The following is a 53973-nucleotide window of genomic DNA, read 5'->3' on the forward strand; positions in this document are numbered from 1 at the left end:
GTGCGATGGGTTCACACAGTGCACACTTTGTCTTTCAGGCGCTTGTGTACACAAATAGTTGTAGCAACAGGTGTACGAGGCATTGGAGGCAGGGACAACATTACATGGTTTTGCACACAATTCCTGCGTCATGCGTACTAAGTGAGCACTTCATCCAAACTTCACACTATGTGTGACGGAGCCCTATAGGATACCATCCTACATAACACTTGTAAATATGAAAGAAATTTGATAATTTTGACAGTTATGAATTTTTGAAATGCTTGCTCAACCGCCTGAGGACTTCTTGTTTCACCAGAGCTTAGTTAGCTGTCTTGTGTTCGGGGTTCCTGTCGGGCTTTCATGGTTACCGTAGCGGCCACGGGGCACACAAGGTCCCCACAATATTCACCCCAATAGGCAATCCCCTACTTGAGGGGAGGTGATGGTCTAGTGTAGGGGTATTCAACTCATAACAGAAAGGGCCGAGAGGGTGCAGGTTTCCTTTGGAACCACCCACTCCACCAGGTGATTTCACTGATTAACATCACTTTGAGCAGATAGAATCAGTTAATCAGCCTGACCGGAAAATCACAAAAGGCCCTTGGGCAAGGTCCTTAATCTCCAGTTGGTCCTGGCATCGGTGTGTGAATGGCTGAATGTGAGGCATAATTGTAAAGTGCTTTGAGCTTCTGATTCAGATGGAAACGCATTATATAAATGCAGTCTATTTATTCAATGTTAAAGATAGGGATTTTTCCATGATTTTTTTTTACTTTGCTCTTTGACCTATGACCTTGAAAATTGAATCAGTTCTTGTCTATCAGGATATGAATCTTCAGTTAAAAAAAAGGAAAAAAATTCAAAACGATATATGAAAAATTGTGAGCTCCATGCTGTTCACAAACAGACAAACAAACAGGGACAAAAACATAACCAACTTCATTGGCAGAGGTAACAACAACATTTCCAGGTACCACTGAATGCTGCTAAGGCCAGGCGTGTATGTGACATCATGCATAGATCTTATAAAATGTTAATATGCACAACAGCAACATCAAGGTGAATGAGTCACTGGAAGCGGAGACAAAGATTTGGTTGGTGTGTTGGCGTGAATTGCAACATATCAGTTTTAACTGCAACTGTGAATGTTTATCACAGACATTGTCCTGCAGAACAATGTCCATGTCAAAATGTTGAACATTTGTACTGGTCAAAGTTCACCTTCTGCAATAAACAGTGCTTTCAGATGAGATACACACCCTGAAAAGTAATATTTCAAACTCTGACTAAAGCTTTGGTAGTTAAATGTAGCCTGTGCATGAGTGGGGTTGCAGTCTGCAAAAATTCATGAGATGGAAAAGTTTTGACAAAATGTCTCAAGGCTTGACAGAGGTTCAGAATGAGTGGAAATGTCTGGAAGAAGACTATCAAAAGACTCAGGTAAGAAAGATACGCAAGGACATGCAATATTACAACATTTGTGCAGTTTATTCTGGTGTAAGATGTAATTTCAAATTCATTATTTGCAATCTAAGTTTTGATTAATTATGTTCGGTCAACCAGGGGGCGCACAAAACGTACTTACAAAAACTGGATGAAATTTCCAAACTACAAAATGAGTGCTCTTCCTCCATTTCTCTTCAGCGCAAAAGACTAAAAGAGATGTCTCACTTACTCAACACGTACGTGCCTGAATCTGACACAGGTTTTTAGTCACAAACCTAAACTTTCATGCACACAGCTGACACACACTAAGGTCAACTCTTTTCAGCTCCAGTAAACACAAAGTATATCATGAACACTGGTGTTGACTTATGTGCTCTTCTGTCATCTACCAGATCAAATCAGGGATTATCAGAGCAAGATGCTAAGACCCTGGAGAAGATAAAAGAAGAAATCAAGATAAGAACCAACATTTTTGCTGAAATGGAAGCTTTTCTTCCCAAGAACAATGGGTGATGACTTTGTTTTTCAAATAGCAATACGTTAGCAATTTGATGAATTACATATATTACTATATAGTTGGAAAAAAAATTGAAAATTAACATAATTTCATTTTGCAGCCTCTATCTCAGTCTTGTCCTTGGAAATGTAAATGTCACTCTTCTCAGCAAGCAGTCAAAGTAAGAACTGAAAGTCAAAGTGAGTAAACAAGATGAAAATCAGTGGTTGGCACAGCTAGCCTAAAACGTATTCATGGCTCACGGCTAATGCTAATGGCTACTGGTGGTGATGGGACGAACAGCGCCACCGTTGTCTCCCCATAGGATTAACATCACACACCCACACACACTTTGGGAATACATGATCTAGACCGTTCAGAGGATGGATGGACATCTATATTTTGAAATGCCTTTTTTTTATTCGAGCCGAAGCTGACTCAAGCCAGTTTTTTTTTTTTCTGAATATGAACAGCGCAAATCAGTTTGCGAGGGACACTGTTTTCTATCCGGCTCAACCTACCTCTTGGACATTCGCCCTATTGACGTATCCCATAATCCCTTCCGTGCCAGAGTCAGAGTTTTTATGCTTTTCATCACGTTAATGAGAGACTGCTGCATGATACCCTGAAAACTTGCTAAAACAATTATAACAAATAATCCGTGTCTGTTACGTTTAATCTGCGTGGAATTTAATAAACGCGAACCGAATTTCAGACATATTATATATATTAGTCTGGAACAAAGAGGACAAACAGTGTTGTAAAGAACAATAATCAAGACATTAAAGAGCAAACTTCACTTTCCCCCAGAACGACATGATCAGGAAGCGAATGTAGCTCACAGCAGCTCCCATTGAAAATAACGGAGAGACAGACTGTGATTCTCCCATGTTTACATAAAACATACGCAATAACAATGTCTAAAAACCCAGAGAAAATATTCGTGAGAGTTTTAGGCACAATATAAAAATAGTTTTATGTTGCAATGTTAATGGTGTTGTCTGTGTGCAGCCCAATCAGAGCGTCTCAATGCAGTTCTCAATGTTACTGAGATCTCACAGCGCAGCGACCTCTCCCAGATTTTGCGGGATTTGAAACATCAATAGGGTGAATGGGTTGAGCCAGATCTGAGTGCAAATGTGTTCACCATCTGGCTACCTTGGGGATCATGACATCAAACTTCCTCACTACGTCCCTGCGCCCGTGAGGAAAGCAAACACACACATCCAGATCACATACACTTTTATGTCCAGATCCAAACATACACAGACTCGTATTCTCACTTCCAGACATATCTCTTTTGGGTTGAGCCGGATTGAGTTTGGACACGTGTAGGATGAGCTGGATTTGAAGAACAGGTCTGAATACGATCGGGCTACCAAGCAAAGGAATCCAGCCAGATTGCCAACCCCAGTGTGAATGGGGCCTAATTGGACTAAGCGTGTTTAGAGAATGAATAAATAATTGGTCCTTGAATGGTTTACTGTGTTAGCCGAATAGCTGATCCAATAATGAAAACTTTAGCTTCGCTAATTAGCTGTTTGCTGATTAGCTGATCTGTGCCAGCTGCTAAAAATCATCACCATGCAGTTAAGCATGATTCCATATTTACAATTTTTCTTTTTTTTTCTTTTTTTTTAAAGCTATATAAATATATTCATAAGCCCTTATTTCTGTGAGTCAGGGTAGCAAAGACCAAATCTCAGAAAAGCACCTAACTTTTGGTACATTATGGCATCCTTGACAGATTTAGCTACAAAGATGACTATGAGGAGTTCAAGCTGTGCCTCGCAATGATACTGCTGCTGTTGTCCTTCATGTGCTATTTCTTTGTGAGCTATAGGTGAGTGTCTGATGATTACTATTGCTGTTGTCAATGTCACCATCTGGATGTGCATGATGCACTGTGCATCTAAATGCAACATGTATGTTCCTGGATGTAGATTTCTTGATGCCATCCTCAATTTCTTGCTGGTCTGGTACTATTGCACATTAACTATCAGAGAAAGTATCCTTATCGCCAACGGCTCCAGGTTAGTGCAACCAGTGTTCTTGTCAAAAATCATAACTAAAGCTTGTATATATATATATGGGTGATTCTTTAACTACGGGCACTATTGGCCTTGTAAATGTAATTTCCACCACACCATTGCCTTACAATATAAGCGCCTTGGGGCAACTGTTTGTTGTGATTTGGCGCTATATACATGTCCTCTGATGTCACTGTTTATCTCCATAGAAACTACCCAAACAATCTTTCATACAAACTGCTTAGAGACATTACAGTGTTGTGGTGGAAATTACGGCAATAGTGTGGGACAACTACAACAGTTGTATGACATTGAATACCCCAATTATGTTTTGATTATTTTACTGATATTTTATTCTGAGATATTTTAAAACATTAGAAAAAAACGTTTCTTTACCATTCATTTTTATCATTGAAAATCAAAAGTCTGGGTGTGGGACAAGCACAAAATGGTAATATTTGCATATAATGATGCTGAAAAAAGGTGAAAAAGTCATCATAGACTACTAGAGCAAATTTCTTAACACACTTTCATTGTAAAGATAACTATAAAAGTGTGAAATGTCCCCTTTTTTCTGTTTTTCATACAATATGATCAAAGGACATAAGTGCCCGTAGTCTAAGAATCACCCATATATATATATATATATATATATATATATATACGAGGTCTATTAGAAAAGTATCCGACCTTATTATTTTTTTCAAAAACCATATGGATTTGAATCACATGTGATTACATCAGACATGCTTGAACCCTCGTGGGCATGCAAGAGTTTTTCACGCCTGTCGGTTACGTCATTCGCCTGTGGGCAGTCTTTGAGTGAGGAGTCGTCCACCCGCTCGTCGATTTTTTTCATTGTTTAGGAATGGCTCAGAGACTGTTGCTTTGTTTGATAAAAAATTTTTCAAAGCTGTAAGGCACAACTGAGTGGACACCATTCAATAAATTCAGCTGGTTTTCGGTAAAAATTTTAACGGCTGATGAGAGATTTTGGTCTGGTAGTGTCGCTTTAAGGACGGTCCACGGCGCCTGACGGCGATCTGCGCTTCGAGGCGGCAGCGTCTTGCCGTTTCAAGTTGAAAACTTCCACATTTCAGGCTCTGTTGACGCAGTAAGTCGTCAGAGAACAGAGAACTTTCAGAAGAAGTCGGAATGAGGAGTTTATTCGGACATTCCATTGTTAACGGTCATTTTGTAATGAAAGAACATGCGGGCAGAGTCGCATGTCGGGCTGGACCCGACCGCGGGGGGTCGCGGCAGGAAAAACACCTCCGTTGGAAATCTTAACGGGCAAGTTGGAACATGCCCAAGCTGTTAAACAATTTCTCAGTTACTCACTTGTTGAAAGCCATTAAAAGCCGCCTGAATTCTACAAATGGTTTTCAACACGGAGGTGTTTTTCCTGTCGCGGCGCACACAGATTTGTCGAGTCGTCACGGAACGACTCAGCGAATTTGCGCGTACGTCTTTCATTAAAAAAATGTCCTTAAACAGTGGAATGTCCGCATAAATTCCTCATGCCGGCCTCTTCTGAATCTTCTCTGTTCTCTCACGATGTCCTGGGTGAATTAAGCCTTAAATTAGGATGTTTTCAGCTCGAAACAGGCCGACGACAGCGCCTGGAAGTGCTGCAGGACGTCCCGCTCCGTGGGAAGTCCTTACACCGACAGAAACACCCCATAATCTCTCATCAGCCGTTAAACTTTTCACAGAAAACCAGCTTAATTTCTCGAATAGTGTCCACTCGGATATTCCTCACAGGTCCAGAAAAAATTTTGATAAAGCAACGCGCGCCGTCTCGAGCAGCGTGTGAAACAAAGGAATTCAGCCGAGAGGGCGGGACCACATCTCACTCAAGGCCTGCCCACAGGGAAATGACGTCACCGACACGCGTGAAAAAACTCACGCATGCGCACGAGGGTTCAAGCATGATTGGTGTAATCGCATGTCATTCAAATCCATATAGTTAAAAAAAATAATAAAAGGGTCAGTTTATTATCTAAGAGACCTCGTATATATAGATAGATAGATAGATAGATAGATAGATAGATAGATAGATAGATAGATAGATAGATAGATAGATAGATAGATAGATAGATAGATAGATAGATAGATAGATAGATAGATAGATAGATAGATAGATAGATAGATAGATAGATAGATAGATAGATAGATAGATATAGCAACAAACTGTTTGCAACAAATCTAATTTATTTGCCTTGCCACAGCCCACTTTGGGAACAACTGATCAAGACAGTTAAGAGGATAAATGTATATTGATATTTTAATGTGTCTTTTTCATTCTCTTACAGTTGTATGCAAAAGTTTGGGCACCCCTCATGATGTCCATGATTTTCCTTTATAAATCACTGGTTGTTTGGATCAGCAATTTCAGTTAAATATATCATATAGAAGACAAACACTGTGATATTTGACAAGTGAAATGAAGCTTATAGGATTTACAGAAAGTGTGCAATAATTAAACAAAGTTAGACAGGTGCATAAAATTGGGCACCCCAGCAGAAAAAATACATCAATATTTAGTAGATCCTCCTTTTGCAGAAATAACAGCCTCTAAACACTTCCTATAGCTTCCAATGAGAGTCTGGATTCTGGTTGAAGGTATTTTGGGCCATTTTTCTGTACAAAACATCTCCAGTTCAGTCAGGTTTGTTGGTTTCTGAGCATGGACAGCCCGCTTAAAATCACACCACAGATTTTCAATAATATTCAGGTCTGGGGACTGAGATGGCCATTCCAGAACATTGTACTTGTTCCTCTCCATGAATGCCTTAGTAGATTTTGAGCAGTGGCTTAGGGTCACTGTCATGTTGAAAGATCCAGCCCCGGTGCAACGTCTGCTTTGTCACTGATTCTTGAACATTGTTCTCAAGAATCTGCTGATATTGACTGCAATCCATGTGACCTTCAACTTTAACAAGATTCCAGTACCTGCACTGGCCACACAGCCACACAACATGATGGAACCAATAATTAGTGCTAAATGTATTCAAATCAATAAAATGACAAGGGTGTCCAAATTAATGCACCTGCCCAATTTTGTTTAAATAATTGTCTCACACTTTCTACAAATACTAGAAACTTCATTTCACTTCTCAAATATCAGTGTGTTTGTCTGCTATATGATATATTTAACTGAAATTTCTGATACAGACAACCAGTGATTTATAAAGGAAAATCATGAAAATTATCAGGGGTGCCCAAACCTTTGCATACAACTATGTGTCCTGAGTGATCAAATTTGGCCTCATTAATTGTTTGCAATACAACTATCTAAGATAAAGAACAGTCAAAATCCACATGTATTTGCTCAGATGTGCATTATATTGACATTGCATGTGAAATGTGTGTAGAAGCAAATGCAATAATAAATGATTAAGTCCAAGTAATCCATGCATGTCGCAGGCAAGGGTGGTGCCCAAGAGGTTAAGTGCACATGTTTCCAGTGCGGAAAGTTCCCAGTTCAAACCCTCCTTGCTCATTCTCCAACATCGAGTTGTGTTAGGAAGGGCATTCAACGTAAAATGTGCCAAATCAGCATACAGATCTGCTGTGGTGACCCCAAGTGAAATCGATAAGATAAAGGGATTCACTAATCCATGCATGTCGTCTCCTTTGACAAACAATTTGAGGATTAATTAATTGCCAGGAATCCGCACACAATGTTTCTTGGCCCAGTAGATGAAAGGGAAGTTATTAATGTAGTTAGTACATGTAAAAGTAAAAAGTCAATGGATCATAATGAGGTACATTTGTCCTTAGTAAAGCAAATAATTACTGAAATCGCAAACCATTATCATATATTTTTAATAAATCATTTCAAACTGGAATTGTTCCTAACGGTATGAAAGTGGCAAAAGTGATACATTTATTTAAATCTGGGAGCAAGCATCTTTTTACTAACTACAGCCCTGTGTCTCTAATGTCACAATTTTCTAAGATACTGGAAAAACTTTAGACCCAGACTTAGTCAAGCCAGGACCAATTTCCATTTACAGCTGTGTGGATTGAGACAATGCACATTATGTGTCTTCTTGTCCAATTATACAGACATGTACCATGGGATTGGAACCCAGGTTAACATATTTGTAGACCAGCTCCTAATGCACTACAATACCTGCTAAATTAAATCTAATCTAGTAATATTTTGATCCACAAATTAGAAAGTGAAATGTACTGGGATGAGTTCTGGGATAAAGGGACACTTTAGTCTCTTTCTATTCTGAAAAAACGACCCTAGGCTATAGGTTTTGAGCCTGATTTTGCATCTTATTACTTGTGATGCTACGGTCACATTAGCTACAAATGACATGTTTTTGTCACTTGATGGGCTTTCCCAAGGCGTTCACACTACATCTTCATAAGACGTCTGTTGGGAAGGTGTCGTAACACGGACCCACAACAGGGGGCGCAAATGAACGGACAATGGATAAGACAAAGAGTAACAATTTAATGTTGTGAAACGCACAACTGGATACAGACAAAGATACAATGCCAATTAAACACAAGGTGACGTGCGGGCAGGCTCGAAGATAGGAGACCTCTGGCGATCAAAGAGCCGGGACCCACACAGCTTCCACCACCAACGGCCTGAAGAACACCGGAGCCGCCAAGTCCTTAGTCCCCAGGTGGTCACCGTCTTCTGTTGCAGACCCTGGTACTGCTGGCAGAAGATGAAAAACAGTCAATGGTGAGTGTGTATCCACACACCCAGTACTCCTTCACCTACAGATCTTCAAGGAGGGAAAACCTCCACCTCCAGAAACAATTTCACCCGTGCAGCTCCTGTTAGTCTCGTCCCTGGATGGAGTAAGAGGCGAAGAACGTCGCCCTCCCACTATCCGCCAATCCAGCTTCTGACAGAACCCGCGGGAACACGGCTGCACACAGAACAATGTTAGATACAACGATAATTCAGCAGAGAAGGTTACCTTAGACCAGGGGTGGGCAATCATGTGCCATAAAGGGCCGAGACACTGCAGGTTTTCTGTGCAACCAGTCACCTCAGCAGGTGATTTCATTAATGATCAGGTGTCTCAGCAGGTGATTTCATTGACAACCAGGTGTTTATGTTCAGAGGAGAAGCTCATCAGCAACCCACCTGCTGAGGTGAATGGTTGCATGGAAAGCTGCAGTGTCTCGGCCCTCGATGCCCACCCCTGCCTTAGACGGTAGCTGATTTCTCGGCGAGGAGGTGGAGTAATAATCCGGCTTTTGTAGGGACGCTGGTGATTGGTGACAGCTGGTGTAAATGAGTGACAGCTGTCACTCTCTGTCTCGGCGCCCTCTCATGCTTGAAGCCTGCACTCCAAGCAGGGCGCCGACTGGTGGTGGTGGGCCAGCAGTACCTCCTCTTCAGCAGCCCACACAACAGGACCCCCCCCCTCAACGGGCGCCTCCTGGCGCCCGACCAGGCTTGTCCGGGTGTCGGCGGTAGAAATCGGCCAGAAGGGCCGGGTCCAGGATGAAGCTCCTCTTCACCCAGGAGCGTTCTTCGGGTCCGTACCCCTCCCAGTCCACCAGATATTGAAAACCCCGGCCCTTCCGACAGACGTCCAGGAGCCGACGAACAGTCCATGTCGGCTCCTCGTTGATGATACGGGCAGGAGGTGGTACGGGTCCAGGAGTGCAGAGTGGTGAGGCGTGGTATGGTTTTAATCTGGAGACATGAAACACTGGGTGAATCCGCAGTGAAGCTGGGAGTTTCAGCTTCACTGCGGCCGGGCTGAGGATCTTGATTATAGGAAAAGGTCCGATGAACCGGTCTTTGAGTTTCTGTGATTCAACCTGCAGTGGGATGTCCTTAGTTGACAAGCACACCTCCTGCCCAGGCTGGTATGTAGGGGCCGGGGAACGCCGGCGATCTGCATGGGCCTTAGCCCTCGTCCGGGCCTGCAACAGGGCAGAACGAGCGGTCCGCCACACCCGGCAGCACCTCCGCAGGTGGGCCTGGACCGAGGGGACCCCGACCTCTCCCTCCACAAGTGGGAACAATGGGGGCTGATACCCCAAACACGCCTCAAAAGGGGAGAGGCCGGTAGCAGATGAGACTTGGCTATTGTGGGCGTACTCGATCCAGGCCAGATGGTCACTCCAAGCCGCCGGATGCGTGGAGGTTACGCAGCGGAGGGCCTGTTCCAACTCCTGGTTCGCCCGCTCTGCCTGGCCGTTCGTCTGTGGGTGATACCCGGACGAGAGACTCACGGTGGCCCCCAGTTCCTTACAAAAACTCCTCCAGACCTGCGAGGAGAACTGGGGACCACGATCCAAAACGATGTCCGATGGTATCCCATGCAGACGCACGACGTGGTGGACCAGGAGGTCTGCTGTCTCCTGGGCCGTCGGGAGCTTCGGGAGGGCCACGAAGTGGGCCGCCTTGGAGAACCGGTCCACTATCGTGAGGATGACGGTGTTGCCCTGGGACGGCGGGAGGCCTGTGACTAAGTCCAGGCCGATGTGAGACCAGGGGCGATGAGGCACAGGCAGGGGCTGGAGGAGGCCCCTGATCTTATGATGATCCGCCTTGCCCCTAGCACAGGTGGTACAGGCCTGGACATAGTCCCGGACGTCGGCTTCCAGTGACGCCCACCAGAAGCGCTGCTGGACCACTGCCATGGTCCTACGCACTCCGGGGCAGAAGTCCAAGACAGCAGCCCTGGCTTCTGGTGGGACGTAGAGTCTGTTCTTAGGACCGTTCCCCGGGTCCGGGTTCCTTGCCAGGGCCTCCCGGACGGTCTTCTCCACGTCCCATGTGAGGGTGGCCACGACAGTGGACTCGGGAACGATGGTCTCGATGGGGTCTGACAACTCGGCCTTGGCTTCCTCTTCGTGCACCTGGGACAGTGTGTCAGATCGTTGGTTCCTAGTCCCGGATGGTAGGTGATCCGGAAGTCAAAGCGTCCGAAGAACAGGGACCAGTGGGCTTGCCTGGGGTTCAGCCGCTTGGCGGTCCGGATGTACTCCAGGTTCCGATGGTCCGTGAAAACCGTGAAAGGCACCGTAGCTCCCTCCAACAGGTGTCTCCACTCTTCAAGAGCCTCCTTCACCGCGAGGAGTTCCCGATTGCCCATGTCATAGTTACGTTCAGCGGGGGTCAACCTGCGGGAAAAGTAGGCACATGGATGGAGAACCTTGTTGGACTCCCTGCTCTGGGACAGAACGGCTCCTATCCCTGAGTCAGAGGCGTCCACCTCCACTATGAACTGGCGAGTAGGATCAGGCTGCACCAGAACTGGTGCAGACGAAAACCGGCGTTTCAACTCCCTAAACGTGGCTTCGCACCGATCCGACCAGGTGAAGGGGACTTTAGTGGAGGTCAGGGCAGTCAGGGGGCTAACAACCTGACTGTAACCTTAATTAACCTCCGGCAGAAATTTGCAAAGCCGAGGAACTGTTGCAGCTTCCTACGGCTTGTTGGTTGGGGCCAATCTCTCACCGCCACAACCTTGGCCGGATCCGGGGCGACGGAGTTGGAGGAGATGATGAACCCCAGGAAGGGCAAAGAAGTGCGGTGGAACTCACACTTCTCGCCCTTCACAAACAACCGGTTTTCTAGTAACCGCTGCAGGACCTGACGTACATGCTGGACATGAGTCTCAGGGTCCGGAGAAAAGATGAGTATATCATCCAGATATACGAAGACAAACCGGTGCAGGAAGTCCCGCAAGACGTCATTAACCAATGCTTGGAACGTCGCGGGGGCATTAGTGAGGCCGAACAGCATGACCAGGTACTCAAAATGACCTAACGGGGTGTTAAATGCCGTCTTCCATTCGTCTCCCTTCCGGATCCGAACCAGGTGGTACGCATTCCTAAGATCTAGTTTGGTGAACATTTTGGCTCCATGCAGGGGCGTGAACACCGAATCCAACAGGGGCAATGGGTATCGATTGCGAACCGTAATCTCGTTCAGCCCTCTGCAGTCAATGCATGGACAGAGTCCGCCGTCTTTTTTACCCACAAAAAAGAAACCCGCACCCATCGGGGAGGTGGAGTTCCGAATCAAGCCGGCGGCTAAGGAGTCCCGGATGTAGGTCTCCATCGATTCGCGTTCCGGACGTGAGAGGTTGTACAATCTACTGGACGGGTACTCAGCGCCCGGGATCAAATCGATGGCACAATCGTACGGTCGGTGCGGGGGAAGAGCGAGTGCCAGATCTTTGCTGAAGACGTCAGCAAGATCGTGGTACACCTCGGGCACCGCCGTCAGATTGGGGGGAACTTTGACCTCCTCTTTAGCTGTGATTCCGGGTGGAACCGAGGATCCAAGACACTCCCGGTGGCAGGTTTCGCTCCACTGCGTCACCACCCCAGATGGCCAATCAATCCGGGGATTGTGCTTCACCATCCATGGAAATCCCAGAATCATTCGGGAGGTAGAAGGTGTCACAAAAAACACGATCTCCTCCCTGTGATTCCCAGACACAACCAAGGTCACGGGCTGTGTCTGATGTGTAATTAACGGGAGTAGAGTGCCATCTAGTGCTCGCACCTTCAATGGTGAAGGCAGAGCCACCAGAGGAAGCCCTACTTCCCTGGCCCATCTGCTATCCAGCAGATTCCCTTCTGACCCCGTGTCTACCAGTGCTGGGGCGTGAAGGGTTAAATCCCCACTCGGGATTGTTACTGGGATTCGTGCTGATTTATGGGTTTTCCCCGTGTACATATTATGGCCCACCCTTAACCCAGTTCCTAAGGATGGGCGTTGGAGTTTGATCGTTTGGGGCAGTCTTTTAACCTGTGCTCACAAGAGCCACAGAAAAAACACTCCCCACGGGCCAGTCTCCTTTGTCTGATATTTGATTTTAATTTGGCCCTGCTCGTGTCCATAGCTTCGTCAGCAGGGGGAGCTGTTGCCACACGGAGCCCTCTGGCAGTGGAACGTGGGGACGACGACACCCTTTCGGACCCGGAGGAAAGAGGGACGGCTTCAGCCCGACCACGCCCCCCGGCCTGCTCCCGACGGTGTTCATTCAACCGGTTGTCTAAGCGTATAACCAAATTGATAAGCCCGTCGAAATCTTGCGGTTCCTCCTTAGCCAGCAGATGCTCCTTCAGGACCGGAGACAGTCCGTTTATGAAGGCGGTGCGGAGCGCAACATTATTCCAGCCGGACCTCGCAGCCGCGATGTGGAAGTCGACTGCATAATCAGCTGCGCTCCGGCGTCCCTGTCTCATTGACAGCAGCACGCTCGAGGCGGTCTCGCCTCTGTTGGGATGATCAAACACCTGTTTGAATTCCCGTACAAACCCAGCGTATGACGTCAGGAGCCATGAATTCTGTTCCCAAAGCGCCGTAGCCCAGGCGCGTGCCTCACCTCGAAGCAAATTAATCACATAAGCCACCCGGCTGGCATCTGATGCGTACATAACTGGACGCTGTGCAAAAATGAGCGAACACTGCATTAAGAAGTCTGCGCACGTTTCGACACAGCCTCCGTACGGTTCTGGAGGGCTTATGTAAGCTTCAGGGGATGGTGGGGGGGTTTGTTGAACGGCCAGTGGAACGTCTGTCTGTGGCCCAGAGCCAGCAGGAGGAGTCACTGCAGCAGCGCTTGAGTCGCGCGCTTCCACTCTGGCGGTGAGAGCCTCCACCCTCCGATTGAGGACTGCATTCTGCTCAGCTACCAGATTTAACTGAGCGGTGAAAGCGGTAAGGATTTGCTGCAGATCACTTACCACGCCTCCTGCTGACGCCTGCGCTCCTTGTTCTCCCATTGGCTGTTCAAGCTGTGGTTGAGGCCCCTCGGGATCCATGACGAATGGCCGAGAAATCCTGTTGGGAAGGTGTCGTAACACGGACCCACAACAGGGGGCGCAAATGAACGGACAATGGATAAGACAAAGAGTAACAATTTAATGTTGTGAAACGCACAACTGGATACAGACAAAGATACAATGCCAATTAAACACAAGGTGACGTGCGGGCAGGCTCGAAGATAGGAGACCTCTGGCGATCAAAGAGCCGGGATCCACACAGCTTCCACCACCAACGGCCTGAAGAACACCGGAGCCGCCAAGTCCTGAGTCCCCAGGTGGTCACCGTCTTCTGTTGCAGACCCTGGTACTGCTGGCAGAAGATGAAAAACAGTCAATGGTGAGTGTGTATCCACACACCCAGTACTCCTTCACCTACAGATCTTCAAGGAGGGAAAACCTCCACCTCCAGAAACAATTTCACCCGTGCAGCTCCTGTTAGTCTCGTCCCTGGATGGAGTGAGAGGCGAAGAACGTCGCCCTCCCACTATCCGCCAATCCACTTCTGACAGAACCCGCAGGAACACGGCTGCACACAGAACAATGTTAGATACAACGATAATTCAGCAGAGAAGGTTACCTTAGACGGTAGCTGATTTCTCGGCGAGGAGGTGGAGTAATAATCCGGCTTTTGTAGGGACACTGGTGATTTGTGACAGCTGGTGTAAATGAGTGACAGCTGTCACTCTCTGTCTCGGCGCCCTCTCATGCTTGAAGCCCGCACTCCAAGCAGGGCGCCGACTTGTGGTGGTGGGCCAGCAGTACCTCTTCTTCAGCGGCCCACACAACAACGTCTTGCAAATCACTTCAGAGGTGTTACAGTAATGTTTTTAGATTAGAAATGTTTATTTCTCACTATCTGTTACAAAATATATGAGAAACAGATTAGATTTATACAGAAACACAGCTGTTTTCGAGAGTTTTCTGCCATCTTGGATACACTTTTAGGAAGCGAACAACCAGCTGATGTAACACTGCCTGTTCCCTCGGATTGGTAGTTGCCATGTCGCGTCGCACAGTATTTGCTTAAGACTTCTGTTCTCTTTTGGCTCCACCTAGCTGGCGGCAGTGCAACCATTGTCCTCTTGCTGTTGCAAACACCCACTCTTATTGAAAATGAATGGCAAGTTGCTGCTTTGCCTCTGACACTTGCTGTTGCTTGGAGCTAACGTGACCGTATCTTAAAGGTTGTGATTTGAAAATAGTTTTTTTTATTGTTTTCTTGTGCTGATGTGAAGTGATTTGTGGTGGTTTCTTGAAAAGCTCTACCACAAACGTGTTTCCTGTCACACTGACCCTTTTACAATGTTTTAAAACCAATGAGAAAGAAGTCATTTTATCACCTATCCAGCTAAACTAATCTAATATCCCTTTAAATCTATTTTTCATTACAGAATCAAAGGCTGGTGGGTTTTCCATCACTACATCGCAGCTTTTTTGTCTGGCGTAATGCTGACATGGTGAGTACAGACACGGCTAAACTTCAACTGGACTGAAAGCAAATCACAGTGGTTGTGATCAAGAGATTTGAAATTGGTGCTATTTCTTAATCTGCTCATCTACAGTTATGATCTGAAATTTACATACATACGCGGGAATTCATGGGACTACTGAGGTTTCAGTGATTTCTTTGAACAGTTCTTTACCTGTGGATAAAGCCTATCTCAGGAGTGACAGGGAATGAGGCAGGACGCCAGTCTATCACAGAATTATAAGGCAGACATCAACAATTTATGGGTTTAAAAAATCAACACAAATGCAAAATTCTACACTGTAAAAATGATACAATCAATGCCATAGCAGCGTGTTTCTTTAATTTACTTAATTACTTAATTAACTTAAATTTCTTTAATTTTCCACTTAACATAATGAATTCTGAAATCTCAACAAAATTTCATGAGTTATCATCAAGCAAACTCAGATTTGTGAATTGGTTCAGTGAAATGAAAACGTCGATGTGTTCGTTTAACTCTCAACTGACCGAGTGGAGTCATTCATGACCCCGAGCACATATTTTTGCGCACCATTTTTCTAATTTTAATTGGAAAAAAGTTTTCTACAATGAATTTGTCAGTCTATTTGTCCTGCATGTGTTCATAGAATTTTGCAAGGATCGGCCGATCCCTGTGGCAAGTATATCCAAACTTCTGCAGGGTCACTTATGACCCCTGGAAGAGCTATGAGATTTTCTGACATTATAGCTTCAGATGGTATTGTAATTTGCCAACTCTAATCATTATAATTTGACATTATATATTTACTTTTTGATTCAAATTTTAGGTTTTGGGTGTGAATTTAGGGTCACTGTTTTAATGCAGTATGTCAGAATGAAAGAAAAACTGTAAAGTCACACAGGTGAGGTTGTGCTGGAAAACAATTACACCAAACAAGGCCAGATAAACAGTTTTTTTAAGGTAAATTATGAAGGTAACACCAAAAGTAGTCAAAAACGCCCAAGAATAGCAAGACTCCAGAGTTTTTAAGATAAGAGATAAGAGAGACTATATTGTCATTGTAATAACAGCGAAACTTCGTTGGTGACAAGTAACAGCAAATTATTAATATAAAAATAGAATAAATAAAGATAAAATATAAGAGCAATAAGGTGGCATAAGACAACAATGAACATATTATTTGCAGTGTAAACTGAGATGTAGAAAATGCACCTGCCCATGGCTGTTTAAAACCCAGAAGGAACAACAGTCTGTGGCTCAGTCTGTAGCTGAAGCTGTGGAGTATGAGCAAGGTTGGGTAAGATTACTTGAAAGAAACATGTGGATTACATGGATGTACGAGTATGTACATACATTTAGATTACTTGTAATGTGATTACTTTTGGATTACATTTCAAAGTAATCCTACCCAACCCTGAGTATGAGAGTGATGTGTGTGTGTGTGTGTGGGGGGGGGGGGGGGGGGGGGGGTGATGGAGGTTACAGCTCTGGGGAAAAAGCTGTTTCTCAGTCTGCTTGTCCGGGTTTTTATGTTGCGGAATCGTTTCCCTGAGGGGAGCGGGGCAAACAGAAGCTGGAGCTTTGTAGGCTCCAGAGATGTTGGTGTAGACTTGATCCAATAGGTTGTTTTCTCTGACTGGAATTTAATGTTCTTGTAAAATTTGGGCAATACTGTCCTCAGGGCTTTGTTGTTAAAGTCTCCTGCTACTATCACTGCAGCCTCAGGGTGAGCATTCATCTGGGTGTTGATGGCGCTGTGCAGCTCCTCCAGGGCTATGCTAGCATTAGCATGTGGTGGTATGTAAACAACAGTGATGAGAATAGCAGAAAACTCACATGGCGTGTAGAACGGCCTGCATTTTACAGCTAAGTACTCCAATCTGGAGAGCCGCCCACCCAAGAATTTCTGTAGCCCTGCACCAGTTATTGTGAATGTAAACACCCCCCCACCCACCCCCTTTTGTGTTACCGGACGCGGGCGTTCAATCCGCTCGATAAATGGAGTGCTTCGCTAGCTATATAGCCATATCTGGGACAGTGCCGTCCAGCCAGGTCTCTGTGATCATTGTCACACAGCTGTTGTTCTTTGGGATGTAATCCTGAGCCTCAGTTCATTCAACTTGTTGATGAGAGACCGGGAGTTGGCGAGGAAGAGACTCGGTACGGCTGGTCTGTGTGGGTTATGCTTTAGCCTAACTTTCAGGCCACCATGTTTCCCCCACTTTTGTTTGCAGTCTCTACGCCCCCTCCAGTGTCTTAGCAGGGGAATAGTGACCATGCCGTCGCGGTCTCACTGATGTTGAATCTCCAGAGGAATAAAATCCTCATTTTTATGGAGGAGAGTACTGGTGCTGAGCTCTGATTTCAAGTAGTTTGGTTCGTCCATACTTTAATTGAGCACAGAGTGTGCAAAAACGTAAACAAAAACACACAAAAACAAAAGAAAACTGCTGCTAAACTGAGAGCACCGAGCCACTGCAACTACGTGCGCCGCCATCTTTCAGTCTTTAAGGACCTTGCCCAAGGGCCCTTAGTGATTTTCCAGTCAGGCTGGGATTTGAACCGAGGATCCTTCGGTCTCAAGCCCAACACTTCTCCAGTAGACCATCACCTCCCATGATGGACAAATATATTAGAGAGTGAAATAAATATGAAGAACCCTAAAACAATCATTAATATAGAAGTACTAGCTGAGTTACCCGTTCTATGCACGGGTAATAGAGAAGAATTTTAGCCACGTCCTTGTATATTTCATGTCACTCTAGTTAAGGTGTAGTAAGTTGCATTGCATTGTGTGTATGCTGTCATCATTCATTTTCATAGAGCAATTTGTGACATTCATGAGACTTAAGTGAATGATGATAAAAGGTGACAGCATGTCATATCACTGCAATGCTCTGGCATGCTGTACACAGCAGGTACATTTTAACTGAAAAGCTGTGCCTTAAATCGTATGTGGCGCAAGCTGGCCTGTTTGGATTGTAATTAAAGTGCACCCTAGTTAGCTGATACTACGTAGTATGTAAAGTGCAATGCTTGCTACCTGACCTGAGTACCATGTGAACTGTGAAAATAAGGGCACCAATGAGCGGGTTTGTGATCTAATATATAAGGCTGACAGTGTGTTTGTGTGTTCGTGCACATACGCTTTCAACTTAAGGGCCCCAGTGACCTCCCTTTTGATTGCTTCATTACTGTGGGTGTGCATAGTGAACACACACACACACATGCACGCGTGCGCGGTCAGCCTTATATATTAGATTCCAATATAAAGTCGATGGGGTCATAAATAACCTCACTCGGTCATTTTAGTCGCGAATGCTCCATTTACACCGGTGTCAGCCGACCGAACGGTCACCCTAAAAATTGGCCCACCCCTGCCTTCATTACACATGTGTCCTTTCAGAGCGTCAGCAGCATCATTTCGAATATCACCTTGTTTCTGCTTAGAACTGCACTCCAGTCATCATCTATCTCAGCAACAGATATCTGAGCTTTTGTACATCAATCATTTCCGCATAAATTCAGCATTATTTCATAATAAAGATGGAGGAGCGGTCAGAGCGCCACAGCAGCACATCTGAGTCTGACGTGCTGCTGCTGCGCCTACTGAATTGTGCGAGTGAAAAATATGTTAATATCCGCAATCATTGCTACAACCCCATGCAGAGTCAGTTGAGAGTCCATTGCGACGCATGGGATCAAGTTGAGGGTGAGTTGAGACTATGAGGATATGAAGACTGATTATGGGACCCATGTATCTGTTAACTGGTCACAAAACTTGTGCAAATGTTTTAAACAGTTCAATACTTCACACGCCTGTTGGAGATTGATGGGGACTGATCAATCAATCAATCAACATTTATTTATAGAGTGCTTTACAGCACTGACTGGTATCCAAAGCGCTTCACATTAAAAACACAAATCACAAAATAAAACACATATACAATACAAATTTTAAAACAGCATGTAAAAACAAAACATGTCACCTCCCCACTAAGTGTTAAAGCCAGTTTAAATAAATAAGTCTTTAACTTTGATTTAACAAAGTGCTAGGGTCAGGAAGAGTATGTTAAGAGGGTAGCTTGTTCCACAGTCTGGGGCCAGCTACCACAAAAGCATGATCATCCCAGCATTTGTATCTTGACCTTGGAACATCTAAATAAAGCTGGCCAGATCCTACTGTAAGTGTGCAAAGTTAAATTTCAGATAAGTAGGGCGGTTCAAGGCCATAAATAGCTTTAAAAACAAAACATTAAAATCTTAAAATCAATTCTAAAATGAACTGATGGAGAGTGATGGCGACCAGGCAGGATCTTTTTTCTGACCATGGAGACTCATTGTGACCACTCTGCAATCCCCAGCAAGCAGAGGCCATTTTTTGTTGACAATTTGGTCATGGACTCTGTGTAAATGGGGTGTACAATAGCTTGGTCACTTGAGTTGTTCACCTGCATCCCCACTGCTGAGGCCGTCTCAGCTGTGAGGCAGAGACTGCTGGAGGATGCGTCTCTACTTGAAAGGACCAAACTCACACCAGACCACATCTGCTAACTCTTGGAGATCTGTCTTAACACCACATATTTCCTGTTTAGAGGGAATTACTACAGGCAGATCCATGGTTGTGCGATGGGGTCTCCAGTATCCCCCATTGTGGCCAATCTGTACATGGAGCTAGTGGAGAAGAGAGCCTTGACGTCGTTCACGGGTATCTGTCCCAGTCAGTGGTTCAGAGTTGTTGTGGAAAGCTCCCAATACAGAGAGTATCATTATTTGCTGCAGGAGCTGCGTCTGGATGACGGTCGCTTTCAGTGGTCCTTCCACCTCTGCAGGACCCAGTCTGAGGACCAACTGTCCCGTTCACGCGCGCACATGTAAACAATTAAAAAAAAAAAAAAAGAAACTCCGCTGCTTGCTGCAGCTCGCTCTTCCACCAAAAAACTATGTCATAATTGTGAAATAAAGGACAAAAGAGACATAAGTCCTGCTCACAGGCTGCTACCAGAGACAGGACATGTCACATCTTCAGTCAAATCCAGACATCTCCACGTCACTACATATTCAGTCCCTGATTGATCATCACGGCGCGAGACATACGGAGTGGGTTGGGAGGGGACTGATTTTGAGTGGGAGGGGATGGGATTGGGAGTCATCTTTACAGGAGTGGGGCGGGATGGGATTTTTTTTTTACTCCAGTCCAGGATTGGGACAGGATGGGATTTTTTTCTGGGAGCGGGATGGGACGGGAGTGAAAATCCACTCCCATGTCATGCTCTAGTCTGCATGCGCGACATACCATTTGCGACCGTGATGTGGCCGTGCTGGGCACGCGTCATATCTGTTTTGCACGCTGTCCCGGTCCGCCGCCAAGCTGCGCCAACCCGTCGGTTGCGGATATCAGCGGATGACAGGGGATATGCGGCGCGTTGGTTGTGTATGTCCTGCGTATGTCTTCAGTATGTGTTCAGGCAGTGATGCGGTTCTCATCCGCAGCAGGATTTTTGAGCCGCTCAAGAATCCTGCTGCAGACATGCGTGCCTCTGCGAACAATCACGTACGTGTTCGGATGGCGGCCGACTCATACAGGAATGTTACACGGTTATTGCGGTTGTTTGGCGGATGTGGGCCACTTTTGTGCGCATTCCATCCGCAAATCCTCCTAAACGCCAGTGGGACAGGGCCCTTACTCTGTTTTTTAAGGCAGCAGTTGGGGTTATGTTTTCAAGTAGAACCATCGTGATAATTTCTACACTGTAAATACAGTGTCAAAAATATGCATACTGTACACAGATGATTGGCTTGAATGACCCTTAGCAAGTTTCACATTGATCAAACACTTGTGAGAGCATCACCAAGCTTCAGAATTGAATAGATGCAAGATAAAGGTTTGTAGAGGTTTTACCGGCCTCTGTCTTCAAATTCTATGTTGCATTGTGTTAGATATATTTCTGTGTTCAATTGCAGTTTTCTTTATTGTTTTTTGTACTTGTTTTGGTATTAAGGTAGTTATTTCATTTAGGGTTATACTTTTAGTTTCATTCTTATTCTCATTTTCCTTTGTTCTCTCTTGGTATGTGCATGTAGAACTGGATTTAACTAGTTTGTACCACTTAGGATAAAGAGGGTTAGATTACAATTATAAATCATATGTCTCCTGTTATTGGGCGAGGCTGGAGCAGGGGATGGACCTCCCTTGAATGCCCACGGGGGCCAATAAGAGAAGGAATTTGCGAAATAAGGTACGCCTCTGTCTGTAATCCTGTATAAAACCTGCTTGTATTCATTGTTCTGGGTTCTGTAAGAGCGGATCTTGTCTGTAAGAGAAGTTCTTGCAAGGCCCAGGCCTGATTATTTTTGCTGTGACTTTGATTAAATTTAAAAGTGCAGAATAGTTCGAGTTTGTACTTTGTAAGGGGCAGTATTACAGAAAGAACTGGGGTAAGAATTACCAATTGTCTAAAATGCGTGATGCAGTCACATTTCAGTTATTGACACTTCAGCTGAGTTACACTATTATCTTGCTGTCTTGCACATTTCTGAGCACTAACGTAACACTGGGCTGGATTCCTGCCACTGCTTCTTATTTAAATTATTAAGGCAGCCCAGAGCATATGGTCAAACGAACAGGATACTTAATATCAGAGGACAGGATCAGATCAGGATTTTCTACTGCGTAAGTTCAGCCAGACAGCACCTGAATGCTGGCCCTATGGGTGCTGTGGCAGAATTGGGTTGGATCAAACACTGGAATGGTGACCTGCAACTAATTCTAAATGAATAAAGATATCCAACAGAATACAAAATGGTCCCTGCAGACGAAGGCTTGCCAAACAAACACCTTTCATCTGATCTAATAATGTGAATTCCAGCGCTTGCTGCAAGCTAAATGCCACATGTCAGATTGTAGAAACAGATGTGACAATTAACTTCTGATGTTAGAGGTGTGGGTATATGTCACTTGGACTTCAATACCAAGTAAACCATTTGTACCTGCAGGTTATGTTAGCAGGTCATTTCTTATCAGCATCCACTGATACTGTGAGTACAGAAAGATTTACACCTACCCAGCCCTCTTTAAGTATGCAGGTGAACAAGGATTGTAAACAAACCAAGCAATCTGTGGTCAAATGTGATCAGTGACGGTTCTACACTGAATTACTCCCTGGGCAAGACCCCCTCCGAGTGCCCCCTCCACACACACACACAAAATTTTGCACAAACAGCCATTTTTTAAAAATTATTATTTTATTATTAATATTTTAGAAGTGCCCCTGAAATTGCATTTAAAATTGACATCAAAAGACTGCAGGCTACAATATAGCTCTTATACAAAACATCCATGAGTTGCAAATTTGAATAAATACGCCCTTACATGTTAAATGTCAATCTGGTTGAAATCACATTTGTTATTACTTTACAGAAAATGAAGAAAAAATAATATTAGGTTGTTAAAAAAATAGCAATGTCTGCATTTTTCTTTCTGTGACCCTTATGCCCTTAGATGTGGCTCTTATTTAAGGATGAAGGCAGGAAATCTTATACATGCTGGTTGTGGTGCATTTTGCTCTGAAAATTTAAGTAAAATGGGTCGTTTCAGACATTGCTCAGAAGAACAGTGTACTTTGATTTAAAAAATTGATTGGAGAGCAGAAAACATATAAAGAAGTGCAGAAAATGATAGACTGCTCAGCTAAAATTTTTAACACAACTGTATTTCAGTTAGAGCCCATGTGCAGTTTGTTCCAGTTCCACCCAAAAATGTTTCAACTTGCAAGCATACTGTGACGATAACGATGAAGATGATGATGCTGCAAGCTCTGGCAAACTCTGAGGTAGTGTGAAATGAACATCGCTTACTTGTTAAACCTAGTATTGTTTTGTGTTCCAAAATCACAGGAGGAACCCCCCCATATGTAAAGTGACTGAGAACATAAAACATTTAAGAAAATAGTTTGTTATGCAGCAAAGAGTTATGCTCAGTACATTCATAAAGTGACATTTTTTCAAAGTTAATAGATTGCACTGTTTAATTATACAGTTTTTCTCAATCCCTTTGCTGCATTTCTCACAGCACTATTAAACCTTGCACAACAGTTAGTGCAACCTCCACAACATTTAGTCGTTTGAGCACAACCTAGTGGCAGTTTCATGTTCATTTCGTCAAAGTGCATATGCTTTTGGACATGTAGCAATTGAGTATATACAACTCTCTGCAGTTTGATCACTTGTAATTTGCTTTTGTCATGTGTGTCAAAAAAAAAAAAAATATATATATATATATATATATATATATATATATATATATATATATATATATATATATATATATATATATATATAGAAAGAGAGAGAGAGAGAAAATTGCAACCATAGACTGAGTCCTCAGAAGGAATGTTTTATTTATTTATTTATTTCTTTTGCACATGCTGTGAACACATTACAGTAAAATCAAAGGGCACATACTGTAAAGTAAAATGTGGAAAAATGCATATTCAGTGTTTGTATAATTTTACTTTAGTTTTCAAAATACCATAAATGTATATAATGCAGCCTTGAGCATTTTCAGTAAAAATACCAAAATGTAACTTTTTATTTCGCATTAGGAAATATCCAGAGTGAACTGTCACAGTGAAAACATGTTTAAGCCATTTGACTTGATTGTTCAAAGATGCTGGTTGTCAGGACTTAACATTTTTGACATCACTGACCCTTTCATTGAAATAAATACTTGCTTTTGCAGAATGAACTACCCATTTTGAGCAAGTGACTTGTTTTTGAGGGATGGACAACCTATTTTGATCAAGTGACTCACTTTTGCAGGTTATCTACTATGTTTTGCAGCTTGCACTAATTGTTTTGAGAAACGCCTTAGCAGTGATGCAAATATAAATTGTGTGGTGAGAAATGCACCAAGCGACTGAGAAAACTGTATAATATGGGACTGAATTAAAGTTAAAATACATATGTACAAACTGTACATACAGATACATGACTAAAGTTCCCGGAGGTACTATAGAGCAAAAAAAATTATTTGACCTTTGATCCCATTCAAGGGGTTATCCAGGGTCAAACTAATGAAAACATCCCCCCTCATCACTCACCCCACAGACATCTCCTGAGGTGCAGATGGGTCCAAATGAAGATTTATCTTAAGTAAAGCAATGATCTGATTAATGCTTGAGCACTGGTCAAGTGACCTTTCAAGATTTACCTGCTGTAATGCAACAGGTCTTACCCCTCGCTCACACTGCCTCCGGTATTACCGTTGCGGGGTACGGATGCGGGACCCGCAGAGAATCCAAGTCATTAAAAAGATACAAACCTCTCTCAGTGGCCACGGAGCTCTGCAGCTGCGGTTACCGAGACCCTGCAGCACTGCAGATTTTTACACAAGAAGTCTATCCTTGTGGGCTGCTGGAGCGCTCCACATCAAAACAGTGAGCGTAGTCTCTGGGACCTGTTGCCTGAGTTGGCTGCAGCTCCGCACAGCAGACAGGGGGTGGTGTGAGTGGCCCGCTGCAGTGTTTACCGAGCCTGCAGACTCAGTAAGTGCATCAGAGGCAGTGAGATCAAGGCCTTATACAGCAACAAACCAAACTCCAGTAAGTCCTATTGGTGAGGTCGGCTACACTTCTGGCGAAGTGGCGAATCCGAAGGTATGAATTCATACTTTGGTGACTAGCCGCTCAGCGAAAACATGCTTGGGCTGTAGGTTGTTCTGTTGAAATCAACTGGTTTGGTATTGTCTCTAGCTTGCTTCTATCAGCCAGCTGATAGCTATCATTGCCTGGAACAATGAAATTTATACATCAAGCTGACCTGAAAGGAACCATTGACTTTACTGACGGGTCTGACCTCTTTGAAAAGAATAGAATAGAATAGAATAGAATAGAAATAATGAATGTTTATGAGTTCAATAGCATGAAATATTTCATGAAGTGAAAGCTGGAATATACCATTCAACAGGCAAATTAAATATTCATTCCAATGAAAGAATGTAAAAACATTTATTTGTTTTATATAACGGCTAAAATAGATCCTTGTCATTTGATATTTTATTAATTTCTAAGCAACAGAAAAGGGACTTACATTTTGGTGTTCCACAGCTGCTAAAGTGCAACACGAATTTTAAATAGGAGTCCAAATTGTGACGTGTAGTCCGGTGATGCTGTGCACTGACTTCATAGTTAAAAAAATGACTTTGTGTAGTTCCTCAGTCCATCGAAAAAATCACGTCAGCTTTTCAGCTTTTCATCGGAACAGTTCTTCATGCCTCCAGAGGGCTTACAGCGGAGTGAATTTTTTTTTGTGTGTGTGTGTGTGTGTGTTAGAATAACTAGCACCGTCAGTTAGCGCTATCAAATCGTCTTCCATCAGAAATTCAAACCCTGCCATGTTTGTTTTAAATCTAAGTGTAGTGCGCGCGCGTGCTCACACAAACGAGACGGTGCTTGTGTGCACACGTGCACTTCCAAAAAAAAAAAAAGACTGTGTACTTCCTCAGTGCAGTGAAAAAAATTGCGTCGGAAATTAGTCCAGCTTTTCATTCTAACTTCCTCCTAACAGCTCTTCATGCCTCCAGACAGCTTACAGCGCAGTAGAATTGTTCTGTGTGTGTGCGCATTGTGTATGTGTGTGTGTGTGTGCGTGTGTGCATGTGTGTGTGCCTGTTTTGTGTGTGTGTGCACCAGTGGTGGCCACAGTTCCAATAATCCAATAATTAACGAAGATAATGTTTTCATTATCGGATTATCTTTTTAGATAACTTTAAAAACCATTATCGGACTAATTATCTTGCAATAATTTTTAGACCGATAACGTCGTAAATAAAGCTGAACAGCTACAAATATTTATAATACTTAAAATCAGTTGAGCACCTACCTGTTAAATGTTTCGTAGCTGATGTGTAGTTCTACCCTCTGCAAAACAGAGAAGAGCTGCTTTAAGAAGAAACCGCTCTATCCTCTGCAGGCAAAGGAGAACTGGTCCCCCCCCCCCGCCAAAAAAACCTCTTTTCTTTTAACCCTATACTGATACGCGGGCAATATCACCCAAGTCATCCAGAGGCATACATTTTTAACTTATGGTTCAATTTTTAACCAAACTAATGTCAGACAAGTTATTTAAATTAATGTCATGTCTGAAGTTTTATAAAGTGGAAATATCAGATATATGTGTTGTGTGGGCCGCTGAAGAGGAGGTACTGCTGGCCCACCACCACCAGAGGGCGCCCTGCCTGGAGTGCGGGCTCCAGGCACCAGAGGGCGCTGCTGCCTCACAGGAGCAGCCACGGTGACAGCTGTCACCCATCACCTGAGACAGCTGACAGCAATCATCAGAGGGGTATATCAGCAGGACGGCATCTCCACCTCATTGCCGAGATATCGTTTCTACCGAGGAGGTAACGTATCCAGCCGCTATATCAACCTTGAATACTTTTGCCTTTATACAGAGAGAGAGAAGAGCAGCAGGAGACAGTGTTGGATAAGTACTCACACTCCTGCACTTCAGTGTTTACTTGACGAGAGGGGGAGGTGGTGTTACCACCGTCCATGTTGCTGGGTGCAGCGCACCCACCTCTGACTGTTTTTGTTCCTCGCCAGCTAGTACCAGATCCGACAAGCGGAGGCAGTGGTCCCTGGGAGTTCGGGACTTGGCGGCTCCAGTATTCCCGGGGTTCGGTGGCGGTGGAAATCGAGTGGTTCCGTTTCGACTTGGACAGACGTCTCCTACCTTCGAGCCTGCCCACACGACACATTGGAATTCGGCGTGTTCCCGAAATTGTTATCTGTTGTGTTTGTGTGCGAGTTTCACAACAGTAAAGCTTTGTTATTTGACTTACTCCATTGTCCGTTCATTTGCGCCCCCTGTTGTGGGTCCGTGTTCCTACACTTTCACAACAGGATATCTCGGCCAGCGTCATGGATCCCGAGGGGGCATCAACCGGGCTGTTGAACGGCCAATGGAAGAACAGGGCAGCCAGGCGTCCGCAGGAGGGGTGATCGGTGAGTTGCAGCGGATCCTCACCGCTTTCACGACTCGGTTTGGATTTGATGACCGAGCAGAACGTCCTCCTGACCGCAGGGTGGAGGCTCTCGCCGCGCAGGTGGAAGCGCGCCTCTGGGCGCCGCTGCGGCTCTCCCTCCCGTCGACCCTGTTCGTAACAGTGACGTTCCCACTGGTCGTTCAACACCCCTCCCACCTTCCCCTGAAGCATACATAAGCCCCCCAGAGCCGTACGGAGGCTGTGTGGAGACGTGCGTGGATTTCCTTATGCAACTGTTCGCTCGTCTTCGCACAGCGTCCCGTCATGTACGCGACCGACGCTAGCAAAGTAGCTTATGTGATAAATTCTGCTTCGTGGTGAGGCACCGGCTTTGGGCTACAGCGCTCTGGGAGCAAAATTCACGGCTCCACTTCAGACATATGATGGTTTGTGAGGGACTTCAGAACAGTGTTCGACACTCCCTAATAGACGAGAGACCGCTTCAGCCGTGCTGCTGTCAATGAGACAGGGCGCCGGAGCGCAGCTGCCTATGCAGTCGACTTCCGCATCGCGGCTGCGAGGTCCGGCTAGGAATAGCACTGCCCTCCGCGCCGCCTTTGTAAACGGACTGTCGTTAGTCCTCAAGGAGCACCTGGTGGCTAAGGACGAACCGCGGGATTTAGATGGGCTCATCGATCTTGTCATACGATCAGACAATCGGTAGAAGAGCGCCGTCGGGAGCGAGACGAAGGGCGTGGCCGGGCACGCGTCGTCCCTCTTCTTCCGGTTCCGACCGCGTTTCCGCCCTCCCACGCTCCACGGCCCCTGCGCTCCGTGCGGTTACAGCCCCCCCTGCTGACGAAGCTATGGACACGAGTAGGGCAACATTTAGGGCACCGGTTACACAAGGAGGCTGGCCCACGGGGCGTGTTTTGTTTGTGGCTCGATTGAGCATCAATTAAGAGACTGCCCCGAGCGGTTAAACACCAACGCCCGCCCCTAGAAACTGGGCTAGGGGTGGGCCGAGACATTCACGTGGGACACACCCACATCGCCACACGACTCCCAGTTACCATCCTGTATGAGGATTTAACCCTGAAGGCCCCACCACTGGGTGACACGGGCTCAGAAGGGAATTTGCTAGACAGCAAATGGGCCAGGGAGATAGGGTTCCCTCTGGTGGCGCTTACCTCGCCTGTGCAGGTACGGGCGCTAGATGGCTCCCTACTCCCTCCAATCACTCACAAGACACCACCAGTAACTCTGGTGGTGTCGGGGATATCACCGGGAGGAGATCGAGTTTTTTGTGACTCCGGCCACCTCCCGTGTGATTTTAGGGTTCCCTTGGATGTTTGAAACACAATCCCCGGATCGATTCGCCGTCCGGTGGTAGCGGTTCAGTGGAGCGAGACCTGCCATCGGGTATGTTTAGGTTCCTCGGTTCCTCCGGTTCCCAGGCCAGGAGGAGGTCAGAGCCCCGCCAATCTAGGGACGGTTCCGGCAGTACCATGACCTTGCGGAGGTGTTTAGCAAGGATATGGTCTACCCTTGCCCCGCACCGCCCGTATGATTGTGCCATTGATGTGGTTCCAGGTGTTGAGTTCCTTCCAGTAGGCGTCACAACCTCTCACGACCTGAACGCGAATCAATGGAGACCTACATCCGGGACTCTTTGGCTGCCGGGTTGATCTGGAATTCCACCTCCCCGATGGGTGCGGGTTCTTTTTGTGGGAAAAAGGATGGCGGATTACGTCCATGCATCGATACAGGGGGCTGAATGAAATCACGGTTCGTAACCGATACCCCTACCCTTGTTGGATTCGGTGTTCACGCCCTGCATGGAGCTAAAGATATTCACCAAGCTTGATCTTAGGAATGCGTATCACCTGGTTCGGATCCGGAAGGGAGACGAGTGGAAGACGGCATTTAACACCCCGTTAGGTCATTTTGAGTACCTGGTCATGCCGTTCGGTCTTACAAACGCTCCCGCGACGTTCCAAGCATTGGTTAATGATGTCTTTGCGGACTTCCTGCACCGATTCGTCTTCGTATATCTTGACGACATACTCATCTTTTCTCCGGATCCTGAGACCCATGTTCGACATGTACGTCAGGTCCTGCAGCGGTTATTGGAGAACCGGCTGTTTGTTAAGGGCGAGAAGTGTGAGTTCACCGCACCTCTTTGTCCTTCCTGGGGTTCATCATCTCCCCCAACTCCGTCGCTCCTGATCCGGCCAAGGTTGCGGCAGTGAGAGACTGGCCCAACCCACAAGCCGTAGGAAGCTGCAACAGTTCCTCGGCTTTGCTAATTTCTACAGGAGGTTCATTAAGGGCTACAGTCAGGTAGTTAGCCCCCTTGACAGCCCTGACCTCACCAAAAGTCCCCTTCACCTGGTCGGATCGTTGCGATGCCGCGTTCAAGGAGTTGAAACGGCGCTTCTTCGTCTGCACCCGTTCTGGTGCAGCCCGATCCTAGTCGCCAGTTAGTGGTTGAAGTGGATGCCTCGGACTCAGGGATAGGAGCTGTGCTGTCCCAGAGCGGGAAGACCGATAAGGTCCTTCATACGTGTGCCTATTTTTCCCGAGGTTGACCCCGGCCGAAACGGAACTATGACGTCGGCAATTGAGAGCTCCTTGCGGTGAAAGAGGCTCTTGAAGAGTGGAGACATCTGTTGGAGGGAAGCGTCTGTGCCATTCACGGTTTTCACTGACCACCGGAACCTGGAGTATATCAGGACCGCCAAGCGGCTGAATCCCAGGCAAGCCCGCTGGTCACTGTTCTTCGGCCGTTTTGGACTTCCGCATCACCTACCGGCCCGGGACCAAGAACCAGAGATCGGATGCCTTGTCCCGGGTACACGAAGACGAAGTCAAAACGGAGTTGTCGGATCCACCGGAAACCCATCATCCCGGAGTCACTATCGTGGCCACCCTCACCTGGGACGTAGATGAGAACCGTCCGGGAGGCCCTGGCACGAAGCCCGGACCCCGGGACTGGACCGAAGAACAGACTTTACGTCCCACCAGAAGCCAGGGCTGCAGTCCTGGACTTCTGTCACGGCTCTAAGCTCTCCTGTCATCCAGGGGTGCGAAGAACCGTGGCAGTTGTCCGGCAGCGCTTCTGGTGGGCGTCCCTGGAGGCCGACGTCCGGGATATATCCAGGCCTGTACCACCTGCGCCAGGGGCAAGGCCGACCATCGCAAGGCTCCGGGACTGCTACAGCCACTGCCCGTGCCTCATCGCCCCTGGTCCCACATCGGCCTGGATTTTGACACGGGTCCTCCCGCCGTCCCAGGGAAACACCGTCATCCTCACGATAGTGGACCGATTCTCCAAGGCGGCCCACTTCGTGGCCCTCCCGAAGCTCCCGACAGCCCAGGAGACGGCAGACCTCCTGGTCCACCACGTCGTCCGGCTGCATGGGATTCCATCAGACATCGTCTCCGATCGCGGGTCCCCAGTTCTCCTCGCATGTCTGGAGGAGCTTCTGCCGGGAACTGGAGGCCCCGGTCAGTCTCTCGTCCGGATACCACCCCCCAAACCAACGGGCAAGCAGAGCGGGCCAATCAAGAGATGGAGCAGACCCTGCGCTGCGTGACAGCCGCGCACCCGGCGGCCTGGAGTACCCATCTGGCCTGGATCGAGTACGCCCCACAACAGCCAAGTGTCGTCAGCCACCGGCCTCGCCCCCTTGAGGTGTGTTTGGGGTATCAGCCCCCGTTGTTTCCGGTGGTTGAGGGAGGAGGTCGGTGTGCCCTCGGTCCAGGCCCACCTACGGAAGTGCCGTCGGGTGTGGCGTGCCACCCGCTATGCTGTTGCTGAAGGCCCGGATGAGGACAAAGGCCCAATGCAGACCGTCGGCGAACCCCGGCCCCTACATATCGTCCCGGGCAGGAAGTGTGGTTGTCCACCAAGGCCTCCACGAAATTGCAAGACCAGATACATAGGTCCTTTCAAGATCCTCAAGGTCATCAATCCCGCCGCAGTGAGGCTTCAGCTTCCGGCCTCACTGCGGATCCATCCAGTGTTCCACGTGTCGAAGATCAAGCCCCATCACACCTCGCCCCTATGTACACCCGGTCCCGGCACCACCTCCTGCCCGGATCATCGATGGCGAGCGGCTTGGACTGTGCGCCGGCTTTTGGATGTCCGACGGATGGGCCGGGGCTTTCAATATCTGGTGGACTGGGAGGGGTACGGTCCCGAAGAACGCTCCTGGGTGAAGAGGAGCTTCATCCTGGACCCGGCCCTCCTGGCCGACTTCTACCGCCGCCACCCGGACAAGCCGGTCGAGCGCCAGGAGGCGCCCGTTGAGGGGGGGGTCCTGTTGTGTGGGCCGCTGAAGAGGAGGTACTGCTGGCCCACCACCACCAGAGGGCGCCCTGCCTGGAGTGCGGGCTCCAGGCACCAGAGGGCGCTGCCGCCTCACAGGAGCAGCCAGGGTGACAGCTGTCACCCATCACCTGAGACAGCTGACAGCAATCATCAGAGGGGTATATCAGCAGGACGGCATCTCCACCTCATTGCCGAGATATCGTTTCTACCGAGGAGGTAACGTATCCAGCCGACTATATCAACCTTGAATACTTTTTGCCTTTATACAGAGAGAGAGAAGAGCAGCAGGAGACAGTGTTGGATAAGTACTCACACTCCTGCACTTCAGTGTTTACTTGACGAGAGGGGGAGGTGGTGTTACCACCGTCCGTGTTGCTGGGTGCAGCGCACCCACCTCTGACTGTTTTTGTTCCTCGCCAGCAGTACCAGATCTGACAAGCGGAGGCAGTGGTCACCTGGGAGTTCGGGACTTGGCGGCTCCAGTATTCCCGGGGTTCGGTGACGGTGGAAATCGAGTGGTTCTGGTTCGACTTGGACAGACGTCTCCTACCTTCGAGCCTGCCCACACGACACCATTGGAATTCGGCTTGTTCCCGAAATTGTTATCTGTTGTGTTTGTTGTGCGAGTTTCACAACAGTAAAGCTTTGTTATTTGACTTACTCCATTGTCCGTTCATTTGCGCCCCCTGTTGTGGGTCCGTGTTCCTACACTTTCACAACAATATGTTTTAGTTTAAAGTAATGCGCTAATTTTAAGGTTTTAGTGTGGATATATGCTGTGCCCAGCAGTGCATTATGGGTAGGATAGGGTAATCTCAGTACGTTCACGACATGAGAAATGTATTTGAAACACTCTGATCAGGCTCTACGGACAACAGCATTAAACTCTAGTGCCTAAAACTCTCATGAATATATTCTCTGGGTTTATAGACGTTGTTATTGTGTCTGCGTTTATTAAATTCCACGCATCTTAAATATAGCAGACATGGATTATCTGGAATGTTTCTGTGTAGGCTCTCAGTTGTCCAGGTGGTTTCCATAGTAGAGAAACTTGAATCTTCGACTGGACAAAATCTTCCAGTCGAAAATTCAAGCTTCTCTACTATGTATTATCTGGAATTTTGTTTTGGCAAGTTTTCAAGGTCTCTGTCGAAATGAGTGAGGAGGCACAGCGAGGGTTAACGTAACTTTTTACTGGCGGCTTTCCGTGTCAGGTAACAGAGCACTAGCCTCGTGTCAGCCCGGAGGCGGAGCATGCGCACTGGCAATAACTACGGCATCTCATGTAGTACATGTGGTGCAGCACATAGACAATGATCTACATCCTCTCCTTTTAGCTTGTGCCTTCAATAAACAAATAAAGAGTAAAGTACACACTGAATGAGTAGTGCAAATGTAGCTGTCTCAAAATAAACATTCCTGCGGTAAATTTAGCAGAGTATAAGCTTGGGAAAAATCACTTATTAATTGAACAAAATTTATAATTGCTGTAAGTACACAATACTGCATAGCAGACAATGAAAAACATCTCTGGGGGTGGAACTCAAAATACGTAGCCCCCCTTTTGTTTTATTTATTTATTTATTTATTTATGTGTCAGAACAGTGTAACAAGCAGTTCAATCATTGTACTTTGGATTTGGCTTACAAATCCGACCTGAGCGTGTCACGTATGGGGGACCAGTGTGTGACACTTTTGATATCCATGGTGTTGGGTGGGTGAGCAAGATGGAGATGTTGGTTGCTCTCCGGTGGAAGGAGCAGTCGGCTGAGAGGGTCGAAGCAGCCGGGGCTGTGGTGTGGTTGGAGTAGTGTCCAGTGCCCCTGGTGCTTCCGGTTGAGAACAAGAGGCATTGGAGTCGACTCGTGGAGGTGGTGGCGGCTCAGCAACAGGAAGGATGTGGCGGCGATTCCTCCTGTAGGTGCTTCCATTGGATTCGATGACATAAGAGCGCGGCTCTTTGCATGCTTGAGTCACCATGTCAAGGCGGTCGTGCCCCTTTGTGGTCTGCAAACGGACGACTTGTCCTTCTGAGAGTGGCTGTAGTGGGCGACTAGTAGCATCGTAGTATCGTTTTTGAATGAGTTTTTTTCTTTTTGAGTTTGTGAGGCAACCTGGTGTGTACCCTTCCGGTTAGGCGCTAGTAGACTGTTGTTGACAGGAAAGGTTGAACGAGTTTGTCGAGACATGAGACGTTCTGCTGGAGATCCTAGCATTTTGTCGCGAGGAATATTTCTGATGTTTAGCAGATTAAGGAAAACATCTGTTCCATCTCTGTGTGACCTTTCCATTAGCCGTTTGGCGCTGCGGACTGCACGTTCAGCTAATCCGTTGGACTGTGGATATTCTGGACTGCTGGTAATGTGAACAAAGTCCCATTGTTTGGCAAACTCCTTGAAATGTTGGCTTGTGTACTGCCTGCCGTTGTCCGAGATCAAGATGTGCGGTGTGCCATGAACAGAAAAATGTCTTTTAAGCTTTTTGATAACAGCTGCTGAAGACATGTCATGGAGAAGGTCGATCTCGAACCATCCTGAGTACGAGTCCACTAGTACTGAGTACTGCTTACCATGCCATTCAAAAATGTCTGTGGCAACAGTAGACCATGGCAGGGTTGGAACTGGGTGTGGTTTTAATGGTTCTTTTTGTTGGTGCGGACGGGTACTGTTACATACTGCGCAAGACAGTAGTTCTCTTGTAATGTCCTTATTCATGCTGGGCCAAAACACTGTGCTTCTGGCTCTGCTCTTTGTTGATTCAAGGCCTGGGTGACCTCTGTGCATGATTTGGATTGTAATCTTGTTGCACTGAGTCTGGAATGACCGGTCTGTGGCCTTTGACAACAATGCCGTCCTCCACGGACCAACTCATCTCTGTAGGGAAAGTATGGTTGGGCAGGGGGAGGTACCTGGCATTCCTGTCGAGCCATCCATTTTGGATCACGTTGCTGAGAACTTGAACCACTTGATCTTTAGCTGTGTGTTGTCTGAGTTCCTCGAGCCTGGCTGTTGAGATGAAACTGACAGACATTACTTCAAATGAGTTGTGAGCACTTGGCGATTGAGAACCAGTGCTGGTTGGGGCTCGAGACAGGGCGTCGGCGAGATACATGTGCTTGCCTTTTTTGTAGATCAGGGTGATGTCATAAGCTTGTAAACGTAGTAGCATCCTATGTAAACGAGCTGGAGCAGTGTGGATTGGCTTCATCAGTATAGTGACCAGAGGTTGGTGGTCTGTTTCAATGACTGTGTGCTTGCCATAGATATAGTCTTTGAACTTGGTACATGCGAAAACAACTGCAAGAAGTTCTTTTTCGAAATGCGCATAGCGAGTTTCTGTGTCTGACATAGTGCGAGATGCGTATGCAACAGGCTTTTCATGTTGTAAACATGCTGCACCCAGTCCGTAACGAGACGCATCACAGGTTAGTGTCACTGGCTTCTTTACGTCGAAGTATGACAGGCCTGGTGAGCTGCATAGGCATGACTTGAGATTTTCAAATGCTTGTTGGTGTTGCGGGAGCCAGCACCATGCAGTGTCTTTATGAGTGAGCTGCCTGAGTGGTGCTGCGATGTTGCTGAGATTTGGGATGAACTTCCCGAGATAGTTTACTATGCCCAGGAAACGTTGCACAGCGAGAGAGTCTTGCGGAACGGGCATGTTTGTGATCGCTTCAGTCTTGGTGGGGTCAGCTTTTAAACCTTCTTTTGTGAATAAGTGACCGACGTAGCAGACTTGGTCGAGGCGAAACTTGCACTTTTACGGGTTGAGTGTTGGGAAAGTGTAGGAACATGGACCCACAACAGGGGGCGCAAATGAACGGACAATGGAGGAAGTCAAAACTAACACACTTTACTGTTGTGAATAAGCACAACAAACACAACAGATTACAAACAATAGACAAAGAACGTCAATCACAAAATGTGTCACGTGGGCAGGCTCGAAGATACGAGACGTCTGTCCAAAGCAGAACCGGAACCACACGATTTCCTCCGCCACCGAACCCCGGGGAATACTGGAGCCGCCAAGTCCCCGAACTCCCGGTGGCCACTGCCTCCGCGTGTCGGATCTGGTACTGCTGGCAAGGAACAAAAACGTTAAATGTGGGTGCGTTTGCACCCAGCAACCCGTATGGTGGGAAAACCACCTCCACCTCTTGTCAGAAGATGTCTGCTATTTAACGCACAAAAGTAACAACGTGTTAATGTCAAAAAGACAACACAGTCGGCTGAGCACTTTACCTCCTAGGTAGAGCGAATCTCGGCAAAGAGGTGAGATGTCGTCTTGCTGATATACCACTGCTGATCAGATGTTGGGACAGCTGTCGTAGGCGATAAGTGACAGCTGTCACCCCGGATGCTCCTGTGAGGCGGCAGCGCCCTATGGTGCCTGGAGCCCGCACTCCAGCAGGGCGCCCTCTGGTGGTGGTGGGCCAGCAGTACCTCCTCTTCAGCGGCCACACAACTAAGTTTAATTTCTTGTGCACGGTCAAGCACTTTCTCTAGGTCGGCATTGTGTTCTGCTGCATCACGACCTCCGACAATGATGTCATCGACTATGATAGCGCATGGGTATCCTGCGAACAGTTGTTCCATTGAGCTCTGAAACACTTCGCTTGCTGAGTTTATGCCAAATGGCATACGGGAGAAACCTGTAGCGCCAAAGGGTGCTAAATGTTGTTAGCATGGATGACTTTTGCTCGAGCTTTATTTGCCAAAAGGAGTTCTTCGCATCGAGTACTGAAAACAAAGTTGCGCCTGACATCTGGGTGGCAACTTCTTCCACACTACGCATCGGATAGTGGGGTCTCTTTAAAGCAGTGTTCAAGTCTTTGGGGTTTATGCACAGTCTTATTTCTTCCTTCTCTTTTTTGTGAGCAGCGACAATTGATGAAACACAGTCTGTAGGTTCAGAGATGGTGTAATGACACCTTTGCTTGTCATATTGTCCAGTTCAGCTTTTACACGTGCCTGCATTGCCAAGGGGATGCGGTGTGCTGGACGGACGACTGGCTGCACTGCTGGATCCAATGTCATAGAGTATGTTATTGCCAGTTCTCCTAGTTCGTTACTGAACACATCTTTGTATTGCTCTTTGATATTCTTTACAAAGTCTGTTTTAGTTTCTGTGCTGACCTGGTGGACATGAGGGATGAGTGTGACAAGTCCGAGATGCATACACGCGCGAAATCCCAAAAGTGGTGTGACATCACGCTCTACCAGAAAGAAGGGTAGGGTGTGTTTCTGTCCATTTAAGTAGCAGGGCAGTGTGACAAAACCTGCAGTTTCAATTTTGCTGCCTCCATAAGCCACAAGATTAGCAGTCTTGCCACATGGAATGATTGTCCCTCCTGAAAGCTGCTGGTAAGTGTCTTTAGCCATTACGTTGCACTTTGCTCCTGTGTCTATTTTCATTTCAATGGGCTTGTCATTTATGTGCAGAGCGACATATCCTTCATCACGATGTTCCACCTGAGCTTTGACAGTGTCCACAGCCACTACGTCCACATAGAATGTATCATCATCAACAGTGTATTCAGATTGCTCAACATCTAACTGATGTACTGGCTTTCTTGAGTAGCTTTTCTTTGTGAAGCGTTTCCTTTCTGGAGTTTGATTGGCTGATTTTGACTTGCAGCATTTTTTGTAATGATTCATCTTTTTGCATCTATGGCATTGCTGGCTAAATGCTGGACACATCACTTTGCACTGGGTGGCTGCCTTCGCAGTTATTGCAATTTGTGATGGGCTTTGCGTCGTGCCTGTTTGCAGGATCAATCTTTTCTTGTGCTGCCCTCTAGTGGAGTTTAGCTGTAGCGCATCCACTGTTCCTGCCTGCTTTGCTAAGGCTTTTGTGCTCTCTTCAGTCTCCTCATAAATGCGGGCCGATAGAAATAGCTTTAGGAAGAGTTAAGTTGCTATCACGTACAGGGCTTTTCTTTATACTGTCATTGTTGATGCCACACACAATCCTATCGCAATCAGTTCATCTGTTAGCTCTCCAAAGTGACAACTTTTCGCTTTGATTTTCAAATCACTGATGAAAGATTTGGTGGTCTCACCCTGTTTTTGATTTCGAGTGTGGAAACTGTGTCTCTCCATTGTTTTGTTGTGTTGTGGGTTGCAGATTTCACGGAATTTGCGTTTGAGACATTCGGGGGTCTTCTGCACGGACCAGATGGCTCCATTTTCACCTGGCTCCCTGACTTCTGCTGCATAAACACATGAACGCTCCCGTTCAATGACTTCTGCTCCTGCGAGGTTGAGGAGGATGTATGCTTTTGTTTTAGCAGGTTTATCCGCATGTGCAGCTTCAATGAAGATATCATATTCTCTTTCAAAAATACGCCAACTTTCGGCGAGGTCCACCTTTTAAAAAACAAGTGGGTCTGGCCTACGAAAACCCTCCGCCATCGTGGCTTGTCGTAACTTTCAGCTTTGTCTGAATATCTGACAGTCGGATAAAATCATGAAAAAAACTCGTCAGCTGCAGGTCTAAAAAAAACCTTCTGACACCATGTCGAAATGAGTGAGGAGGCACAGCGAGGGTTAACGTAACTTTTTACTGGCGGCTTTCCGTGTTAGGTAACAGAGCATTAGCCTCGCGTCAGCCAGGAGGCGGAGCATGCGCACTGGCAATAACTACGGCATCTCATGTAGTACATGTGGTGCAGAACAAAGACAATGATCTACAGTCTCTACTGCCATCTACTGGCCAGTAGTGTTCATTAACCCTATTGACGTATCCCATAATCCCTTCCGTGCCAGAGTCGCTGCAGTCAACAACATATAGAGAATCAAGACAATGACAGTTGTAAATGAATATTATACTACAAAAATGTATTTTTTATGCTTTTCGTCACATTAATAAGTGACTGCTGCATGATACCCTGAAAGCTTGCTAAAACAATTATAACAAATAATGCGTGTCTGTTACGTTTTTATCTGTGTGGAATTTAATAAACACAAACCGAATTTCAGACATATTATATATATTAGTCTGGAACAAAGAGGACAAACAGTGTTTAAAGAACAATAATCAAGATGTTAAAGAGCAAACTTCACTTTCCCCCAGAACGACATGATCAGGAAGCGATTGTAGCTCACAACAGCTCCCATTGAAAATAACGGAGAGACAGCCTGTGAGTCTCACGTTTACATAAAATAAACACAATAACAACGTCTATAAACCCAGAGAATATATTCACAAGAGTTTTAGGCACAATATAAAAATAGTTTTATGTTGCATTGTTAATTGTTGTGTGGCTGGAGGGGCCTGGCTGCCTTTTGTTTCTGTTTTCTGTCCTGTCTTTTGTTTTTCCTTCCAGGTGGCTTGCATTTGGGACTGAGTGACTGTGTAGCTGAGTTTATCAGGACCTCACCCTGATCACCTGAGGCTGATCACCTGCGGCTCATCAGGACTCACAGCTGTGGTGCATCTACATGGATTGGAACATGGTGGCATTTAAGACTGGAGTACACAGTGTGTATTTGCCAGAGACTCGACCTTGTGACCAGACGGGTGAGATCGTCGTCTCGAGAGCCATCTCATCATCAGTGGATGCAGAGAACGTCCAGGTTTGATGCATGGTCTGTGAAAGAGGAGGGGGTGAGGTCTCACGCTCGTCAGCACACTTCCTGAGGTACGTTAGATTTTGTGACTAACATTTATACAGTCAGTAAATATGGTGTCCCTCACACCTTATTATGTTGAGCTGTATGTAGTCGTTTAATCAGCTTCCACTGCTGTGGAGTTTTGTGAACAGGGTGTTCTATGCCTGCAGGGTGGGAAGCTGATTAGTAATTAAGCCAGGAAGTGTTTGCTGTTTGTGCACCTTTGAGCGTTCTCTCTGTGTGTTGAGTGTGGACTCACATAATGATTCCTTCTTTCACAGACTCGGTTTGTCGCGGCCACCTGGGGGGTGTCGGCGGGGTCCTTGGGTCCGAATTGGTTCTGGCTCCGGACCGTTGGTGCTGCTGGGAGCGCACCGCAAAACCACCACGCCAGACCGTGCACTTTTATATTTTTTCACATCACTGTTATGTTCATTAAACTCTGTTATCCTTTGTACCGTGCTCTGCTTATTTTATACTGGGTCCTTCAAATGCTGGTCGGTTCTCCGGGCTGCGTCCGACACATAACAGTTAATCGTGTTGTCTGTGTGCAGCGGTTAAAGTGCAGCGTGATCAGAGCGTCTCAAAGCAGTTCTCAGTGTTACTGAGATCTCGCAGCACGGCAACCTCTCCGAGGTTTTGCGGGATTTGAAACTTCAATAGGGCATTTATGTGTCAAGACAATACTGAGTGCACGTTTTACAATATAATAAAATGTGTGCACAATATAATAAAACATGCGCACAACATCACAAACGTGCGCACAACATCATAAAACGTGCACACAATATAATAAAATGAGCGCACATTCTCTCCACATGCAAAACATTTTGCGATGACACTTCCAGGGGTCCGTAAAAATGCCTGTTTTTACAAATAAAAAATTGGAATATTTTACAAAAGCACATTTATCTGTAAACACCAACACACGACGCATTAACCTGTTGGTTTACATAATGAATGACTGAACCAATCAGTGTTTTGCAGAGGCACATTTTACCCAGAATCTTTTGCGATCTGTCTGTGTTTGTTACAAAACCTCAGAATTAGTGCATTATTCAACATTAAAAGATATATGTTATATTTTAACTTTGTACAAGTGACAGAATTGACATTAATGGAGTTATTCTATCGGTATTAATGTTATTTATAAATCAAAACCATAAGTCAGCACTGCTTTATTTTCCAAGACCTCAGCCTGACCGGAGCGTTGTGATTGGGTAAAGAGCTGGGCTTTGTGGTTCCTCTCAGCTTGCTTCTGTGCTGGAAGCTGTGTAGTAAATAAGAGCTTCTGGCAGGGGGCAAGATGTTCAAAGACAGAAGTGTGGGCTCATCGTTTGGGTCTGTTGTCGCTTTTGATGCTACCAGAAGCTATCGTGGTGTTAAAACTCAAATTCAGTTTATTAGTAGTTGCAAATGTACCAGAGACAATACTGGAATTTATCGGTTATCTGTAACTTCTGATATATTTTTGGGTGGTTTATCATTTTATCTTTATCAAAGATAACTTTTCAGTTATCTGATTATCAGTTATCGAAGTTAATTTTTTGGTTATCTGTGCCCACCACTGGGTGTGCATCTGTGCACACGTGTGTGCAGAGTGCAATGGAACCAAATTTGCATGCTAAATGCAATGCAACACAAATAGGATGAATAATCCATGTCATGTGACATACAAAGCACCAATCAAATGAGAAGGATCCACTCAGCCGTTATATAAAATAGAATAGAATACTTGTAGTCTTTATTGTCATTGTACCAGGAGGTTACAACAAAATAGGGGGCTCCTGTACACCACAAAAAAAAAAAAACAAGACATCTTATGCACCACAAAACATTTAGGGCAGTGAATGTGAACACTGAGGGCACAGAAGCTAGTGCTGTTAAGGCGCTAAGGGTTGGTTCATGTCCGTTGTTGTTGGGGGGGGATTCGGTCTGTGGGTCAGTGTGTATGTGTGTGTCTATGTGTGTTTGCAGTATGTATGGCTGGACGTATGGGAAGAGGCTGTTTGTCAGCCTGCTGGTGTGGGACTTTGTTGACCTGTAGCATCTCCCGGAAGGCAATTGGTGAAACAGGGGGTAGGCAGGGTGTGTGGGGTCTCCTGTGAAGGCCTTGGTTATCCTAAGGAAGCATGATGTGGTGATATTTTCCAGGCTGGCCAGAGGGCAACCTATGATCTTTAGGGCAGTGTTTATGACCCTCTGCATCGCCTTTCTGTCCTTGGCTGTGGAGCCTGCGTACCAGACACCTAGACAATATGTCAGTATGCTCTCCACCAAGGAAATACAGAAGGCCAGCAGCAGCTTCGTGTCCAGGTTGTTCTTCCTGAGGAAATGCAGGAAGTGTAGCTGCTGCTGAGAACTTTTTAACTAGAGCCCTGATGTTGGAGGTCCAGGTGTAGTCTGTGGAGATGTGGGTGCCCAGAAACCTAAAGGTGGTGACACTTTCCACCTGTTCTCATTTATGGGGGAGGGGTTCCTGTCTGTTTTTGCTGAAGTCTATGATAAGTTCTTTTGTCATATGAATGTTCATGGTCAGGTTGTTCTCTGAGCACTACAACAACAGTCCCTCCACCTTGGCCCTGAATGCTGTCTTGTCCCTTTCACAGATGAGTCCAGCCACTGTGGCATCACCCACATATTTTAAAATGTGGCTGCTTGGGTGGGTTGGAGAGCAGTCATAGGTGTACAGGGTGTACAGCAGAGGGCTCAGAACACAGCCTTGAGGGGAACCCGTGCTGAGTGTGAGTGTGGAGGAGTGGTGGGGGCTGAGTTTCACAGACTGTGGGTGGCTCATCAGAAAGTTTTTAATCCAGTTACAGGTAGGGAGAGGGATCTGTAATTTCAGCAGTTTGGTGATGAGAATGTCAGATATGATGGTAGTAAATGCTGAGCTGTAGTCCACGAAGAGCATCCTCACATAGCTCTTCTTCTTATCCAGGTGGCTCAGCTCTGTGTGGAGAGTGAGGCTGATGGCATCCTCCATAGATGGGGTTGCCCTGTAGGCAAACTGGTGGGGGTTTTAGAATAGATGTCTGACACCTTTGAAAACTACCCAAAGTACATGTATTTGTACTGAGTTCTGCAATGTTTTCACCAACCAGAGGGCGCTGGGGTAATGCCCGACCTTGATAATACAGCAGGAAATTGAATTTTACCTTTGATCTTTGATCCCAGCCAAAAGGGTCATCAAAGGGCAAGTGGCAAACATCTCCCAGGGAGCAGGTAGGTCCAAATTGAACATTTAGCTAAAATTGACCTTTAATACGGTGATGCCTTCAGTATGACCATGCAGACATTCTCCATGCAATGCGGTATCACCATAAAGGTATTGAAACTGGGTGGTCAAGTCATCTCTGGGTTCACAGAGAACAGTGTTTTTTACACGTACTTGCACACATATGTGACAATGCATTGTGCATCGTCCCACCTCTGCCACAAGAGGTGGGACGAATTCACTGTCAAGTCTCAAGTTATCAATCTGCAAGTCCCAAGTCAAGTCTCAAGTCATAATGACCACCAATTGTTAAGATGAGTTTCCTCCGCAGGGTGGCTGGGCGCTCCCTTAGAGATAGGGTGAGGCGCTCGGTCACTCGGGAGGAGCTCGGAGTCGAGCCGCTGCTCCTCCACGTCGAAAGGAGTCAGTTGAGGTGGCTCGGGCATCTTTTCCGGATGCTCCCTAGACGCCTCGCTGGAGAGGTGTTCCGGGCACGTCCCATTGGGAGGAGGCCCCGGGGAAGACCCAGGACACGCTGGAGGGACTACATCTCTTGACTGGCTTGGGAATGCCTTGGGGTTCCCCCAGAGGAGCTGGGGGAGGTGTGTGTGGATCGGGAGGTCTGGGCAGCTTTGCTTGAGCTGCTGCCCCCGCGACCCGACTCCGGATAAAGCGGAAGAAAATGGATGGATGGATGGATGTTTGTAAGCTGACTTGAGATTTGACTTGAGATTTGCAGATTGATGACTTGAGAATGACCTCTTCCCATCTCTGATAGATAGATAGATAGATAGATAGATAGATAGATAGATAGATAGATAGATAGATAGATAGATAGATAGATAGATAGATAGATAGATAGATAGATAGATAGATAGATAGATAGATAGATAGATAGATAGATAGATAGATAGATAGATAGATAGATAGATAGATAGATAGATAGATAGATAGATAGATAGATAGATAGATAGATAGATAGATAGATAGATAGATAGATATTGAACTGATACAATTAACCATTTTCTCTTTTTTGGACAAAGGCCAGATGGGAACCTGTACCAGATATTCAGAAACCAGTTCCTTGCCTACTCTCTGTATCAAAGTAAGCTAATATACTTGGAGTTCTACCCATTCCAAATCTGTAATGTCTTCTGAAGTGCCTGTTTTGTGTGGAATGTGCAGGTTTTGTTCAGAGTCTGCAGTACTATTATCAGAGTGGATGTCTGTACAGACTACGAACTCTTGGAGAAAGACACAACATGGATTTGACTGTGGGTGAGAGACTGTCTCAAAAACCACTCCTACACTCTTAATCAAGAAGCAAGAAGTAAGACAAGCTCTGCTGCTCATCAGGCCATTGCTTATCCCCAACATCTTATCAGGGCAAGACCAAATGTCCTTTATCTAGACATCACAATATTTTTAGAGTTTTGTGGTGGTGGGGAAAGAAATATTTGCTTAGTATGCATTCCTGGAATTTGTCATGGTCACTGCTGCAGTAAACCAATATAAATTAAAATAAAATGTCTGCCTTCATTGTGTTTTTAGAGGGATTTCAGTCCTGGATGTGGAAAGGGCTGAGTTTTCTCTTGCCCTTCCTGTTTTTCGGTCATGTGAGTAAACTGTAACGCAGACAGAAGTTACCAATGTCCTTTCGAAACATGTGCTAATTGCTTAGTTAGCATTGAAACATCTGAGTCATGGTTTCACTAGATGACACAGATAAAATTCAAAGACCCAAAACTCATTCTGTTTATGGAAATTTGGCAATGATTTGAGACGGGGGTGGGGGTGAGGTTGTGGCCTGTCAGAATGATGTTTAACCTCTAACAACACCAACTTTTGTTTTGTAGTTCTGGCAGCTCTTCAATGGCCTCTCACTCTTCAGAATGTCACAGCTCCCGGAGTGTAAAGAATGGCAGGTCAGTGTGACCTGGCTGGCTCTCACTATTAAAATTTGTAACCATTTCATAGCCTGCATTTTATGACTCTAGTTGTAGCTTTCTTCTACACATTTACTAGAACATTGCACCTTTACATCACCAAATGCTTCTGGGCACCCTCCAGTTTTGATAGGAATGCTTGATCTTTATTCCTCCTTTTTTCCATCAGTGGGTGAGTGGAAAGTCAAATTTCAAATATTGAAATGCCTACTCTTTTAAAAAAATAAAATAAAACAAACCAAACAATTTTCAAATTATTTAGAAGAAGTAAGTCCTATATAGGCCCTGAGGGCTGTGCTTATCTCCATATTCAGTGGTAACAAGTACAACTCCCCCGGACAGGACTCCAATCAGACACAGGTTGCTCCTCCATTCAAACCTGGTGTTCGAGATGAGCTCCCCATCGAGAGGAGCTCCACTGCACAAACGCAGTTCTCTCTACCTGGACTTTAATACCTCCCCCCGTCGAGTTTAGCTGCCTCTCTTTACTGTGTAACTGTGCATGCGCATCTCTTTCTACCCTGGATTTGAGCACGTTTTCAATTTTAAAAAGTAAAGATTTGCATGTACACGCTGTCTTTAAAGCAGAATATTGTTGTTAGATGATGGGGAGCTCATCTCCACAGAAAACATCTGTGGAGTTGAGCTCCCCCACAGAAGGAAACACACGGAAATTTTGTTTTTACAAAAAAATACAGCAATAAGTGTCTTTTCAGTTTTAAAATGCAAAGTTAAAAGGTTAAGTAAAAAAAAGTAAAGATGAACTTATTTGCCTGATGAACTTTATTTGCCCTTCAAAATAAGCTAACTTTGTCAAGAATCATATTTTCAGTGATTGAAAGTGAGCTCAGCTTGACGGGGAGCTCATCTCAACACACAGAGCTGTCAATTTACACTACGAGGAGCTCATCTCGACAGAGCAGCTCATCTCGACAGAACACCGGTACCATTTTTACAGCTGGGTGAAATGAGACAATGTATATAAAAGTGTTTTATCCAAGGACACTAACAGGTAGCATGAGCTGGATTTGAATCCAGGTAGCAGGCAGGTCCTTATCCACTCAGCTACCTGCTCTATAACTTAAGGAAACTCATTTTATTTCATTAAAATGAAATGTGGAGTTTTGACATAAAATAAATTATGTATTTTTTAGTAGCCTGATCCTGTCAAATTTCAGAAGTTAAACAGTGTGGGGCCTGTTTAGTACTTGGATGGGAGACCGCTTCGGAAACACCACAAGTTGTGTGTGTTTGTCCAGGTAAAACTGGAGTTGTGTCAGGAAGAGCATCCGGCATAAAACTTGTGCCAAATATCAATGCGGATCTGCCTGTTTTCGCTGTGGTGACCCCATCCAAAATGGGAACAGCCAAAAGGACAACAAATGATGTATTTTTAATAGGTGAAAAGTAGGTGTATGTTTTGCTTAAGAAAGACACATTAAATTGATTGTCTTACATGTTTATGGGATGTACAGTGGTATGTAAATGTTTGGGCACCCCTGATGATTTCCATGATTTTCCTTTATAAATCATTGATTGTTTGGATCAGCAATTTCACTGATATTTGAGAAGTGAAATGAAGTTTATAGGATTTACAGAAAGTGTGCAATAATTCTTTAAACAAAATTAGGTAGGTGCATAAATTTGGGCACCCCAACAACAACAACAAAAACAAATATAACAATATTTAGTAAATCCTCTTTTTGCAGACATAACAGCCTCTAAATGCTTGCTACAGCTTCCAGTGAGAGTCTGGATTCTGGTTGAAGGTACAACCCCAGTTCCAATGACGCTGGTGCATTGTGTAAAATGTAAATAAAAACAGAATACAATGATTTGCAAATCCTCTTCAACCTATATTCAATTGAATACACCACAAAGACAAGATATTTAATGTTCAAACTATTACACTTTATTGTTTTTGTGCAAATATTTGCTCATTTTGAAAAGGATGCCTGCAACACGTTTCAAAAAAGCTGGGACAGTGGTATGTTTATCACTGTGTTACATCACCTTTCCTTCTAACAACACTCAATAAGCGTTTGGGAACTGAGGACACTAATTGTTGAAGCTTTGTAGGTGGAATTCTTTCCCATTCTTGCTTGATGTGCGACTTCAGTTGTTCAACACTCCGGGGTCTCCGGCGGCGTTTCTGGATGTTGTTGATGTATGGCTTTTGCTTTGCATGGTAGAGTTTTAACTTGCACTGTAGATGTAGCGATGAACTGTGTTAACTGACAATGGTTTTCTGAAGTGTTCCTGAGCCCACGAGGTAAGATCCTTTACAATGATGCTGGTTTTTAATGCAGTGCCGCCTGAGGGATCGAAGGTCACGGGTATTCAATGTTGGATTTCGGCCTTGCCGCTTATGTGTAGAAAGTTCTCCAGATTCTCTGAATCTTCTGATTATATTATGGACTGTAGATGATGGAATCCCTAAATTCCTTGCAATTGAATGCTGAGAAACATTGTTCTTAAACTGTTGGGCTATTTTTTTTTCACACAGTTGTTCACAAAGTGGTGATCCTCGCCCCATCTTTGCTTGTGAACAGCTGAGCCTTTTGGGGATGCTCCTTTTATACCCAATCATGACACTTACCTGTTTCTAATTAGGTGTTGTTTGAGCATTCATCAACTTTCCCAGTCTTTTGTTGCCCCGTCCCAACTTTTTTTGAAATGTGTTGCTGGCATCCATTTCAAAATGAGCAAATATTTGCACAAAAACAGCAATGTCTATCAGTTTGTGGTGTATTCAATTGAATATAGGTTGAAGAGGATCTGCAAATCATTGTATTCTGTTTCTATTTACATTTTACACAATGTCCCAACTTCATTGACATTGAGGTTATATTTTGGACCATTCTTCTTTACAAAACATCTCAGGTTTGTTGGTTTCTGAGCATGGACAGCCTGCTTAAAATCACATCACAGATTTTCAATAATATTCAGGTCTGAGGACTGAATAGCCATTCTAAAATGTTGTACTTGTTCCTCTGCATGAATGCCTTAGTAGATTTTGAGCAGTGTTTAGGGTTGTTGTTGTGTTGTTGAAAGAATCAGCCCCGGTGCAACTTCAACTTTGTCACTGATTCTTGAACATTGTTCTCAAGAATCTGCTGATAATGACTGGAATCCATGTGACCCTCAACTTTAACAAGATTCCCAGTACCTGCACTGGCCACACAGCCACACAGCATGACGGAACCACCTCCAAATTTTACTGTAGGTAGCAAGTGTTTTTCTTGGAATGCTGTGTTCTTTTCAGCCATGCATACCGCCCCTTGTTATATCCAAATAACTCAATTTTAGTTTCATCAGTTCACAGCATCTTATTCCAAAATGAAGCTGGCTTGTCCAAATGTGCTTTTGCATACCTCAAGCTACTCTGTTTGTGGCGTGGATGCAGAAAAGGCTTCCTCTGCATTATAGCATCTCCTTGTGCAAAGTGCGCTGTATCGTTGAACACAGAGACACTATCTGTAGCAAGATCATGTTGTAGGTCTTTGGAGCAGGTCTGTGGGTTGACTGACTGTTCTCACCATCCTTCGCTTCAGCTTATCTGATATTTTTCTTGGCCTGCTACTTCGGGCCTTAACTAGTACTGTGCCTGCGGTCTTCCATTTTGTCACTATGTTCCTCACAGTGGAAACTGACAGCTGAAATCTCTGAGGTAGCTTTTTGTGTACTTCCCCTAAACTATGATATTGAACAGTCTTTGTTGTCAGGTCATTTGACAGTTGTTTAGAGGGTCCCATGTTGCCACTCATTGCAAAGAGGGAAAACTTTTGCAAATGGCCACCTTAAATGCCCTTTCTCATGATTGGATTCACCTGTGTAAGGAGGTCACGGGTCAATGAGCTTACCAAACCAATTTTGTGTTCCAGTTATTAGTGATAAATGTATTCACATATAATTGTTGCACATTTTCTGTAAATCCTATAATCTTCAATTCACTTCTCAATTATCACTGTGTTTGTCTGCTATATGATATATTTAACTGAAATTTCTGATCCAGACAACCAATGATTTATAAAGGAAAATCATGAAGATTATCAGCGGTGCCCAAACTTTTGCATACAACTGTACGTATATGTAGTTTGCATGAGAAAATGATTTGGCATTTTCTATCAATTTCATTTTTGCATTGTTCACATATTAATTTTAATATGGAGCAGAGTGATGTCACTGTAACTAATTGCACCCTTCCCAAATTTAAGAATATACAAACTGACAGAGATTTCATTCTCAGTTATTATTTTGTTTTTCATGTGTTGCCAGGTCTTGGTGTGTGGTCTCTGTTTCCTCATTCTGTTCATGGGGAACTTCTTCACCACTGTTGCTGTTGTGCGTCATAAGCTCAAGACCAAGGGTCAGAAAGCAAAGGCATTGTGACATGCAATATTTTCTTAAAAAGTAGAGCTGAAAGTTCAGCTACAATTTCCCAAAAGGTACATCTGAGATGCAAGCCTACATTTGATGTTTTGGTGAAAGAAAATCCTCCTCTATCATGAAGCTGTGTAACTGGTGATACAAAATACAAAACATGCACCGTGCACAGTTTCTCCAGTCATAGCCACATAAGCTTATAACGTCTTCTGGGTTGTGTGGGTTTCTTGGTGGCTTTCCTCACTCTTCTCCTTCTTGCACAGTCACTCAGTTTTTGAGAACTGTCTACTCCACCAGATTTACCACAGAGTGCCATACTGTCTGTATTTCTTCATAACTGATATAAATAAAGTCCAAGACATATTCAGTGTCTTGGAAATGTTCATCTATCCATCCCCTGACTTCTGAAGAAAACTGGCAATAAAGCTAATTAATATTTACAGGTGTTATACCAAACCGTTCCATTACTTATGCAACCCATCATCTTAGCTTTTATGTTTTTAATTCATTTGTTTATGTCATGTTGTTGAGATTTACTTTCAGTTTGAGTTTAAGGAAGGACATTTTATACATTTTTAATTTTTGTGTTTGAACAGGCATAAACAAATTAAAATGTGTGAAATACCAAGTGTTCCAATACTTTTGGAGGACACTGTATATCTGTGTTTTGTGTGGTTGAAATAGTATTGTGTGTGCATTTGTCTTTCATGCAGGAAGTATAAATCTGGATTTCCTATATATTAAAGAATATACTGCATGTCTGTTGATCTTGTTCATTGTTACTGCAAGCAACACACACACACACACACACACACACACACACACACACACACACACATTTTTATATATATAATAGCCAAGTGGCCTATGTGTGCGTGCGTGCGTGTGTGTGTGTGTATGGCTTCGATCATGCAAAAACTGAGGAAAGCTGACATTTGTCATTTGGTATGCTTATGTATTTTGGGTAAAAAAAAATGGACAGTTGATAGGACAAATTTTTGGGAGAAATTACCAATTTTAGCTGACCGGTAAACAATGGACGTTGTGCTGCAATGCACCATGGGAGTTCGAGGTTTTGGGTTTTTAAATGTTATTGTGATTCATATTAGTTTATCAGTGTTGTTAGTGTTATTGATTTATTGTGTTTTTGTAGCTCAGTTTTTTTAGTCAGTTAAGTCTCATGTTGCCAGTTCCATGAGTGAAAACTGTAGTGTGTTTGATGTTTTTCTCCACTGTCTCTGTTTCTGCCTATCTAACATTAGAAGCACCTGCTTGTGCCAGAATGCGGGAAAGACAAAACACTGTGTGCATGTGCGTGTGTGCATTTGTGCATGTGTAACTTCAATCACAGAGAAACTGGAGAGCTGACATTTGTCATTTGATATGCTTATGTATTTTGGGTCAAGGATGAACGCTGCCAAAACGTAATATTGATAGGACTAATGTTTTTGGAGGAGCTATGGATATTAGCTAACAACACCGAACAGTGGATGTTACTAACTACATTCTGGAGTCACACGCCATTCCAGCAGGAGGCAGCAAATCATCTATATATTATGTAAAAGCGTGAGTGCTGTGAGTGATTTTATTTAGTAAGATCAATGTAAGTAACATAATTGTAATTATGTTAAAAATACATGAATGACACAAGAAAGTGAAAACACTTATTTCCATTTTGGTCCATTTAAAAATCAAATGACAAAATAGAAGCTAAAATAATAACAGTGTGCATATAACAACAAGAACCTACACAATTTATAAATACATTAAGACAGGAACTTAACATAATATTATATTCATGCCAAAGAGTTCAATCTTTGTCTCATCAGACCAGAAAATTTTGTTTTTCATGGTTTTAGAGTCCTTCAGGTGCCTTTTTTGCAAACTTCAGGTGGGCTGCCATGTGCTTTTTACAAAGGAGTGACTTCTGTCTGGCCACTCTACCATACAGCCCTGATTGGTGGATTGCTGCAGAGACAGTTGTCCTTCTGGAAGGTTCTCCTCTCTCCACACAGGAATGCTGGACCTATGACAGACTGACAATCGGGTTCTTGGTCACCTCCCTGACTAAGGCCCTTCTTCCCCGATCGCTCAGTTTAGACGGGCGGCCAACTCAAGGTAAATAAAATATAAATAAAAACAGAATACAATGATTTGCAAATCCTCTTCAACCTATATTCAATTGAATACACCACAAAGACAAGATATTTAATGTTCAAACTTATAAACGTTATTGTTTTTGTGCAAATATTTGCTCATTTTGAAATGGATGCCTGCAACACGTTTCAAAAAAGCTGGGACAGTGGTATGTCTGTATGATGTGTTACATCACTTTTCCTTCTAACAACACTCAATAAGCGTTTGGGAACTGAGGACACTAACTGCTGAAGCTTTGTAGGTGGAATTCTTTCCCATTCTTGCTTGATGTACGACTTCAGTTGTTCAACAGTCCAGAGTCTCCGTTGTCGTATTGTGTGCTTCATAATGCGCCACACATTTTCAATGGGCGACAGGTTTGGACTGCAAGCAGGCCAGTCTAGTACCCACACTCTTTTACTACGAAGACATGCTGTTGTAACACATGCAGAATGTGGCTTGGCATTGTCTTGCTGAAATAAGCAGGGACGTCCCTGAAAAAGATGTCCCTGAAAATTCCTTGCAATTTAATGTTGAGAAACATTGTTCTTAAACTGTTGGGCTATTTTTTCATGCAGTTGTTCACAAAGTGCTGATCCTCACCATATCTTTGCTTGTGAACAGCTGAGACTTTTGGGGATCCTCCTTTTATACCCAATCATGAGTGTTATGATTGGGTATAATCAAGTATGATTTGTTGCCCCTGGTGTCCTTAGACAGCTCTTTGGTCTTGGCCATGGTGGATAGGCTGGCATGTGATTGACTGAGTGTGTGGACAGGTGTTTTTTATACAGGTAAGGAGTTCAAACAGGTGCAATACAGATAAAGAGTGCAGAATATAGGAGGGCTTCTTAAAGAAAAACTAACAGGTATGTGACAGCCAGAATTCTTGGTGGTTGGTAGGTGATCAAAGACTTATTTCATGCAATAAAATGCAAATTAATTATTTAAAAATCATACAATGTGATTTTCCTTTTTTTTTTTTTTTTAGATTCTATTTCTCACAGTTGACATGTACCTACGATAAAAATTACAGACCTCTCCATTCTTTGTAGGTGGGAAAATCTTCAAATTCAACAGTGGATCAAACACTTTTTTACCTCACTGTATGTATTTTGTGTCAAGGATGAACACAACAACAACCGAAAGTTGATAGGACTAATATTTTTGAAGAAATTAGCAATTTCAGCTAACAACAGTGAACAATGGACATTGTGCTGCAATGCACCACAGGAGTTCAGAGTTTTGGGTTTTTAAATGTTGTTATTGTGGTTGATGTTAATTTAATATTTTTGTTAGTGTTATTGATTTGTTGTGTTTTTGTAGTTCAATTGGTTTAGTCAGTTTAGTTAAGTGTCATGTTGTCATTACCATGAGTGAGTTAAGTGTCATGTTGCCGTAACTATGAGTGAAAAGTGTAGTGCTTCTGATGTCTTCTACCACCATCTCTGTGTAAAATTAAAGCCACCTGTTTGCAGTAGAATGCAGAAAAGACAAAGCTCTGTGTGTGTGCATGCATATAACTTTGATCACAGACAAACTGTGGAAAGCTGACATTTGCCGTTTGGTATGCTTATATTTTAAGTCAACAATGAACGCTGCCAAAAAGATCGATAGGACTAATATTTTTGGAGAAATTACAGATATTAGCTAACAACACTGAACAATGTGATAATTACATCCTGGACTCACATGCCATTCCAGCAGGGGGCGGTAAATTATCTGTACATTAAAAGTGTGCATATGTGATTTATTAAGTTGCGTTATTTAGTACGTTCAATGTAAGTACATAAGATAACTGTAAATGTTTAAAAGACATGGATGACACAAGAAAGTGAAAACACTTATTTCCATTGTGGTCCATTTAAAAATCGAATGACAAAATAGAAGTAAAAATATAATAATATAATAGTGTGTATATGACAACAAGAACATAATTTAAAATACATTAAGACAGTAAATTAACATAAAAAAAATTATGTAATTAACAGGAAATAAAAGGGTTGAGTTTTTCAAAAAACTGTTGAGGTCTAAGGTTCTAAAAACATTCTGGGCTCACACAGCATTCCAACTGATTATAGAAACTTTGCATAATTTATTACCACCCTTGAAAAATGTCAGATACCTACTTTATAAACACTGCCCAATCTAGAGCCTGTGGATCCTCACAGGCAACATGCCAGTTAATTTAAATGATGAATGTTGGCGCTGTGGGACATGTCTGTGCTTGTTAAGGCAAGCACAGGTAAAGTACACCTTTTATTTACATGTGGTTTATGAAGTCTTGTTACTAATCAATCACAGGGTCTTGGTGGGCAGTGGGACAGATACGTGGAAAATGTGCAATTTATGGTAAAAGCATCAAAAAATTTTCAAAGACAGTGTTAGATATAATAAAAATATAGATATCATGCCATCTCGATCTTTTTTTTTTAATTAATGTATTTGGAATGATTCGGCATGTAAAAAAAACTGATTAGGCTACAACAATTTGCGATTGTATGAGCTATCGCAAGACAGATATATGACAGATATATTTTTGTGGTAAAAGCACTGAAGTTTGCACAGTTTGTTTGAGGTGTACAAAAAAAAATTAGATTAGCCATTCTGTGCTTATTATTTCATCATGCACACAAAAATCACACATGAAGTGCCGCTTTCTGTTTACTTACACACAGAATCCATCCATCCACATATTTTCTATAACCACTTACTCCAATTAAGGGTCAGGAGGGGGCTGGAGTCTTTCTCAATAGTCATAGGGCATGAAGCAAGGTACACCCTGGACAGGACACCAGTCTATCACAGGGTCACATATAGACAAGTCCACGTCCTTCTTGCTGTGAAGCAACAGTGCTAAATGCTAAACTACCGTGCCACAACAGTGATTCCATTTTATCCTTAATTACATTGATTAAAAAAAAGAGTTTGGCATGATATCTATATCTAAATATTTTTCTAACATATCAAACAATGTCTGTGCAATATTTGGTGCTTTCATTTAACATACAGAGCATCCAGAAAGTATTCAAAGCGCTTCATTATTTCCACATTTTGTTATGTTACAACCTTATTCCAAAATGGAGCATATTCATTTCCCCCCTCATTATTCTACACACAATACAACAGAGGAAATTTATTAAAAATAAAAAATAAAAAACTAAA

General features: G+C 44.6%; 1 protein-coding gene across 1 annotated transcript; it reads left to right on the forward strand.

Annotated features, from left to right (window-relative positions):
• The first annotated feature begins 1192 nt into the window (after positions 1-1192).
• Positions 1193-48757, forward strand: LOC117509209 (transmembrane protein 120A-like). The gene is made up of 12 exons (XM_034168935.1): positions 1193-1422; positions 1546-1664; positions 1821-1937; positions 2046-2105; positions 3672-3767; positions 3868-3957; positions 15129-15194; positions 43384-43445; positions 43526-43618; positions 43892-43956; positions 44197-44265; positions 48565-48757. The coding sequence occupies exons 1-12, from the start codon at positions 1330-1332 to the stop codon at positions 48676-48678; spliced, it is 1044 nt and encodes a 347-aa protein (XP_034024826.1). The 5' UTR covers positions 1193-1329; the 3' UTR covers positions 48679-48757.
• Positions 48758-53973: the final 5216 nt, after the last annotated feature.

This window comes from Thalassophryne amazonica, chromosome 4, assembly GCF_902500255.1.
Source record: "Thalassophryne amazonica chromosome 4, fThaAma1.1, whole genome shotgun sequence".
Taxonomy (NCBI): Eukaryota; Metazoa; Chordata; class Actinopteri; order Batrachoidiformes; family Batrachoididae; genus Thalassophryne; species Thalassophryne amazonica.

What these genes read in the sequence shown, in the direction of transcription:
- LOC117509209 (XM_034168935.1), top strand. Translation starts at nt 1,330, where the DNA reads ATGAGATGGAAAAGTTTTGACAAAATGTCTCAAGGCTTGACAGAGGTT. An exon ending in AAGACTATCAAAAGACTCAG is followed by an intron (nt 1,423 to 1,545) that starts GTAAGAAAGATA and finishes TCGGTCAACCAG; the next exon opens with GGGGCGCACAAAACGTACTT. An exon ending in TTTCTTCCCAAGAACAATGG is followed by an intron (nt 1,938 to 2,045) that starts GTGATGACTTTG and finishes TTCATTTTGCAG; the next exon opens with CCTCTATCTCAGTCTTGTCC.